The following is a 72,089-nucleotide window of genomic DNA, read 5'->3' as shown; positions in this document are numbered from 1 at the left end:
CAGAACCCAATGGTTACTGTTGATAGACCTAGTCCAGTAACAGCACATTGAGTGGCCTATCACAGAAATCTTAGGCAGACCTAAGAATGGGACCTAGCACTGTGGGAAGAAATGGTCATGAAATGCCTCCCAAAGTATGGTTAAATTTATGACCATCAGGTGGTGGTGGTGATTTAGTCACTAAGTCGTGTCCGACTGTTGTGACCCCATGGACTGTAGCCTGCCAGGCTCCTCTATCGATGGGATACTCCAGTCGAGAATACTGGAGTGGGTTGCCATTTCATTCTCCAGGGGATCTTCCTGACCCAGGAATCAAACCTGGGTCTCCTGCATTTCAGGCAGGTTCTTTACCGACTGAGCTATGAGGGAAACCCATGTCCATCAGGGGTCCCTGTCAACTACAAATTGACACTTACCGTCGGCACTTGCAATCTTGTGCTGCTGCAGCTGCTGACCTTCAACATCCCCTAAAAGGAATTCAGAATGGAGAGCAGAAATGAGGCATTTTCTACCCAGGGAATATCTGGGAAGACATGTCTTCAGATAGATAATTTCAGGAATGAATTTTATGAGCCCAATTCTTGTATCTCCTCATATGTAGAAAAGCACTAAAATCCTTCATGGTGATGACTGTTCCTTTTAATTAGCAGAATGCTTCACAAGAAAATGCTTCACTAGCAGAAAATTTCTGTAAAAAAATATGTGCTTGATTGTGTGTATTCCTCTTCACAAAACCACATATATACTGATCTTTCCCATTGCCTCTTTGGAGCAGTCCCAATAAGGGACTGTACTTCGGATAACTCTGCTTTTCAGAGTTATCCAAAGTGCTGTCCCCAAAGTTGCAGTCTTCATTTTGTCTCCAATAAAACATAACTTGCAACTCTCACATTGTGTATTTTTTTTAAGTTAACAACTATTTTAGACAAAGGGACAGACACTGGAAGAAGTCATAAACTAGCATGGAATGTTAGAGCAGTTATTATTGCATTCTGAAAAAAAAGAAGGGGGGAAGTGGATAGGCAACCAATAAGGTCTATCACAGCATCTTTCAGTAGGGGAATAGATATCAAGGATATGAGGGGACTACCAGAAAAATGATTGAATGAATAGTTTGGATACACATGCTCATCTACTGAAATATGGGAGTTTTATGTTTAGTATTTGTATTGATAAGAATAGCTATAAAAAGTAGTACATGGGTATTGCTTCTTAAATTTTCTGATTCTGTTGCTTTTTTGATATGTTTACATTTGAAAAATCACAATAAATATGTAATGAATTTTGTTAGTGATCTTCAGTTGTCTTCTCAAAATTTAATCCCATTTTGTTGTTTGGGGTCTTACATATAAATATAACATTTAATAAAGTTTTCTCATCAGCTTTATAAAATTGCCTTTTTTAAATTAGTTCTTCTGATTCTGTGATTCACAATTGTGTGTGTGGATGCATGTGTTTATAGTACTTTGAAAATGAGAATTTCTGAGCACATGTTTCAAATAAGACTATCTAAAGCTATAGAAGACCACAATAATTGCAACACAACACCTACTTTAGCTTCCCTGATAGCTCAGTTGGTAAAGAATCCATCTGCAATGCAGGAGACCCGGGCTCAATTCCTGGGTCAGGAAGATCCCCTGGAGAAGGGATAGGCCACCCACTCCAGTATTCTTTCGCTTCCCTTGTCTCTTCAGCTGGTAAAGAATCCGCCTGCAATGCAGAAGACCTGGGTTTGATCCCTGGGTTGGGAAAATCCCCTGGAGAAGGGAATAGCTACCCACTCTAGCCTGGGGAATTCCATGGATTGTATAGTCCATGAGATCACAAAGAGTCGGACACGACTAAAAGACTTTCACTTTCACCTACTTTAGTATTAAATGTCACTCAGGAGCTATAAAAATATCCACTTTTGTACTATTTAAGTTGTAACCTCTCAGCCCTTTATCTCTACTTTACTAAACTCTTTGCTTCTCATACAGTCTCTTACACATCTATGCATTCAACAAACCTTTGGTGACCATCTACTCTGAAGCAACACTCTGCTATGCATGGGAGATTAAATTATGAACAACAACAATAGCAGAAAACAAAACTGACTAGCCAAAACTTAATGTAGGGCTTGGATTTCCCAGATGGTGCTAGTGGTAAAGAACCTGCCTGCCAGTGCAGAAGGCAGAGGAGATGCAGGTTAGACCCTGGGTCCAGAAGATACCCTGGAGTAAGAAATGGCAACCCACTCCAGTATTTTTGCCTGGAAAATTTCATGGACAGAGGAGCTTGGCAGGGTATAGTCTATGGGGCCACAAAGAGTCCGACACAACTGAACACATGCACACACACACACACACACACACACACACACACACACACACACGTAGGGCTTGCTTTTCATGTTCCAGGAAACATAAGATCATTGGCTCGTTTCACATTACACTTTACCCCTTTTAATTTGCTCCAAGTTTATTCAGATTATTGACTCACCTCAAGGTTTATTTTGGTAAACCTTTAAGTGTTAATCTTCACTTATAACATCCATGAGTAATTAAAATATAAGAGTTGATGAAAATATATCCAACTCTTTTTAACCTACTGGAGCTTCCTGGGTAATGGTAAGAATAGGTGGAAGAGACATTTCAGATTTTATTTTTAACCATAAAGTTATAATATTAACATTTATCTTCATTACATAGGTTTGCCAATCAGAATGCCTCATCAATATGAAATAAAGATATTACCTTACTGGGCTAATATTTTATATGCAAAGCATTCAAATTTCTTTGTTTTACATAGGATGTATCAACACGAGATTCAACTTAATTCCGTTTTTGAAATGTGTAATATAGCTCTGGATGACTCTATTACTACCTTCCTACATCCTTAACATTCTATGTCATGCCAGGTAAACCAGTTATTTGATCCATCTCTATTACACATTGAAACCCTAGAGGAAATTTAGCTTGTCCAGGGCCACCATATTAGTGACAAAGACCAACATTTGAACACTGGTCTCCTGAATCCCAATTTAAAATTTTTTTACTTCTGAGTTCTTATGTGCTATGTTACTTCAGTTGTGTTTTACTCTATGCAACCCTATGGACTGCAACTTGCCAGGCTCCTCTGTCCATGGAATTCTCCAGGCAAGAATACTGGAGTGGGCTGCCATCCCCTCCTCCAAGAGATCATCCTGACCCAAGTGTCGAACCCACGTCTCTTATATCTACCTGCATTGGCAGATGCATTCTTTTCCATTTAGGCCACCTGGGAAGTATGTGTGTGTGCATGTGTGTATGCTTGTGTGCATGTGTGTATGCTCAGTCATGTCCAACTCTTTGTGACCCCACAGACTGTAGCCCACCAGGCTCCCCTTTCCATGGGATTTTTCAGGCAATAATACTGGAGTGGGTTTCCACTTCCTTCTCCAGGGGCTTCCAAGTATACCTCTTCAAAAAAATTTCATCTTCATCACCAGGGTCACCTGGAGACCAGTGCAAAGTGAAAGTGTAGCATAGTCATAAATTCTGACTCAAAATAAATGGCCAGCTTGGTCGCATAAGTAGTAGATAACAAAACCTATGTTGACAAAACTTGAACATTTCAGTCTCAGTTTTTAAGTGACTCAGACTTTAATGATGAAAGAAAGCAACTGACAGAGCCAACATTTCCTTACATAATAATAATTTAAATTGTAGCATTTATTTTTTCATTCAATAAAAAACTTTGCATGCCATCACTGTGCTAAGCACTGGGGATATATAAGTAAATCAAATAGACAAAAAAATCATTGTCTTCATGGACCTTATATTCTAGTAGTTGGAGATTAAAAATAAATAAGTTATAAAGAAGTTAATAAGTGCTATGGGAAAAAAAAATAATGAAACAGGGTGACAGGGAGGGTCAGAATAGAGGAGAAGGTAGATGAGATCTTTAGGTTCAATTGAAGACATGATCTCCTGACAGTCTGCCTGTGAATGTTGTTAAAGAGAGAAACTGATAACTGAAAAGAGAAAATAAGTAAATCAAATAGACAAAAAAATCATTGTCTTCATGGACCTTATATTCTAGTAGTTGGAGATTAAAAATAAATAAGTTATAAAGAAGTTAATAAGTGCTATGGGAAAAAAAAATAATGAAACAGGGTGACAGGGAGGGTCAGAATAGAGGAGAAGGTAGATGAGATCTTTAGGTTCAATTGAAGACATGATCTCCTGACAGTCTGCCTGTGAATGTTGTTAAAGAGAGAAACTGATAACTGAAAAGAGAAAATGTTTGTTTCTTCTTCAAAGCTCGAGATCATCCTTGGAGAAGCTCAGAAACCAGGCCAAAACTCATTGTGTACAGTGCACATATATCCTTTTACTCTTCCTGCTTTACTTCCAGGTATTGAGTCTGAGAAAGGCTTGAGGTGGAAAATAGATGTCACAAAAGATAAAGAGAAAGAGATAATCAGCTTCAGTTATGCTTCGATATTGCCTCAATGATTGGGCCCCATATCTTTTCTAGTGTTTACTTCTGTGGTTCTTTTAGGTTCTTTTAGGTTCTTCTAGGTTCTTCTGTGGTCCTTTTCCCACTCATTTTCTTCCCTAAGGATATGTACACGATGAAACTTCAAACTTCAATAAAGATATGTACACAATGAAAAATTATAAGTTTGAGCATAATCTCCATAAGACTTAGAATAAGCCATTTACAGGTTTATGTTTTCATAGATATTACCTAGTTATTACTCCTTAATTAACTAGGAGTTAATCCTTGGAAATTTTGACAACACTTTTTTTGGTCCATTAATGCTGAATTTATATGTATTTGACTATTTTCATTGACTTAATAAGTACGTTTTAAAAATAAAGTAGGGGGAGGAGCTAAGATGGTGTAGGAGTAGGACAGGGAGAACACTTTCTCCCCCACAAATTCATCAAAAGAACATTTAAACGCTGAATAAATTCCACAAAACAACTTCTGAAAGCCAGCAGAGGACATCAGGCACCCAGAAAAGCAACCCAAGTCTTCGAAAGGAGGTAGGGAAAAATATAAAAGACAAAAAAAGGGACAAAAGAGGGAGGGACGGAGTTCCGTCCTGGGAAGGGAGTCTTAAAAAGAGAGAAGTTTCCAAACACCAGGAAACCTTCTCACTGCCGAATCTGTGCCGAGCCTTGGAAGCACAGAGGGCAACATAACAGGGAGGAAAAATAAATAATTAAAACCCGCACATTGCGAGCCCTATGGTAACTCCCCCAGTGGAGAAGCAGCACAGACGCCTGCATACGCCATTAGCAAGTGGGGGCTGGGCAGGGAGGCGCGGCACAGGCTGCATTGCAAGAATCTGGCCTGAATACCCCGAGCACTATCTGAGCGAAATAATTTGGGCTAGCAAACCAGACTGTGGGATATCTACCACGCAAAAACCCAGCCCTAACCTATGACACCGCCAGGCCCGCGCACGGAATAAAGGACTGAACAGAGATAGCCGGAGGCAGACCATCCCCCTCCGGTGATAGGCAGCCAGAGCCGGAAGAGGACAATCGCAGCCCCAGAGAGACATTATCTATAAAACTGTAAGCAGGCTTCTTTGCTAACTAAAACTTCTTGGGGGTCTGGATGGTCAACATCTGCCTAAGAAAGTGTGCCGGTGCACAACTAGATAACCGAGCGGCAGGGAGGCGATAAGTCGCAGCAATCGCACGCGCAAAACACCTCATCACCTGAGCTGCTCGGATCTGGGAAGGGCACAAAACGCAGGCCCAACTGAGAGTCTGCGCCTCTGAGGACTACCCGAGTGCGTGAACCTGAGCGGCTTGGACCTGGGAAGTACAGGCAGCCCAGGGCGGGCCACAGATGATTCTCAGCGGAGCAACCTAGAGCCTGAGCAGCGTGGGCAGAGAGGCTACACGCGCCGTGAACTGGGGGCAGACCCAGTGTGGCTGAGGCACTGCGAGCACACGCCAGTGTTATTTGTTTGCAGCATCCCTCCCTACCTCCCCTCAGTGCAACTTAACAAGTGAGCCTATAAAAAAAAAAAAAAAATTAAGTCCTCTATTATTCCTTTAATTTCCACTTTTATAACCGATTACTTTGCAAAAAAAAAAAAAAGACCCTATTTTTTTAAAGCAAACTTCGCATATATATATTTTTAATAATTTTTGACTTTTTTTTCTTTTTCCTTCTTTTCTTTAACATTGTATTTTTGAAATTCCAAACTCTACTCTAGATTTTTAATTTTAGCTTTTTAGTATTTGTTATCAATTTTGTAGCTATAGTTTTTTTTGTTTTTGTTTTTGTTTTTATATAATTTCTGTGACCCTTTTTTCTTTTTCGTTTTCTCTGTTTCTTTCTCTTCTTCTTTTAAATAAAATTGTATATCTGAAATTCCAAACTCTATTCTAGATTTTTAATTTATGCTTTTTGGTATTTGTTATCAATTTTGTACCTGTATTTTTTTATATATATAATTTATGCGACGTTGTTTGTTTTTGTTTGTTTTTTTCCCTCTCTCTCTTTCTTTTTCTTCTTCTTTTTTTAACATTGTATTTTTGAAATTCCAAACTCTACTCTAGATTTTTAACTTTTGCTTTTTGGTATTAGTTATCAATTTTGTACCTATATTTTCTTTATAATTTTTGCGACCTTGTTTGTTTTTGTTTGTTCGTTTTTTCTCTCTTTCTTTTCCTTCTTCTTTTCTTTAAAATCGTATTTTTGAAATTCCAAACTCTACTCTAGATTTTAAATTCTTGCTTTTATGTATTTGTTACCAATTTAGTACCTTTAAGAACCCAATCTTCAGTACCCATTTTTCACTAGGGAGCGAGATTACTGGCTTAACTGCTCTCTCTCCCTTTGGACTCTCCTTTTTCTCCACTAGGTCGCCTGTGTCTCCTCCCTAACCCCTCTCTACTCTACCCAACTCTGTGAATTTCTGTGTGTTCCAGACGGTGGAGAACACTTAGGGAACTGATTACTGGCTGGATCTGTCTCCTTCCTTTTCATTCCCCCCATTTATCCTACTGTCCACCTCTGCCAACTTCTTCCTTCTTCTCTTCTCTGTATAACTCTGTGAACAACTCTGAGCGGTCCAGTTGTGGAGTGCACATAAGGAAGAGATTACTGAATAGCCCACTGTCTCCTCTGTTGACTCCACCTCATCTCATTCGGGTCACCTCTAACTCCCTCCTCACTCTTCTCTTCTCCATATAATGCTGTAAACCTCTCTGGGCGAAACAAGTTTCAGGGCAAGACATACCAAGCAAATTCCCCAGCAGCAAGGAAAACAGCCCTGAGCTCCAAGATACAGGCAGCCCAAAGTCACCCCAAAACCATAGACATCCCATAACTCATTACTGGGCATTTCATTGCACACCAGATAGAAGAAATACAGCTCCACTCACCAGAACACGACACAAGTTTCCCTAACCAAGAAACCTTGAGAAGCCACCTGTACAAACCCACACAGAGCAAGGAAACGCCACAATAAAGAGAGCTCCACAAACTGCCAGAATACAGAAAGGACACCCCAAACTCAGCAATTTAAACAAGATGAAGAGACATAGGAATACCCAGCAGATAAAGGAACAGGATAAAAGCCCACCAAAACAAACAAAAGAGGAAGAGATAGGGAATCTACCGGATAAAGAATTCTGAATAATGATAGAGAAATTGATCCAAAATCTTGAAATCAAAATGGAATCACAGATAAATAGCTTGGAGACAAAGATTGAGAAGATGCAAGAAAGGTTTAACAAGGACCTAGAAGAAATAAAAGAGAGTCAATATAAAATGAATAATGCAATAAATGAAATTAAAAACACTCTGGAGGCAACAAATAGTAGAATAACAGAGGCAGAAGATAGGATTAGTGAATTAGAAGATAGAATGGTAGAAATAAATGAATCAGAGAGGAAAAAAGGAAAACGAATTAAAAGAAATGAGGACAATCTCAGAGACCTCCAGGACAATATTAAACGCTACAACATTCGAATCATAGGGGTCCCAGAAGAAGAAGACAAAAAGAAAGACCATGAGAAAATACTTGAGGAGATAATAGTTGAAAACTTCCCTAAAATGGGGAAGGAAATAATCACCCAAGTCCAAGAAACCCAGAGAGTCCCAAACAGGATAAACCCAAGGCGAAACACCCCAAGACACATATTAATCAAATTAACAAAGATCAAACACAAAGAACAAATATTAAAAGCAGCAAGGGAAAAACAACAAATAACACACAAGGGAATTCCCATTAGGATAACAGCTGATCTTTCAATAGAAACTCTTCAAGCCAGGAGGGAATGGCAAGACATACTTAAAGTGATGAAAGAAAATAACCTACAGCCCAGATTATTGTACCCAGCAAGGATGTCATTCAAATATGAAGGAGAAATCAAAAGCTTCTCAGACAAGCAAAAGCTGAGAGAATTCAGCACCACCAAACCAGCTCTCCAACAAATACTAAAGGATATTCTCTAGACAGGAAACACAAAAACAGTGTATAAGCTCGAACCCAAAACAATAAAGTAAATGGGAATGGGATCATACTTATCAGTAATTACCTTAAATGTAAATGGGTTGAACGCCCCAACCAAAAGACAAAGACTGGCTGAATGGATACAAAAACAAGACCGCTATATATGTTGTCTACAAGAGACCCAACTCAAAACAGGGGACACATACAGACTGAAAGTGAAGGGCTGGAAAAAGATTTTCTATGCAAATAGGGACCAAAAGAAAGCAGGGGTAGCAATACTTATATCAGATAAAATAGACTTTAAAACAAAGGCTGTGAAAAGAGACAAAGAAGGTCACTACATAATGATCAAAGGATCAATCCAAGAAGAAGATATAACAATTATAAATATATATGCACCCAACACGGGACCGCCGCAATATGTAAGACAAATGCTAACAAGTATGAAAGGAGAAATTAACAATAACACAATAATAGTGGGAGACTTTAATACCCCACTCACACCTATGAATAGATCAACTAAACAGAAAATTAACAAGGAAACACAAACATTAAATTATACAATAGACCAGTTAGAACTAATTGATATCTATAGGACATTTCATCCCAAAACAATGAATTTCACCTTTTTCTCAAGCGCACATGGAACCTTCTCCAGGATAGATCACATCCTGAGCCATAAATCTAGCCTTGGTAAATTCAAAAAAATATAAATCATTCCAAGCATCTTTTCTGACCACAATGCAATAAGATTAGATCTCAATTACAGGAGAAAAACTATTAAAAATTCCAACATGTGGAGGATGAACAACACCCTGCTGAATAACCAACAAATCACAGCAGAAATCAAAAAAGAAATCAAAATTTGCATAGAAACTAATGAAAATGAAAACACAACAACTCAAAACCTGTGGGACACTTTAAAAGCAGTCCTAAGGGGAAAGTTCATAGCGATACAGGCATACCTCAAGAAACAAGAAAAAAGTCAGATAAATAAACTAACCCTACATCTAAAGCAACTAGAAAAGGAAGAAATGAAGAACCCCAGGGTTAGTAGAAGGAAAGAAATCTTAAAAATTAGGGCAGAAATAAATGCAAAAGAAACAAAAGAGACCATAGCAAAAATCAACAAAGCCAAAAGCTGGTTCTTTGAAAGGAAAAATAAAATTGACAAACCATTAGCCATACTCATCAAGAAACAAAGGGAGAAAAATCAAATCAATAAAATTAGAAATGAAAATGGAGAGATCACAACAGACAACACAGAAATACAAAGGATCATAAGAGACTACTATCAACAATTATATGCCAATAAAATGGACAACGTGGAAGAAATGGACAAATTCTTAGAAAAGTACAACTTTCCAAAACCGACCAGGAAGAAATAGAAAATCTTAACAGGCTCATCATAAGCACGGAAATTGAAACTGTAATCAAAAATCTTCCAGCAAAGAAAAGCCCGGGTCCAGACGGCTTGAAAGCTGAATTCTACCAAAAATTTAGAGAAGAGCTAACACCTATCCTGCTCAAACTCTTCCAGAAGATTGCAGAGGAAGGTAAACTTCCAAACTCATTCTATGAGGCCACCATCACCCTAATACCAAAACCTGACAAAGATCCCACAAAAAAAGAAAACTACAGGCCAATATCACTGATGAACATAGATGCAAAAATCCTTAACAAAATCCTAGCAATCAGAATCCAACAACACATTAAAAAGATCATACACCATGACCAAGTGGGCTTTATCCCAGGGATGCAAGGATTCTTCAATATCTGCAAATCAATCAATGTAATACACCACATTAACAAATTGAAAAACAAAAACCATATGATTATCTCAATAGATGCAGAGAAAGCCTTTGACAAAATTCAACATCCATTTATGATAAAAACTCTCCAGAAAGCAGGAATAGAAGGAACATACCTCAACATAATAAAAGCTTTATATGACAAACCCACAGCAAACATAATCCTCAATGGTGAAAACTTGAAAGCATTTTCTCTAAAGTCAGGAACAAGACAAGGGTGCCCACTCTCACCATTACTATGCAACATAGTTTTGGAAGTTTTGGCCACAGCAATAAGAGCAGAAAAAGAAATAAAAGGAATCCAAATTGGAAAAGAAGAAGTAAAACTCTCACTGTTTGCAGATGACATGATCCTTTACATAGAAAACCCTAAAGACTCCACCAGAAAATTACTAGAACTAATCAATGATTATAGTAAAGTTGCAGGATATAAAATCAACACACAGAAATCCCTTGCATTCCTATACACTAATAATGAGAAAACTGAAAGAGAAATTAAGGAAACAATTCCATTCACCATTGCAACAGAAAGAATAAAATACTTAGAAATATATCTACCTAAAGAAACTAAAGACCTATATATAGAAAACTAGAAAACACTGGTGAAAGAAATCAAAGAGGACACTAATATATGGAGAAATATACCATGTTCATGGATTGGAAGAATCAATATAGTGAAAATGAGTATACTACCCAAAGCAATTTATAGATTCAATGCAATCCCTATCAAGCTACCAACGGTATTCTTCTCAGAGCTAGAACAAATAATTTCACAATTTGTATGGAAATACAAAAAACCTCAAATAGCCAACGCTATCTTGAGAAAGAAGAATGGAACTGGAGGAATCAACCTACCTGACTTCAGGCTCTACTACAAAGCCACAGTTATCAAGACAGTATGGTACACGCACAAAGACAGAAATATTGATCAATGGAACAAAATAGAAAGCCCAGAGATAAATCCATGCACATATGGACACCTTATCTTTGACAAAGGAGGCAAGAATATACAATGGATTAAAGACAATCTCTTTAGCAAGTGGTGCTGGGAAAACTGGTCAACCACTTGTAAAAGAATGAAACTAGAGCACTTTCTAACACCATACACAAAAATAAACTCAAAATGGATTAAAGATCTAAACGTAAGACCAGAAACTATAAAACTTCTAAAGGAGAACATAGGCAAAACTCTCCGACATACATCACAGCAGGATCTGCTATGACCCACCTCTCAGAATATTGGAAATAAAAGCAAAAATAAACAAATGGGACCTAATTAACCTTAAAAGCTTCTGCACATCAAAGGAAACTATTATCAAGGTGAAAAGACAGCCTTCAGAATGAGAGAATATAATAGCAAATGAAGCAACTGACAAACAACTAATCTCAAAAATATACAAGCAACTCCTACAGCTCAACTCCAGAAAAATAAATGACCCAATCAAAAAATGGGCCAAAGAACTAAATAGACATTTCTCCAATGAAGACATACAGATGGCTAACAAACACATGAAAAGATGCTCAACATCACTCATTATCAGAGAAATGCAAATCAAAACCACTATGAGGTACCATTTCACACCAGTCAGAATGGCTGCAATCCATAAGTCTACAAGCAATAAATGCTGGAGAGGGTGTGGAGAAAAGGGAACTCTCTTACACTGTTGGTGGGAATGCAAACTAGTACAGCCACTATGGAGAACAAGTGTGGAGATTCCTTAAAAAACTGGAAATAGAACTGCCTTATGATCCAGCAATCCCACTGCTGGGCATACACACTGAGGAAACCAGAAGGGAAAGAGACACATGTACCCCAATGTTCATCACAGCACTGTTTATAATAGCCAGGACATGGAAGCAACCTAGATGCCCATCAGCAGATGAATGGATAAGAAAGCAGTGGTACATATACACAATGGAGTATTACTCAGCCATTAAAAAGAATACATTTGAATCAGTTCTAATGAGATGGATGAAACTGGATCCTATTATACAGAGTGAAGTAAGCCAGAAAGAAAAACACCGATACAGTATACTAACGCATATATATGGAATTTAGAAAGATGGTAACAATAACCCTGTGTACGTGACAGCAAAAGAGATACCGATATATAGATCAGTCTTATGGACTCTGTGGGAGAGGGAGAGGGTGGGGAGATTTGGGAGAATGGCATTGAAACATGTATAATATCATGTATGAAATGAGTCACCAGTCCAGGTTCGATGCACAGTACTGGATGCTTGGGGCTGGTGCACTGGGATGACCCAGAGGGATGGTAGGGGAGGGAGGAGGGAGGAGGGTTCAGGATGGGGAATGCAGGTATACCTGTGGCGGTTTCATTTCGATATTTGGCAAAACTAATACAATATTGTAAAGTTTAAAAATAAAATAAAATTTTTAAAAAAATAAAAATAAAGTAGTCCTTTATCAAGACTATTTTTTTTTGTTGTTGTTGTTGAAAAGATTTTTATTTTCCCGTTGAATTGCTTTGACATCTGGGTCAGAAATCAAATGACTATATAAATGTGGGTCTGTTCGTAGGTTCTTTATCACAGCAAGTATTGCATTAATAATAGTACCAAAACACTCTGATTTTTTTAAACAGGCACAATATTTGAGGAGTATTACTCAGCCATTAAAAAGAATACATTTGAATCAGTTCTAATGAGGTGGATGAAACTGGAGCCTATCAAGACTATTTTTAATTGATTTTTACCTCAACAGTTTTCCTAAAGTAATGCTTATTTTTTTATTGACACCAATAATCCAAAAACATAAATGTTCCACATATAATTCCTATTTTCTTTTGCCACACTTTACATATATTTCTATTACTATATTTTTAGCTTTTCAATATGGGCATACTTTGTAGGAATTTTTAAATGCAAAAGATTATATTCATAAATCAAATTACCCATAATCTCACTATTAGCATTTTGATGTGTTTACTTCCTTTCTTTTCACAATAAATGTATTGGTTTTATGTAGTAGATAGCAAACTATATGTACAGCTTTATGTTCTTGGTTTTTTCATATGAATGTTAATGCTACAATGATGAATAAAACAAACAAGATTCCTGTGGAATAAAATTCATAGTCGAATTTTAATCTTGTGATTTACTGAAACCACTCCCTAATTTGTACACTTAGAGTGTTTTCAAATTTTAATATTTTATGTAAAACTATAATGAATGTCTTTGTGTGACAATAATGTTACTTAGGATGCATCTCTAGGAGTGAAATTGGTGGACCTGAGGGTAGGAACATTTTTAAAGGCTCTTTATACATAGTTGGTATTCTTTTTATTCCTTTATATGATTATGGTCCATTTCTTACTTAGAAATTGAGTGGCTTTGCAATACTTTCCTTCAGAAGGCAATACCTTTTGACAGATTTGTGGAATTTGGCTAACAGAAGGATTCTGGGATATACTGCATACCATTGCTCAAGTAGAAACTAATTTGATGCCTTGAATCATACTTCCTTCCATTTTCTAAAATAAAATGGGCCAGTTTTATATAAGAAACATAAATTTTTAAAAATAAAGAAAAAATTGGAGATACATTAAGATGGCTGAGGAATAGGATGGGAAGAACATTTTCTCCCCAAAAAATTCAACAAAAGAGCATTTAAGTGCTAAGCAACTTCCCCAAAACCACTTCTGAACACTGGCGGAGGACACAAGGCACCCAGAAAGGCAGCCCATTCTCTTCAAAAGGAGGTAGGGCAAAATATAAAACACAAAAATACAGACAAGAGTTAGGGATGGAGACCCATCCTGAGGAAGGAGTCGTGAAGGAGGAGCAGTTGTTTCCAAACAGCAGGAAAACCTCTCACTGGTGGGTCTGTGGGGAGTTTTGGAATCTCAAAGGGCAACATAACCCGGAGGAAAAAAAAAACAACAAAACAAAACAAACAAACAAACAAAAAAACCCACAGATTACACGTCTAACTGTAACTCACAGCGGAGATGTAGCCCAGATGCTCACATCTGCTACCAGTGGCAGGAGCTGTACAGGGAGGCATGGGTTGCATGCTTAGGGTAAGGACTGGGCCTGAATGCCCTGAGGACAATCTGAAGGAGCTAACCTGAGATAGCAACCCAAACTGTGGGATAGCCAAAGAGAGAAAACAAAGAGAGAGAGAACTTTCCCATGAAAAGCTCTAACCTAAGGCACAGCCTGGCCCACTTACAGAACAAAGGATTAAGCGAATACAAAAGGAGAGCTAGCCGGCTGCAGACCAGCCCCTCTCCCTGCTGGAGGTAGAGAGGCAGATGTGTGACAGCCAGAGCCAGAAGGCAAGGGGCAATCTCAGCCCCAGAGACTGCATCCTCCACCAAAAAGTAAGTAGGCTCCCAGTTGCTAACCAAGTCTTCCTGGGATCCTGGATGTTTAACATCTACCAGGAGGGTTGCAGCCATAGATCAGCTCCCCAGAGGAGACACATGGCACACCTGAGATGGTGCTCTTGCAGCACACCCAGGAAACCGAGTGGCTGGGACCAGGGAGGTAATTAAAATGCACAGCCCACCTGGGAGTGTGCTTGCGAAGCACCTGGTCACCTGAGCTCCTCAGGCCTGGGGAGGGCAGAAAAGGCACGCCCAACCGAGTGCCTTTGTGAAGTACCCAAGAACCTGAACCTGAGTAGCTTAGACCTTGAAAAGAAGTATAAGCTGGAACAAGGAACTCTCTAAAACTGAACTGACCCCACACTACACTCAAAATCTCCTGAAAAATTCCTAGATATATTTTTAGTATTATCATTTTATTTTTTTTTTCTTTTTAAGTTCTTATTATTCCTTTAATTTTCATTTTTATAACCCGCTATTACCTTGCAATTAAAATTTTTGTGATTCATTTTGTTTTGTATTTTTAATGTATTTTTGAGAGTTTAACCTCTACTCTAGATTTTTAATCTTTGCTTTTTGATAGTTGTTATCAATTTTGTACCTTTAAGAATAAAATCCTCAGTACCCATTTTCACTCAGGAATGTGATTACTGGCTTGATTGCTCTCTCCCCTTTTGACTCTTCCTTTTCTCCCAAAGGTCACCTCTATATCCTCCCTCGCCCTTCTCTTATCTACTTAACTCTGTGAATCTCTTTGGGTATTCCAGTCTGAAGAGAGCACACAGGGAATTGATTACTGGCTAGATGGCTTTCTGACCTTTTGTCTCTCCCTCTTCAACACCTAGTCACCTCTATCTCCCTTCTCACTCTTCTTTTCTCCATGTAAGTCTGTGAACCTCTCTGGGTGTTCCTCACTGTGGAGAATCTTTTACCCATTAACCTAGATGTTCTATCACCTGTGCTGTATGGATGGAGAATTCTTGAGGCTACTGTAAGAATAACACTGAAAGCCACAAGCAGGAGGCTTAAATCCAAAACTTGAGAACACCAGAAAACTCCTGACTCCAGGGAACACTAATTGACAAGATCTCATCCAAAAGCCTCCATACCTACACTGAAACCAAGTTCCACCCAGGAGCGAACAAGTTCCAGAGCAAGACATACCACACTAATTCTCCAACAACACAGGAACACAGCCATGAGCATTAAAACACAGGCTTCCCAAAGTCACACCAAATCCATAGAAACCCCAAAACTCACTAATGGACACTTCATTGCACTCCAGAGAAAAGAGGTCCAGCTCCACCCACCAGAACACTGAAGCAAGCTTCCCTAAGCAGGAAACCTTGACAAGCCATTAGTCCAACCCCACCCACAGGGAGGAACCTACACCAAAAAGAGGAACCACAAACTGCCGTAATACAGAAAGGCCACCACATACACAACAATCTAAACAAGATGAAAAGGCAGAGAAATATTTAGGTGGTAAAAGAACATGATAAATGCTCACCAAACCAAACCAAAGAGGAGGAGATAGGGAGTCTACCTGAAAAAAAATGCAGAATAATGATAGTAAAGATGATTCAAAATCTTGGAAACAAAATGGACTTACAGATAAATAGACTAGAGACAAGGATTGAGAAGATGCAAGAAATGTTTAACAAGCATAGAAAAAATAATAAAGAGTCATCAATAATGAATAATGCAATAACCAAGATCAAAAACACTCTGGAGGGAAGCAACAGTAGAATAACTGAGGCAGAATACAGCATAAGTGAGGTGGAAGATGGAATGGCAGAAATGAATGAAGCAGAGAGGAAAAAAGAATTTAAAGAAATAAGAACAGCCTCAGATACCTCTGGGACAGTGTTAAATGCCCCAACATTCAAGTCATAGGAGTCCCAGAAGAAGAATACAAAAAGAAAGACCTTGAAAAAATACCTGAGGAGATAATCATTGAAAACTTCCTTAAAATGGGGAAAGAAATAGCCACCCAAGTCCAAGAAACCCAGAGATTTCCAAACAGGATAAACCCAAGGTGAAACATCCCAGACACATATTAATCAAATTAACGAAGGTCAAACACAAAGAGCAAATATAAAAAGCAAAAAGGGAAATTAAACAAATAACACACAAGGGAATCCCCATGAGGATAACAGCTGATCAATCAGTTGAAACTCTTCAGGCCAAAGGGGACTGGCAGGACATAAAGTGATGAAAGAGAAAAACCTACAAAACAGATTACTGTACCCAGCAAGGATATCATTCAAATATGAAGGAGAAATCAAAAGCTTTATAGGCAAGCAAAAACTGAGAGAATTCAACACCACAAAACCAGCTCTTCAACAAATACTAAAGGATCTTCTCTAGACAGGAAACACAGAAAATGTGTATAAACTCGAACCCAAAACAACAAAGTAAATGGCAATGGGACCATACTTATCAATAATTACCTTAAATGTAAGTGGGTTGAATGCCCCAACCATAAGACAAAGACTGGATGAATGGATACAAAAACAAAACCCCTATATATGCTGTCTACAAGAGACCCACTTCAAAACAAGGTAGACATACAGACTGAAAGTGAAGAGCTGGAAAGAGACATTTCACACAAATGGGTACTAAAGTAAAGCAGGAGTAGTGATACTCATATCAAATAAAATATACTTTGAAATAAAGGCCATGAAAAGAGACAAAGACGGACCCTACATATGACCAAAGGATCAATCCAAGAAGATATAACAATTATAAATATATATGCATCCAACATAGGAGCACTGCCATATGTAAGGCAAATGCTAACAAGTATGAAAGGGGAAATTAACAGTAACATAATAATAGTGGGAGACTTTAATACCCCACTCACACCTATGGATAGATCAACTAAACAGAAAATTAGCTAGGAAACACAAACTTTAAATGATACAATGGACCAGTTAGACCTAACTGATACCTATAGGACATTTCATCCCCAAAAAATGAATTTCAACTTTTTCTCAAGTGCACACGGAACATTCTCCAGGATAGAGCATATCCTGGGCCATAACTCTAGTGCAACTTTTCTTATCACAATGTGATTAAGATTAGGTGTCAACTATTAAAAACTATTAAAAATGCAAGCATACAGAGGCTAAACAACACACTTTTGAATAACCAATAAATCACAGAAGAAATAAAAAAAGAGTTAAAAATATGCATAGAAACAAATGAAAATGAAAACACAACAACCCAAAACCTGTGGGATTCAGTAAGAGCAGTGCTAAGGGGAAGATTCATAGCAATACAAGCTTACCTCAAGAAAACAAGAGAAAAATCAAATAAATAATGTAACTTTACACATAAAGCAACTAGAAAAAGAAGAAATGAAGAAACTCAGGGTTAGTTGAAGGAAAGAAATCAAAAAAATTAGGGCAGAAATAAATGAAAAAGAAATAAAGGAGACTGTAGCAAAACTCAACAAAATTAAAGCTGGTTCTTTGAGAAGATAAATAAAATTCATCCATAGAAAAGGATGAATTTCTAAGAAAATGAACTCTTAGAAAAGCATAACTTTCCAAAACTGAACCAGGAAGAAATAGAAAAACTTAACAGACCTATCACAAGCACAAAAATGGAAACTGTAATCAGAAATCTTCCAAGAAACAAAATCCCAGGAACAGATGGCTTCACAGCAGAATTCTACAAAAAATTTAGAGAAGAGCTAACATCTATCCTGCTCAAACTCTTCCAGAAAGTTGCATAGAAAGGTAAACTGTCAAACTCATTCTATGAGACCATCACCCTAATACCAAAACCAGACAAAGATGTCAAAAAATAAAAAAAAACTGCACACCAATATCACTGATGAAGAAAGATGCAAAAATCTTCACCAAAGTTCGAACAACCACAATCCAACAAGATATTTTAAAGATCATTCATCATAACCAAGTGAGCTTTATCCCAGGGATGCAAGGATTCTAAAATATTTACAAATCAATCAATGTGATATGCCATATTAACAAATAATTGAAAGATAAAAACCATATACCTGTGGCGGATTCATTTTGATATTTGGCAAAACTAAAACAATTATGTAAAGTTTAAAAATAAAATAAAATAAAAATTAAAAAAAAAACCATATGATTATCTCAATAGATGCTGAGAAAGCCTTTGAAAAAATTCGACATCTATTTATGATAAAAAAAAAAAAAAAAAACTTCCAGAAATCAGGCATAGAAGGAACATACCTCAACATAATAAAAGCCATATATGATAAACCCACAGCAAGCATTATCCTCAATGATGAAAAATTGAAAGCATTTCCCCTAAAGGTAGGAACAAGAAAAGGGTGCCCACTCTCACCACTACTATTCAGCATAGTTTTGGACATTTTAGCAACAGCAATCAGAGAAGAAAAAGAAATAAAAGGAATGCAGATTGAAAAAAGGAGAAAAAACTCTCACTGTTTGCAGATGACATGATCCTCTACATAGAAAACCCTAAAGACTCCACAAGAAAATTACTAGAGCTAATCAATGAATATAGTAAAATGGCAGGGCATAAAATTAACACAGAGAAATCCTTGCATTCCTATACACTAACAATGAGAAAACAGAAAGAGAAATTAAGGAAACAATTACATTCACCATTGCAACGAAAAGAATAAAATACTTAGGAATAAATTTACCTAAAGAAACAAAAGGCCTGTATATAGAAAACTGTAAAACACTAATGAAAGGAATCAAAGATGGCATAAATAAATGGAGAAATATACCATGTTCATGGATCGGAGGAATCAATATAATGAAAATGAGTATACTACCCAAAGAAACGGAGATGGCAATGGAACCCCGCTCCAGTATTCTTGCCTGGAAAATCCCATGGATGGAGGAGCCTGATAGGCTGCAGTCCATGGGGTCGCTAGGAGTCGAACATGACTGAGCGACTTCACTTTCACTTTTCACTTTTCACTTTCATGCATTGGAGAAGGCAATGGCAACCCACTCCAGTGTTCTCGTCTGGACAATCCCAGGGACGGCGGGGCCTGGTGGGCTGCCATCTCTGGGGTCACACAGAGTCAGACACGACTGAAGCGACTTAGCAGCAGCAGCAACCCAAAGTAATCTATATATTCAATGCAAACCTTATCAAGCCACCAATGGTATTTTTCACAGAACTAGAACAAATAATTTCACAATTTGTATGGAAATACAAAGAACCTCGAATAGCCAAAGCAATCTTGAGAAAGAAGAATGAAACTGGAGGAATCAACCTGACTGACTTCAGACTATACTGCAAGGCTACAGTCATCAAGACAGTATGGTACTGGCATAAAGACAGAAATATAGATCAATGAAACAAAATAGAAAGCCCAGAGATAAATCCATGCACTTATGAACACCTTATCTTTGACAAAGTAGGCACAAATACACACTAAGAGAAGACGATCTCTTCAACAAGTGGTTCAAGGAAAAATGGTCAAGCATCTGTAAAAGAATGAAACTAGAACACTTTCTAACACCATACACAAAAATAAACTCAAAATGGATTAAAGATCTAAAGGTAAGACCAGAAACTATAAAACTCCTAGAGGAGAACATAGGCAAAACATTCTCTGACATTAATCACAGCAGGATCCTCTATGACCCTCCTACCAGAGTAATGAAAATAAAAGCAAAAATAAACAAAAGGGACCTAATTAAATTTAAAACTTTTGTATAATGAAGGAAACTCTAAGCAGGGTGAAAAGACAGCCTTCAGAATGGAAGAAAATAGTAGCCAATGAAGCAAATGACAAAGAATTAATCTCAAAAATATACAAGTAACTCCTGTAGCTCAATACGAGAAAAATAAACAACCCAAGAAAAAATTGGGCCAAAGATCTAAACAGACATTTCTCCAAAAAAAGACATACAGATGTCTAACAAACACATGAAAAGATGCTCAACATCACTCATTTTCAGAGAAATGCAAATCAGAAACACAATGAGGTACCATCTCATGCCAGTCAGAATGGCTGCCATCAAAAAGTCTACAAGCAATAAATTTTATAGAGGGTGTGGAGAAAAGGGAACCCTCTTACACTGTTGGTGGGAGCGCAAACTAGTACAGCCACTATGGAGAACAGTGTGGAGATTTTTAAAAACCTGGAAATAGAACTGCCATACGACCCAGCAATCCCACTGCTGGGCATACACACTGAGGAAATCAAAATTGAAAGAGACATGTGCATCCCAATGTTCACTGCAACACAGTTTAAAATAGCTAGGACAAGGAAGCAACCTAGATGTCGACCAGCAGATGAATGGATAAGAAAGCTGAGGTATATATACACAATGGAATATTACTCAGTTATTAAAAAGAATGCATTTGAATCAGTTCTAATGAGGTGGATGAAACTGGAGTCTATTATACAGAGTGAAGTAAGCCAGAAAGAAAAACACCACTACAGTATATTAACGCATGTATATGGAATTTAGAAAGATGGTGATGATGACCCTATATTCAAGACAGCAAAAGAGACACAGATGTAAAGAACAGAATGTTGGACTCTGTTGGAAAAGGTGAGAGGTGAGGGTGGGATGATTTGAAAGAATAGCATTGAAACATGTATATTACCATATGTGAACTAGATCACCTGTCCAGGTTTGATGCATGAGACAGGGTGCTCAGGACTGGTGCATTGGGATAACCCTGAGGGATGGGATGGGGAGGGAGGTTGGAGGGGGTTTCGGGACGGGCGATACATGTACTCTCATGGCTGATTCATGTCAATGTTTGGCAAAAACCACTATAGTATTATAAAATAATTAGCCTCCAATTAAAATAAGTAAATTAATTAAAAAATAATGACAAATTCAATGACAAATTAGTTTAAAAAAAAAAAAACTAATGAGAATAGCTAATGAATTACTCTTCCTCCCAGGGTCAAAACGATGCTCACTTATGTTCATCTAGGACAGATAAGAGACAATTATACCTGTACACATCATTACCTACTGCACAAGTTTTCATTTCATATGATGAAAAGTTCACATTTGTAAATTTCCTACCAAGTACAATTTGATAAGTTGTTCTAACGTAACTCTGTACACAACCAACAGTTATGTTCAGATTTGGAGATGGAAAAAAAAACATTTTTCATACTCTTTGGTACTATTTTAATAGGCATTTTACCTTTGCTTAATTTATATATCTAAGAATAAACTATATTTAAGTTTTTTTTTTTTTGAGGAACGTATCTTCAAGCATATATATAGTTTTGTAGGAAAAGGAGCCTGAATGTGAAGAAAATGTACACACTACAGTTGCTCTTTAGAGAGGAATATTCTTGTATTTTCCTTTTGGCCCATATATCTCTCATGCACACATACACAGGTGCATGTGTACACAGTTACACAGATTTGTGTGGACATATACATGTCCAAAACTCATGTTAAACTGATATCAAGCAATTAGATGTGTCTTAAGCAATTAGATTCATTTCTAGTTTAAGTAATCACCGTACTATACTCCATAATGGCTCTATCAGTTTACATTCTCACCAAATATGTAAGAAGGTTCCCTTTTCTGCATATCCTCTCCAGCATTTATTGTTTGTAGATTTTTTTGATGATGGCCATTCTGACTGGTGGACTTCCCTGGTAGCTCAGACGGTAAAGCGTCTGCCTACAATGCTGGAGACCTGGGTTCAATCCCTGGGTCGGGAAGATCCCCTGGAGAAGGAAATGGCAATCCACTCCAGTATTCTTGCCTGGAAAATCCCATGGACTGAAGAGCCTGGTAGGCTACGGTCCATGGAGTCACAAAGAGTCGGACACGACTGAGCAACTTCACTTTCATTTCACTTTCATTCTGACTGGTGTGAGGTGATACCTCACTGTAATTTTGATTTGCATTTCTCTAATAATTAATGAGATTTAGCATCTTTTCATGTGTTTATTGGTCATCTGTCTTCTTTGCAGAAATTTCTGCCCAGATCTTTTGCCCATTTTTTGATTGAGCTGGGTTTTTTTCTTTCTGATTTTGAGCTGCTTATATATTATGGAGATTAATCACTTGTCAGTTGTTCCATTTGCAATTATTTTCTCCTATTCTGAGGATTGTCTTTTAATCTTGTTTATCATTTCCTTTGCCTTTCAAAAACCTTTCAGTTTAATTAGATTCCATTTGTTTGTTTTATTTTCATTTCCGTTACTCTATGAGATGGGTCAAAGAATAAATCTGCCATATAACCCAGCAGTCCCACTTACAGGGACTATACCCTGAGAAAGCCACAACTCTAAAAGACACAAGTACCCCAATATTCATTGCATCACCATTTACAGTAGCCAGGACATGAAAACAACCTAGATATCCATCTACAGATGAATGGATAAAGCAGAAGTGGTACATATATACAATGGAGTATTATTAAACCATAAAAAATAATGAATTTGAGTCAGTTCCAGTGAGGTGGATGAACCTAGAGCCTGTTATACAGAGCGAAGTAAGTCAGAAAGAGAAAAACAAATATTGTATATTAACACATATATATGAAATCTCAGAAAATGTTATTGATGAATTTATTTGCAGGGAAGGAATGGAGACATAGATTTAGAGACTGCATCTGTGGATACAGTCAGGCAAGGAGAGAGTGGAATGAATGGAGAAAGTAACATTGACATATATACACTACCATATGTAAAATAGATAACTGGTAAGAAGTTGCTGTGTAACACATAGAGCCCAGACTGGAGCTCCGTGATGACCTAGAGAGGAGGGATAGGGAGAAGGTTGGGAGGTTCAAGACGGGGGTGATATATGTATAATTATGGCTGATTTGTGTTGTTGTAGGGCAGAAATCAACACAGCATTGTAAAGCAATTTTACTCTAATTTAAAAAAATAATAAAAATAGATTCAATCAATGAAAACCTGATTCTCTCAGTTCAAACTGTGAAATATTGTGTGTGAACACATCTAAAGTTATTGAATAGATTTCAGAAGCACTTATGCACTGCAAAATGTAATTACTGTGTCTTATCCCTTTAAGTTCCTGCTGTTTACAGTCTCTTTATGATGTCATCACTCAGCGTTACCAGTTTGAACTTACAGTGTTAAAGTCCTGGCAACCTATAGGCAGGGGAAATGTCTCTTCCAAGATTGTAAGTCCTCTTTTCAATAATTTTTAGTGTTTTTAACGGTTAGTATGCTCAATTTAGCTTCATATTTATATTTTAATATAATGTTCCTCTAATAGTAGCTACTTATAGATTAAAATTTGTATTTTACTAGCATCATGCTCTACCCAACTGAGCTACCTGGCCATGAATGAAAGTTGTATTTTAAACAGAGGCACAAAATTTCCATAACATCTTAAGTGTTTTACTTTGAAATTTAACTAGTTCAGGCTCTTTCACAAAATAGCTGCATGGCCTTGAATATTTTAATCACTCTGAATGTGTGTATACGTGTACTTATAACCACATCTTATTTTAGGGAGAAGGGAAGTAATTACTGTGTGTGAAGGCACTTCAAAATGAAAAGCATAATACAACATAGTAAGACTTTATTATGTCTTACTTTATTATGTCTTATGTCTATACCAGGTACTCTGGTATACTTAATTTTCTATGTAAAGAACATTAGGCCATCCTGTTTTTCTGATAAAAAGGAAGACTTTATATTATTGCCAATTAAGACATTATAGTTAGTTGATTTTTCAAGGTATCATTAAGTGGATGATAAAATTTTATTCATAGGAATTAAACAAAAGTATTTCTTCAGGATTTAGTGGCTACATCATTCAGTGTTAGTCTCTATTTTAAAAGCCAATCTCCTTTAAAAGAGTATTACTGACAGTAATACAAAAAATTATGATGATGTAAGTGATATTGACTTAGAGCTACAGCTAATATCCATATATATTAAGTTGAACCATATAAAACTATCAATATTCAGCCATTTTAACTCACAAAAATGGAAAATTCTTATGACACAACCTATTTTTAAAAGCATGTAAAAATCAGTAAGAAAGCTATAGTTAAGATGGAAGAGGTAATTTGCAGAAAAAAAGTCAAAGATCAGTAAAAATATGAAAAACTGCACAACTTCAACAATGAAAATAAAGTTTAGAAAACCTTTGTCTCAGAAATTAAAATTCTAAAGAATTATAGAGATCTATTCCCTTTTAAAATGATATATTTCTATAATGTTTGGATTTTTTTTTCCAAAAAGTATGTATTATTTTTAGAATCAGAAAATGCAACATAGTTTGAAAAAAAAACAAAGGAAAGAATTATTTTATCTAGAAATTAATGATTTAGTTCCCTAGTGCTTTTAAAATGTATTTCTAGTTTGATGTTGCCTATGTCTATTCTTGCCTCTTACATCACAAAGGGCTCAGATTATGTCACTACTGGACATTATTATCTCTTTTAAACACAGTGTTATAAGTAAATCCTTCTCTAGTGAGAAGTATTTTCTCCCATATCCCTTCATAAAACAGAACTCAGAGGTACTGTAGATTTGTTTCCTCAATGGCATTTCCAAATCTTTTCTCTTCTCTATTCCTTAAAAAGAGCTTGCTTGGAATCTCGTGCCATCAGATTATGTCACCTGATAGCTTTCTCTACTATATCCATTTGCTGATTCCATTGTTGCTCCACTTCATTTTGCCATGATTTTCTTATGCGGCCTACTACCATGCTGTACAGTACTATCAACTGTACTCTTGTCAATTCCTTGTGATTTTTCTGTTGTTGTTCAGCCTCTCAGTCATCACCAACTGTTTGTTACACCATGGACTGCAGCACACCAGGCTTCCCTTTCCTTCAACATATCCCAGAGCTTGCTCAAACTCATGTCCATTGAGTTGGTGATGTCATACAATGATTTCTACCTCTGTTGTCCCCTTCTACTTCTGCCTTCAGTCTTTCCCAGCATCAGGGTCTTTTCCAATGAGTCAGTTCTTCAAATAAGGTGGCCAAAGTATTAGTGTTTTGGCTTCAGTATCAGTCCTTCCAATGAATATTCAGGATTGATTTCCTTTAGAATTAAGTGATTTGATGTCCTTGCAGTCTAAGGGACTCAAGAGTCTTCTACAACACCACAGTTCATAGGCATAAATTCTTCCATGCTCAGCCTTCTTTATGGTCCAACTCTCACATATGTACATTACTACTGGAAACACCATAGCTTTGACTAGATGGATTTTTGTCCACAAAGTAATGCCCCTGCTTTTTAATTTGCTGTCTAGGGTTTCAATGATTTTTTTCTCCAAGGAGCAAGTGTCTTTTAATTTCATGGCTACAGTCACCATCTGCAGTTATTTTGGAGCCCAAGAAAATAAAGTCCGGCACTGTTTCCATTGCTTCTCCATTTATTTGTCATGAAGTGATGAAACTGGATGCCATTATCTTCATTTTTTTGAATGTTGAGTTTTAAGCCAGCTTTTGCACTCTCCATTTTCACTTTCATTAGGAGACCCTTTAGTTCCTCTTCACTTTCTGCCATAAGGGTGGCGACATCTGCATATCTGAGGTTACTGAAATTTCTCCCAGCAATCTTGATTCCAGCTTGTGCTTCATTTAACCTGACATTTCACTTGATGTACTTTGCATATAAATTAAATGAACAGGGTGACAATATACAGTTTTGACGTGCTCCTTTCCCAATTTGGAACTAGTCCATGGTTTCATTTCCTGTTCTGTTGCCTCTTGACCTGCATACAGGTTTCTCAGGAGGCAGGTAAGGTGGTCTGGTATTCCTATCTGCTTAGGAATTTTCCACAGTTTGTTGTGATTCACACAGCCACAGGCTTTAGCATAGTCAATGAATCAGAAATAGATGTCTTTCTGGAACTCTCTTGCTTTTTCTATGATCCAACAGATGTTGGCAATTTGATCTCTGGTTCCTCTGCCTTTTCTAAATCCAACTTAAACATCTGGAAGTTCTTGGCTTACATACTGTTGGAGCCTAGCTTGGTGAATTTTGGGCATTACTTTGCTAGTGTGTGAAAGAGTGATTGTGGGGTAGCTTGAACATTCTTTGTCATTGCCTTTGTTTGGGACTGGAGTAAAAACTGACCTTTTCCAGTCTTGTGGCCACTGCGGAGTTTTCCATATTTGCTGGCATATTGAGTGCAGAACTTTCACAGCATTGTCTTTGAGGATTTCAAATAGATCAGCTGGCATTTCACCAACTCCACTAGCTTTGTTCGTAGTGATGCTTCTTAAGGCCCACTTGACTGTGGACTCCAGGATATCTGGCTCTAAGTGAGTGATCACACCATCATGGCCATCTAGGTCATGAAGATCTTTTTTTGTATAGTTCTTCTGTCTATTCTTGCTGCCTCTTCTTGATATCTTCTCCTTCTGTTAGGTCCATACAGTTTCTGTCCTTTATTGTTCCTATCTTTGTATTAAATGTTTCCTTATTATCTCTAGTTTTCTTGAAGACATCTCTAGTCTTTCCACTCTTGTTTTCCTCTATTTCTTTCCATTGTTCACTTAAAAAGGCTTTTTACAACCCCCCATGTATATGTGTCCTTTTCTACTTTGCCTTTTGCTTCTTTTCTTTTCTCAGCTATTTGTAAGGGCACCCTAAGGCAACCATTTTGCCTTTTTGCATTTCTTTCTTGGTGATGGTTTTGATCACTGCCTCCTGTACAATGTCACAAACTTTCATCTGTAGTTTTTCAAGCTCTCTGTCTATCAGATCTAATCTCTTGAATCTATATGTCACTTCCATTGTTTAATCGTACGGGACTTGTTTTAGGTCATACCTGAATGACCTATTGTTTTTGCCTACTTTCTTCAAATGAAGTCTAAATTTGACACTAAGGAGTTCATGATCTGAGCCACAGTCAGCTCCCAATTTTCTTTCAGACTGTATAAAACTTCTCCATCTTAAGCTGCAAAGAACAATCAGTCTGATTTTGGTATTGACCATCTGTTGATGTTCATGTGTAGAGTCGTCTGTTGTGTTATTGGAAGAGGATGTTTGCTATGATCAGTGTGTTCTCTTGGCAAAACTCTGTTAGCCTTTGCCCTGCTTCATTTTGTACTCCAAGGCCAAGCTTGCTCATTACTCCAGGTATCTCTTGACTTCCTACTTTTGCATTCCAGTCAGCTATGATGAAAACGACATCTCTTTTTTTGGTATTAGTTCTAGAAGGTCTTGTAGGTCTTCATAGAACCATTCAACTTGAGCTTCTTTGGCATTAGTGGTCAGGGCACAGATTTGGATTACTATGATATTGAATGGTTTGTCTTAGAAACAGAGATCATTCTGTCGTTTTTGAGATTGCACCCAAGTCCATTCTAAAGGAGATCAGTCCTGGGTGTTCTTTGGAAGGAATGATGTTAAAGCTGAAACTCCAGTACTTTGGCCACCTCATGAGAAGAGTTGACTCATTGGAAAAGACTCTGATGCTGGGAGGGGTTGGGGACAGGAGGAAAAGGGGACGACAAAGGATGAGGTGGCTGGATGGCATCACCGACTCGATGGACGTGAGTTTGAGTGAACACCAGGAGTTGGTATTGGACAGGGAGGCCTAGCGTGCTGAAATTCATGGGGTCACAAAGAGTCGGACACAACTGAGTGAACTAAACTGAACTGATTACAATTTTTACTCTCTTATTAACTATGAGGTCTACTCCATTTCTTCTAAGGGATTCTTGCCCACAGTAGTAGATGTAAAGGTCATCTGAATTAAATTCATGCATCCCAGCCCACTTTAGTTCACTGATTCCTAAAATGTCAATGTTCACTTTTGCCATCTCCTGTTTGACCACTTCCAATTTACTTTGACTCATGGACTTAACATTCCAGGTTTCTATGCATTATTGTTCTTACAGCATTGGACTTTACTTTAACTACCAGACACATCCAGAACTCGGCATTGTTTCCACTTTGGCTCAACTTATTCATTCCTTCTGGAGATATTTCTCCACTCTTCTCCAGTAGCATATTGGGCACATACTGATCTGAGGAGTTCATCTTTCAGTTTCGTATCCCTTTGCTTTTCCATACTGTCCATGGGGTTCTCAAGGCAAGAATGTTGAAGTGGCTTGCCATTCCTTTCTTCAGTGAACCATTTTTATCAGAATCTCCATCATGACTCATCTGTCTTGGGTATCCCTACACGCCATGGCTCATAGTTTCACTGTGTCACATAAGGCTGTGATGTATGTGATCAGTTTGTTTAGTTTTCTGTAATTGTCCTATTCATTCTGTTTGCCTTATGATGGATAAGGATAAGAAGCTTGTGGAAGCTTCCTGATGCTAGGTACTGAAAGTGAAAGTGAAGTCGCTTAGTCGTGTCTGACTCTGCAACCACATGGACTGTAGCCTATCAGGCTCCTCCATCCATGGGATTTTCCAGACAAGAGTTCTGGAGTGGATTGCCATTTCCTTCTCCAGGGGATCTGCCTGACCCAGAAATTGAACCCAGGTCCCTTGCATTGCAGGCAGATGCTTTACTGTCTGAGCCACCAGGGAAGCCCTGCTTGGTACTGGCTGTGGGCAAACTGGGTTTTGCTCTGATAGGTGGGGCCTTGCTTAGTAGAATTGTAATCCAATTTTCTGCTGATGTGGTGCTGTGTCCCCTCCCTGTACTTTGGCCTGAGGCAAAACTATGGTAAGAGTAATGGCAGTAATGGTGACCTCTTTCAAAAGACTTATGCCAGCACCATGTGGATCCCAGGACTGTTGAAGTCAGTGCCCCTTACCCTGCAGCATGCCACTGTTGAGCCATGCCTTCACCAGAGACTCCTGGACACTCACAGGCAACTCTGGCTCCATCTATTGCGGGGTCACTGCTCCTTTCTCCTGGGTCCTGGTGTGCACAAGATTTTGTTTATGCCATCCAAAAGTTTGATTCCCCAGTCCTGTGGGTGTTCTGTAGTCAAATCCCACTGGCGTTCAAATTCCCTGGGGGTTCACAGTCCCTTTGCCAGATCCCCAGGTTGGGAAATCTGTTGTGGGCCATAGAACTTTTGTAACACTACAAGAACTTCTTTGGTATTACTTTTCTCCAGTTTGTTAGTCCTCTGCTCTGTGGCTTTATGATGGGGCTAATGTCAATCTCCTCCAAAAGGTCTGATGCCACATATCGTGCCTCCCAGGCCTTCTGCAGTCAGAGATCCTGTCCCTGAGGCAGGCCACTTACTGACCTGTGCCTCTGCAGGAAACACTCAAACACTCAAAGGCAGGTATGGCTCAGTCTCCTGTGCGGTCCCTAGGTCCTGTGAACACAAGACTTTGTTTGCACCCTTCAAGCATCTCTGGCCTGTATAAGGTTTGATTCTAAATGAAATTTTGCCCCTCCTGCCATCTTGTTGGGACTTCTTCTTTGCCCTTGGATGTGGGGTATCATATTTTGGTTGGATCCAACTTTTTCCTGTCAATGGTTGTTCAGCAGCTAATTTCAATTTTGGAGTTCTCACAGGAAAAGGTGAGTGCACATCCTTCTTCTCCACCATCTTTAATGTCCAACTATCTTGCCTTTCATCTAATTTCAATGGCTCACTTCCATACATAGCCCTCCAAAACCTCACTTTATAGCATTTCACTCTTCAACCACTGCCTCAGGTAACTTTAATAACCCCACTCCAACAATGTTTCCACCCCTCCAAAACTTACCATTGATTTACAATCATTGAACTCATCAATCCCTTCTCCATGGCTTTACTAATATTCTTACCCATTATAAATTCTTACCTATCTTAGATTCTTACACTCTCATGGTGAATCAGCACAAGTGTTTCCCTTCATAAAGCCTCAATTCCATCTCCCCACTCTCCTTTTGACATTTCTGCTAACAAAAACCCTAATTTTAGTTAAATCCGATTCTCCTATTACTCCACAGTGGTTGGTGGCACTTTTGCAACTGAACATGACTAAGGAAAGACATGTAACCATGATGATTGGCTTCAATTCATATTTATGATGACAAACTGCAAGTGTACTGTTAATGGTACCTGGCAATAATATTAAACTTCTATCATCTATTTATAGCTCTCCTATTCTTGAAGATGAGTGTTCCTCACTTTTTCCTCTCTTCTCAAATCTATAATAGCTACACTCTATCCTACTCTCAGCTAGGGGAAAATTTCATCATCATCACTACTGAATATATACTAATCTACAGGCATATTACAACCCTATTTTCTGCCTTCTCTTTTATTATAGCAAATGCCCTTTTCCTGCTCATGCCTGAGTATAATTTGAAGTGTGACAATTTCTTAAGGCAGTCAAAACAAATTACCATAAATTGAGTGGCTTAATTGTCTCATACTTCAGGAAGCTTTAAGTCCAAAGTTAAGGTGTCAGCAGATTTGGCTCCTTGAGGCTCTGAGGGAGGCCTATGCCTCTACCCTAGGTTACAGCAGTTGCTGGCAATCATTGGTATTCTTTGGTTTATAGATGCATCACTTCAATCTCTGCCTCCAACATCACAAAATTCACTCTCCCTGTGTGTGTGCCAAGTTTCCCCTTTTCATAATGACACCAGTCATTGTAGTCGGCCCCACTTTAATCCAGAATTATCTCATCTTAACTTGATTACATCTGTAAAAGACACTATTCCCAAATAAGGTCAAATTCACAAATACCAACTGGTAAGACTTGTGTTTATCTTTATAAGGGACACAAATCAACTCACAACACTGGGTGCTGGATTTTCTCCACCAAAAGTATAGCTCCTATTCTGTTCTTCTCTATTCTCATTGTCTTTCCTTTTATTACAGAATTTTGCTGATACAGTTAACATGTAATATTGTTTAAGTTTAAGGTGTACAATGTGATGATTTTTTATGCATGCATATTGCAAAATAATTACCACAGTAGGATTACTTAACACTTCCATTACATCACAAAAATACTATTTCTTTTTGTGGTGAGAACATTTATGGTCTACTCTCATACCAAATTTCAAGTATATAATATAGTGTTGTTAACTATAGTCAACACAATAAATACCAGAAATTATCCATATTTTAACTGAACGTTTGTACACTTTGAATGATACCTCTGAATTTCCCCCCACCTCTCAGTTTGTTCTTTAAGTATGGCTTCTTTAGAATCCATTTATAAGTGAGATTGTACTGTATATGTCTTTCACTAACTTACTTCACTTATCATAATGCCCTCAAGGTCCTTCCATGTTGTCATAAATGCCAGAACTCCCTTCTTTATCATGGCTAAATTAGATAAATGATTGATAGATGATAGATAAGTCTCATATCTCTTCAAGTGTGATTTCTTTTCCTTTAGATATATGTCCAGTAGTAGAGTTGCTATAAAAATATGGTAGTTTTGTTTTTAATTTTTGAAGAACCTCCCTCTTGTTGCCCACAGTGGCTATACCAATTGACATCTGTACCAAAGTGCCCAAATTTCCTTTTATCCACAGTTTCACCAATACTTGTCTCTACTATTTTTGATAAGAGCCATTCTAACATATATGAGATGATATCACACTCTAGTTTTGATATTAGTTACCCTGATTATTATGTTGGGCATCTTTTCATATACTTGTTGGCCATTTTTATAAATACTCTGGCAAAGTATCTCCAGTTTCTTTGCTCACTTTAAAAAAAAAAATAGGGTTGTTTGGATTATTTCTGCTGATGAGCTGTATCAGTGTCTCATATATTTTGAATATTAACCCTTTATCAGATAGACAATTTGAAAACATGTTGTCTCATTCCATAGGCTGTTGTTGTTGTTTTTTGGTATTGTTTCTTTTGCTGTAAAAAAGCTTTTCAGCTTATTCATTTCTCTTTTTGTTAGCCTGTACTTTCTTGCTGTCATATCAAAAAAAAAAAAAAAATCAGTGACAAGAGAATATCAAAAAGCTTTTTTCCTGTTTTCTTCTAGGAGCTGAACAGTTTCAGCTTCTATGTTGAAGTCATTAATACATTTCAAACTTATTTTTTGAGTTGTGTAATATAGGAGTCCACTTTTATTCTTTTCCATGTGGATATCCAGTTTTCAAATAAACATTTATTGAAGAGCTATCTTTTCCCCATTTTTTTATCTTGGTATTTCTGGGTTGTCGATTCTGTTATAATAGTCTGTATAATTTTTTTATGCAAGTACATTCTAGTTTTTAAGAGTAGTTTACAGTCAGGAACTGTGAGTCTTCAACATTTGTTCTTTCTCAAGAATGCTTTGGATATTCATAGTCTTTTGTGGTTTTGTACAAATTTTAGATTTGTGTTTTCAATTTTTGTGAAAAACGCCATTGACATTTTCATAAGGATTGCATTTAAACTATAAATGGCTTTTGGTTGGTAGTCTGGACATTTTAACAACATTATTCTTCTGATTCATGAACTTGAAATGCCTTTCCATTTATTTGTATCTTATATATTTTCTTTCATCAAAATCTTATAGCTTTTAGTGTGTAGCTATTTAACTTCTTTGGCTAAATATATTTATAAGGATTGTGTTACTTTAAACTTTTGTAAATCAGATAGTTTTCTTTAGTTTTCAGATATTTTGGTTTTAGTGTATTAAAGTGCAACTGATTTCTATATGTTTTGTATCCTGCAAATGTACTGAACTTGCTGATTAGTTCTAATAGTTTTTGGTAGAATCTTCAAGACTTTCTATATTCAAGACCACATATTTGCAAACAAAAATAATTTGACTTATTCCTAATTTGGATGCTGTATATTTATTTTCTTGCCTAATTGCTCTGGCTAAGGTTTCCTCTACTATGTTGACTAAGAGTGGCAAGAGTGGTTGTACTTGTTCCTGATCACAGAGGAAAAGCTTTCAACATTTAAACATTTAGTGTAATGTAAAATGAGAGTTTGTCATTGATGGCCTTTATTACATTAAGGTACATTTCTTCTATAGCCAATTTGTTGAGAGTATTTTTTCTATATGGAAGAATGTTATATTTTGTCAATGCTTTTTCTGTGCCTATTGAAATTATTATGTGATTTTCAGTTTTCATTCTATTAATATAGAGTCACATTTACAGATTTGTAATCATACTGTATAATATTTGTAATATCATGGTGATTGGAAAAGATGTCTGATATTATTTCAATCTTCTTAAACTTTCTAAAACATGTTCTTTGACATATGATCTTTTGTGGAGACTGTTCTGTGTGCTCTTCAGAGGCATATGTATTCTGATGTTATTGGATGGACTGTTAGGCCCTTTTGGTATAAAATATATTCCAAATTTAATTGTTCCTTATTGATTTTTATATCTGTAGAATCTATCTATTGTTGCAAGTTGGTATTGAAGTCCCACACTATTATTGTATTAGTGCATATTTTTGCCTAAAGACCTGTTAGTATCTACTTAATATATTTAGGTATTCTAATCTTTGCTGAATATATATTTATCATTGTTATATCTTCTTATGAATTGATCTCTTTATAATCATAAAAGGACCTTCTTTTTCTCTGATTATGGTTTTTGACCTAATGTCTATTTTTTCTGATGAAAGCTCTCTTTTGATTTCCACTTGTATGGAATATATTTTTCCATCACTTCATTTTGAATCTATATGTGATCTTAAAACTGAAGTGACTCTCTTGTGAGTATCATATAGTTATGTCTTGTTTTTACATTCATTCAGCTACTCTATGTATTTTATTTGGAGAATTTAATACATTTACTTTTAGAGTAATTACTAATAAATAAAAACTTACTAATGTCATGTTATTCTTTCTTATTGTTTTATAGTTCTCTTGTTTCTTTCTTCCTTCATCTCTTGCTGCCTTCCTTTTTAAATTGATTAATATCATAATAAGTTGTTTTTATTCCCCTTTTCCTTTATCTTTTGTGTATCTACTAAAAGTTTTTGCCTTGCAGTTCCATCAGTTTAAAAAAACTCTTAATGTTATAGTTTATTTTTCACTGATAAATACTTAACTTCAATTAAGTTAACATATAATCATATTATAGTATTAAAGTATTCTGAATTTGACTATATACTCCTTTTCCAAGTGTGTTGAATATATTCATGTCTTTTCATGTTATCAGTTATTATCCTTTAATTTCACATTGAAGAACTTTCATTTCTTGTAAGAAACATCTAATGGTAATGAACTCTGTAATTTTTTTTTTTTTTTGGTCTGAGTTCTTTTTTTCTCATTTATTTAGGAAGGAAAACTTTTGTTAGATAAAATGTTCTTTGTTGGCAGGGTGTTTGTTTGTTTTTATTTTTTTTTCAACTGGAAGTTAATTACTTTATAATATTGTGGTGTGGTTTTTGCCATACAATGACGTGAATCAGCCATGGGTGTACATGTGTCCCCCCATCTTGAACTTCCTTCCGCATCCCATCCCTCTGGGTTGTCCCAGTGCATCTGCTTTGAGTGCCCTGCTTCATGCATCAAACTTGCACTGGTCATCTATTTTACATATGGTAATATACATGTTTCAATAATATTCTCTCAAATCATTCCACCCCTTCCTTCTCTGACATAGTCCAAGTCTGTTCTTTATGCCTGTGTCTCTTTTTCTGTTTTGCACACAGGGTTGTTATTACTGTCTTTCTAAATTCCATATATATGCATTAATATACTGTATTGATGTTTCTCTTCTCACTTACTCTGTATAATAGGCTCCAGGTTCATCCACCTCATTAGAACTGACTCAAATGTGTTGTTTTTTATAGCTGAGTAATATTCCTTTTTTCTCCTTCAGCCCTTTGAATATACCATCTCATTCTCTCCTGAATTGTAAGATTTCTTCAATAATTCATGAATTGTTTCTCTTAATGGTATCCTGTAGATCACATAGGATTTCTTCAGTCTTTTTCATTTGTGTTCTTTGTTCTATTCTGAATGAATAATTTCAAAAGTCCTGTTTTTCCATTCTTAGGCTTTTTCTTCTGTTTGATCTATTCAGCTTTGTGCTCTGCTGTGTATTGCATTTTTATTTAATTCACTATATTCTTCAGCTTGAGAATTTTTTTTAATGATTTCCACCACTTTATTAAACTGTTAAATTTGTTAGTGTATTGTTTCCCTAATTTCAGTGAATTGTCTTTCTGTGCTTTCTTGTAGCTTATTGAACTCTAAAACAGCTGTTTTGAATTCTTTATTAGATAAATCATAAATCACTATGTCTTTGTGATTGGTTGCTGGAAGATAATTATGATACTTTTGTGGTATCATGTTTCTTTGATTTTTCACGTTTCTTGAAGTCTTACATTACTGGCTTCACATTTGAAGAAGCAGTAACCTCCTCTATTCTTTGGGAGATAAATACCTTCCATCAGACCTGCTAGGGGTTCTGGGGTTTCCTCAGACCCTCTATGGCTGTTTCTTGATCCCTTTTGCAGCAGAATTCTTAAGCTTGTAACCATCTTTCGATCTTACAGTGTACCAGGGCCACTGCTGAAAGTCTCCATTTTACTTTCCTAGTGGCAGAACCAAAGCTCATGTTTGTGGTTTCTTTTTGGCCCACAGATTCATGCCAGCTTTCTGTGCATGCTCACTAACTCTCTTTCAAAGCTCACACTCACCATTATTAAAAATATATACAAGGAACCAGCCACAGGGTGGGAGTATGTATGGATAAAGCACATGATATTCTGGGGATGCCTGAGGGCCAGTTGTGGATATTCCTGAGCAAGTCATCTCCAGCAGCTCGTGGGTAGGCTTCATGATGTAGTTTGCAACACTATCAGATCAGATCAGATCAGTCGCTCAGTCGTGTCCGACTCTTTGCAACCCCATGAATCGCAGCACGCCAGGCCTCCCTGTCCATTACCAACTCCCGGAGTTCACTCAGACTCACATCCATCGAGTCAGTGATACCATCCAGTCATCTCATCTTCTGTCATCCCCTTCTCCTCCTGCCCCCAATCCCTCCCAGCATCAGAGTCTTTTTCAATGAGTCAACTCTTCGCATGAGGTGGCCAAAGTACTGGAGTTTCAGCTTTAGCATCATTCCTTCCAAAGAAATCCCAGGGCTATAGGATTTATTTTCCTTTAATGCCCTAGGAGGGTCATATCTGCTGCTCTCTCAGCTTCTTATTGCTTCCATCCATGCTGCTCATGACTCAGTATTCTATATGTGGTGACAGAGAAATGATCCTTTTTGACAGCATCATACACTGCAAGGAAGCTGGATGCTCACTCACACAACCTTACTGTCTCTTATGGGAGAAATTATAGGCCAAGGAGATTTCTTTTAGCAGTATACTGTGCTACCTTAAGGGAGGGATGATGTCTATAAAGTCAAGTATTGCTCTGACCCTCTCCAAGCACCCAAATTTATATTTTTTGCTCTCATTATAACCTATAATCATTCTCCTGGAAATTTGGACTTCCACAAAGGCTGTCTTATCTGTGGGAGATTGTCTAAAACAATGTTCTCCAGGGACTCCTGGACGCTAGTTGAGGGGGGTTGAGGCTAGTTCTTGGGCCACAATGGAAACAAGGCCTATCATCAAACTGCTTTATTCTTCTCTAACCCCATTGTTTCCCTCTTTATAAGAACTCTGGTGACTATATCTAGTATCTTCTAGGGTAATCAAATAATTTCCTGTTCACAAGGTTTTAATTTAGTCACATGTGCAAAGTCCTTTTTTCCATATAAAACAACATTCACAGGTTTCAGGGATTTGGATATGAATACTTTGAGGAGTCATTTATCAACTTTTTACAATGCTCAATATTAATTAGCTGAATGAATAAATTAATGAAAATCACATAATACTTTCTTGTTCAAATTTGAAGGATTGACTCATTCAGTTACCAGGGGATACAACTGCAAGAATAGTAATGAATGAAAACAAGTGGAGCAAAAACAATAGGACAATAAGGAAGTCAGCTTTATAAAAGGTAGATTTGAAGTAAGATACACATAAACTGAAAAAGAATGGAGATTTTTTTTTAATGTAAAGTGATTAGCCTCCAGTTAAAATAAACAAATTTATATTAAAAGAACAGAAAATTTTGAAGGAAAATTTTCACTTCAGAAAAATTTAAATGAGTAAAAAATTGTAAAATTATATGAAATGATATAGTATCTTTGAATGCATATTTTAAACAGCAACTATTTTAAACAGAAAGGATAATAAGCATATTAATTATTATTGTTATTACTATTGTCATGACTATAGTATCTCTCTTAAGATATTGAAAGAACAAATGTCTTTTCTATACTTTTTTTTTTTTTTTTTTACATTTCCATTACTGTAAAAAGAAAGAGTATTAGAGTTAATGATAACTGGATAACAGAAGCCAAATCTGTCGTTCTATTCCATTATGGTTATATATTTTTGTGTCATGTTTAAGAAACATTTACTCCACGATCACTAAGATAGTCTCCTTTGTTACCTCCTGGAAACTTTACTCTTTTACCTTTTACTTTTGGGTCTACTTTGCATCTAGGATTGATTTGAGTGTGTAATGTGAGATGAGGTCAAGAATCACTTTTTTTTTTTTTCCCTAGAAGATATCCAGTTGATTAGTACTGTTTATTGAAAGTCTAATTTTTCTTCAATGTGTAACAACTTTGAGACAATTCATATGACCATATCTATATAGGTCTCTCTTTTTTTAACTCCTTAGTCTGTATTGTAGGCTACTTGTCTTCAGGCTGATACTTCTTGTTATTGCTCAGTTGCTCAGTGGTGTATGACTCTGTGATCCCATGGACTGCAGCATGCCAAGCTTCCCTATCCTTCACCATCTCCCAGAGCTTGCTCAAACTCATGTCCATTGAGTCAGTGATGCCATCCCACCATCTCATCCTCTATCATCCCCTTCTTCTTCTGACTTCTATTTTTCCCAGAATCAGGGTCTTCTCTAATGAGTTAGCTCTTTGCATCAAGTACCAAAAGTATTGGCGATTCAGCTTCAACATAAGTCCTTGCTTCCCTGATAGCTCAGTTAAAGAATTCACCTGCAATTCAAGAGACCCTGGCTCAATTCCTGGGTTGGGAAGATCCCCTGAGAAGTGATAGACTACCCACTTCAGTATTTTGGGGCTTCCTTTGTGGCTCAGCTGGCAAAGAATCCTCCTGCAATGAGGGAGACCTGGGTTCAAATCCCTGGGTTGGGAAAATCCCCTGGAGCAGGGAAAGGTGACCCACTCCAGTATTCTGGCCTGGAGAATTCCATAGGCTGTATAGTCCATTGGTTTACAAAGAGTTGGACGTGAATAATCAGGGTTTGTTTTCTTTAGGATTGACTGGTTTGATCTCCTTGCAGCCCAGGGACTCTCAACCTGGTCTTCTCCAACACCAGAGTTCAAAAGCATCAGTTCTTTGGCGCTCAGTTCTCTTTATGGTCCAACTCTCACATCCATACATGACCACTGGAAAAACCATAGCTTTGACTATATGGACCTTTGTCTGCAAAGTAATGTCTCTTCTTTTTAATATGCTGTCTAAGTTTATCACAGTTTTTCTTCCAAGAGCAAGTATCTTTTAATTTCATGGCTACAGTCACTCTTCACAGTGATTCTGGAGCCCAAGAAAATAAAATCTCTCACTGTTTCCATTGTTTCCCCATATATTTGCCATGAAGTGATGGGGCCAGATAACATGATCTTTGTTTTTTGAACGTTGACTTTTAAGCCAGCATTTTAACTCTCCTCTTTCACCTTCATCAAGACACTCTTTAATTCATTTTTGCTTTCTGCCATAAGGGTGGTGTCATCTGCATACATGAGGTTATTGATATTTCTCCTGGCAATCTTGATTCCAACTTGTGCTTCATCCAGCCAGGCATTTCACACATTATACCCTGCATGTAGTTCAAATAAGAGGGGTGACAATACACAGCCTCATTGTACTCCTTTTCCAATTTTGAATCAGTGCATGTTCCATATCAGGTTCTAATTGTTGCTTCTTGACCTGCATACATCATCTTAATTGCTGTCACTTTTTAATAAGTGATATATGGTAAAATATGTCAATATATAATATTGATATTTAATAATACATATCCTTCACATTGGTTATTTATCTTTCAAATTGTCTTGTATATTCTTGGTTCTTATTTCCATATAAAATTTTAAATTATCTAGTCAGTTATCACAAAAAGTCAGGGCAAATTTTATTGGGATTACATTGAATGATTTGGGAAGAATTGTTACATTTATAGCATTGAACCTTCTGAATATAGTATATAGCTCTATTTACTTATGTTTTCTTTAATTTATCTTAACATTGATTTGTATCCTTCAGTGTAGAGGCATTGCACATATATCTCTAAATTTATTTTGAGTATTTTGTACTTATGCTATATGTCATTAACATAAGTACAAAATGCTTAAAACCACATGCAGGTATGACCTAAATCAAATCCCTTATGATTATACACTGGAAGTAACAAATAGATTTAAGAAATTAGGTCTGATAGACAGAGTGCCTGATGAGCTATGGATAGAGATTCGTGACATTTTACAGGAGGCAGTGATCAAGATCATCCCCAAGAAAAAGAAATGCAAAAAGGCAAAATGGTTGTCTGAGGAGGCCCTACAAATAGCTGTGAAAAGAAGAGAAGCTAAAGGCAAAGGAGAAAAGGAAAGATATCGATTTGAATTCAGAGTTCCAAAGAATAGTAAGGAGAGATAAGAAAGCCTTCCTCAATGATCAATGCAAAGAAATAGAAGAAAACAGAGAATTTCTGGGAGAGGCTAGAGATCGCTTCAAAAAAAATTAGAGCTACCAAGGGAATATTTCACTCAAACATGGTCACAATAAGGGACAAAAATGGCATGGACTTAACAGAAGCAGAAGATATTAAGAAGAGGTGGCAAGAATACACAGAAGAACTACACAAAAAAGATCTTCATGACCTAGATAACAACGATGGTGTGAACACTCACCTAGAGCCAGACATCCTGGAATGTATAGTGAAATGTGCTTTAGGAAGCACCCCTATGAACAAAACTAGTGGAGGTGATGGCATTCCAGTTGAGCTATTTCAAATCCTAAGAGATGATGTTGTTAAGGTGCTATACTCAATATGCCAGCAAATTTGGAAAAATCAGCAGTGGTCAAAGGACTGGAAAAGTTTAGTTTTCATTTCAATCCCAAAAATGGGAAATGCCAAAGAATGTTCAAACTACCACACAATTGCACTCATTTCACGTGCTAGCAAATAATGTTCAAAATTCTCCATTCAGGCTTCAACAGTACGTGAACCAAAAATTTCCAGATGTTCAAGTGGAATTTAGATAAGGCATAGGAACCAGAGATCAAATTGTCAACATCTGTTTGATCATAGAAAAAGCAAGAGAGTTTCATAAAAACATCTACTTCTGCTTTATTAATTACACCAAAGCCTTTGAATGTATAGATCACAACGAACTGTGGAAAATTTTTCAAGAGGTGGGTATACCAGACCACTTTACATGCCTCCTGATAAATCTGTATGAAGGTCAAGAAGCAACAGCTAGAACTGGACATGGAACAATAGTCTGGTTCCAAATTGGGAAAGGACTATGTCAAGGCTGTATATTGTCACCCTGCTTATTTAATATATATGCAGAGTTCAGGTCAGTTCAGTCCCTCAGTTGTGTCCGACTCTTTGCACCCCATGGACTGCAGCACACCAGGCCTTCCTGTCCATCACCAACTCCTGGAGTTTACTCAAACTCATGTCCATTGAGTCAGTGATGCCATCCAACAATCTCATCCTCTGTCGTCCCTTTCTCCTCCTGCCTTCAGCCTTTTCCAGCATCAGAGTCTTTTCCAGTGAGTCAGTTCTTTGCATCAGGTAGCCAAAGTATTGGAGTTTCAGCTTCAGCGTCAGTCCTTCCAATGAATATTCAGGACTGATTTCCTTTAGGATGGACTGGTTGGATCTCCTTGCAGTCCAAGGGACTCTCAAGAGTCTTCTCCAACACTGCAGTTCAATTCTTTGGTGCTCTGTCTTCTTTATAGTCCACCTCTCACATACATACATGACTACTGGAAAAACATAGCTTTGACTAGACAGGCCTTTGTTGGCAAAGTAATGTCTCTGCTTTTTAATATGCTGTTTAGGTTGATCATGAGTTTTCTTCAAAGAGCAAGCTTCTTTTAATTTCATAGCTACAGTCACCATCTGCAGTGATTTTGGAGCCCCCAAAAAATAGTCTGTCACTGTTTTCACTGTTTCCTCATCTACTTGCCATGAAGTGATGGGACCAGATGCCATGATGCAGAGTGAAAAGTGAAAGTGAAGTCGCTCAGTCATGTCCAACTCTTTACGACCCCGTGGACTGTAGCCCGCCAGGATCCTCCATCCATGGGATTCTCCAGGCAAGAATACTGGAGTGGGTTGCCATTTCCTTCTCCAGGGGATCTTCCTGACCCAGGGATTGAACCCACGTCTCCTGCATTGCAGGCAGACGCTTTAACCTCCGAGCCACCAGGGAAGCCCATGATGCAGAGTACATCTTTCCTCAAGAGGCTCTTTGGTTCCTCTTTACTTTCTGCCACAAGGGTGGTGTCATCTATGTATTTGGTTCCTCTTTACTTTCTGCCACAAGGGTGGTGTCATCTATGTATACTTTGATGACACCACCCTTGTGGCAGAAAGTAAAGAGGAACCAAAGAGCCTCTTGAGGAAAGTGGAAGAGGAGAGTGAAAAAGCTGGCTTAAAACTCAACATTCAAAAAACTAAGATCCTACATCCAGTCCCATCACTCCATGGCAAATAGATGGGGAAACAATAGAAAAAATGACAGACTTTATTTTTCTTTGACTCTAAAATTATTGCAAATGGTGACTGCAGCCATGAAATTAAAATACGCTTGCTCTTGGAAGAAAAGCTATGACCAACCTAGACAGCATATGAAAAAGCAAAGACATTATTTTGCAGACAAATTGCGTCTAGTCAAACCTATGGTTTTTCCAGCAGTCATGTATGGATGTGAGAGTTGGACTATAAAGAAAGTTGAATGTCAAAGAATTGATGCTTTTGAACTGTGGTCTTGGAGAAGACTCTCGAGAGTCTTGGACTGCAAAGAGATCAAACCAGTTAGTCCTAAAGAAATCAGTCCTGATATTCATTGGAAAGACTGATGCTGAAGCTGTAGCTCCAATACTTTGGCCACCGGATGTGAAGAACTGATTCATTGGAAAAGACTCTGATGCTGGGAAAGGTTGAAGGTGGGATGAGAAGGGGACTAACAGAGAATGAGATGGTTGAATGGCATCACTGACTTGATGGACATGAGTTTGAACAAGTTCTGGGAGTTTGTGAGGGACAGGGAAGCCTGGTGTGCTACAGTCCATGGGTCTCAAAGAGTCAGACACATCTGAGTAACAACTGAACTGACAAATTGTATTATTAAAATATTTTCTAATTGGTTGTATACCTAAATATAATTGATTTTCACATTTAATCTTATATCTATTTTGCTAAATTATCTTATTAATTCTAATTGTGTGGATTTTCTACATAAACATGCTGCCTGTAAATACTAACAGTTTTATTTATTTTTCCCCCTATTCTTGACATTTTGTTTATATTTTTCTTTCCTTATTGCACTAGCTAGAACCTCCAGTGAAATATTACATTGAAGTTTTACTAGCAGATATCCTTTTGTTGTTTCTGAGCTTAAGGGGAATATTTCTAATGCTTCAGCACTGTGTATTTGTATTTTCTCTAGTCTTCTTAAATATCCTTTATCAGGTTAAGGAAGTTTCTTTCCAATTTTTATTTGTTAAAATTTTACCATGAATTTGTTAGACTGCATATTGAAATGTTCATATAATTTTCCCTTCTTTATTTTGATGTGTTAATGTGGTGAATTTCAAATGTTAAACTAACCTGAATTAAATCCTGCTTTATTGTGGTAGATTATCCTTTCTATGTATTGAATTAGATTGAATGTTTAAGGGTAGGGGTATTTATATTTATGAGAGATATAAGTCTGTGATTTTTTTCTATTAATGACCTCATCAGATTTTGGTATCAACGTTATGTTTTTTTCATATAATAAATTCAAAAGTCATTCTTCTTTGTCTGTTCTTTGGAAGATTTTTTGAATAATTGTTACTTTCTCTTCCTTAGGTGTTTGGGAGAATTAATCAATGAAGACATCCACACCTGGAATTCTCTATGTCGGTAAGTTTTTAATGATCAAACAATGTCTTTAGTATACATATAGCAATCCATATTTTCTTTTTTTTTATCTTTATTTTTATTTTTTTATGCTGAATTTATTTTTTTTAATTTTATTTTATTTTTAAACTTTACATAATTGTATTAGTTTTGCCAAATATCAAAATGAATCCACCACAGGTATACATGTGCTCCCCATCCTGAACCCTCCTCCCTTCTCCCTCCCCATACCATCCCTCTGGGTCATATTTTCTACTTAACCCTTGTTTCAGATTTAATATGTTTTCTTTTTAAAGGAATTTGCTTATTTCACCTAAATTTTCAATACATTAGCATAAGGCTTTTGCATCTTTTATTTCTTTCTGATGATAATTTTATTATTTTTTCCTCATATATGTTGGCTTTGTTTTGCTGTTCTGTTTTTAGCTTCTTAAACTAGATACTTAAGTCATTAACTTTTCAGCTATTCCTCTTTTCTAATTTACAAATTTAAAGTTATAAAGTTTTAAATAGGTTTTTACATCCAAAGTTTTAAATAGGTTTTTACACCCCACAAATATTTCAATACTGTATTTACCTTATGCTCTTCAAAATGTTTTAAAAATATTTTCTTGTTTCCATTGTAATTTATTCTTTGATCCATAGATTGTATTTTTAATTTCCAATTGTTTAGATTTTTTTTTTTTTTAGTTTCTGTTGTTGATTTCTAGCTTTAGTCAGCTGTGAGTAGCAAACATATGCCATATGATTTAGTACTTTGATACTTGTTTAGACTTGCTTATTGCCTAGCCTATGGTCACTTTTGTTAAATGTTCCATGTGAACTTGAAGAAAATGTATAGTATTGTGCAGTTATTTGGTGTAATGTCTTTATATTATGCCAACTTGTGTCAGTCATGTTATTCAACTTTTTTGTATCTCTACTGTATATTCTTTTCTTCTTGTTCTATTAATTATTTAAATAAATATGCTGAAGTTCCCAACTATAATTGTCAGTTTCCACATTACTTTTCCTTTTATAAATTATAGTTTTATGGTTTTTAGAGCTATGTCAGTGGGTACATGCATATTTAGAATTATTACATCTTTCTGTTGGATTAACCCCTTTACCATTATAAAATATTCCTATTTACCTTTATGTATCTTAAAAGTAACTTTGACATTAGTTTAGCTCCACAAGCTTATTATCCATTAAGGTACACAGTGTATCCCTTTTCCATTAAAAAAAAATCATGTTCTCTTATATTTTAGGTTTATTATAATCCACTGTGCAGATTCATGTTTTAAGTGGTGTACTTAGTCCATATAGTTTTCTGTGGTAAGAAAATTAAACATGAGAACTACTCACCAAATTTTTAAGTGTAAAATACAGTATTGTTAATTATAGGCCCAATGTTATGCAGAAAACCTCTATAACTTGTTGATTTTAGTCCATTTGATTTTTAAAATTTTATTTATTTTTGGCAGCAATGGGTCTTTCTTGGATTTCCCTGGTAGCTCAGGTGGTAAAGAACCCATCTACAATGCAAGAGACCCTTGTTCGATTCCTGGGTCAGGAAAATCCCCTGGAGAAGGGACAGGCTACCCACTCCAGTATTCTTGGGTTCCCCTGGTGGCTCAGAGGGTAAAGAATTTGCTGTATTGTTGCTGCGTGCGGGCGTTTTTCTAGCTGTGGTGAGCGGGAGCTACTCTTGTTGGGCATGAGCTTCTCACTGCAGTAGCTTCTCGTTACAGACCACAGGATCTAGATGCACAGGCTTCAGCAGTTGTGGCAAACAAACTCAGTAGTTGAGGCACTCAGGCTTAGTTGTTTTACAGCATGTGGAAACTTCAGAGGCCAGGGATCAAACCTGTGTCTCCTGCTTTGGCAGACAAATTCTTACTCACTGCACACCAGGGAAGTCCCCAGTCCATTTGCTTTTAATGTAATAGCTTTATGTTTGAATTTACACCTATCATTTTAGTTTTATTATTTATCCCATGTTTTTGTTTATTTATCCTTTATTGCTTTCCTTTATATTAATCAAACATTTTAATTACATTTCCTTCTCTATTATTTTATTTATACAATTTTAGTTATTATTTAGTGGTTATGTTTTAATTTATAGAAGTATATCACAGATTTGTCTTTACAACTCCTAATCAAGCTTCTTATAACACCTTAACTCCAATTATTTCACCAATCTTTATTACCACTATCAATTTTGAATTTAAATTTATAAATTTTATTTTAAGCTTACCAGATTATCATTATTATGTGTAAATACTTAATATTCATGTTCTGCACCCAAATATGTGCTGTCTTATGCTCTTTTTTTTATCTTAAGTATGTATTATCTTAGGTCATTTCCTTCTACCTGAAGAATTCTTACTTGTATTTTTGTACTTTCTGCTAGCCATACAACTCTCACAATTTTTTTTATTTTAATATAAAAACAATGTCTATTTCACACTCACTTTTGAAAAATATTTGTGCTATGATAAAAACCTTAAATTGTCAGGGCTTTTAGCTGTTTTGTTGTTTGTTTGTTTGTTTGTTTTTAGAACTAAATATGACTTCCATTCTCTTCTGACTTCCGTCACTAATTTTCCCCTTTATTTCAAAATATAGGTTCAGATCACTTATGTAACAAACTGTATGCACACAATCATTTATTGCACTAAAATGTACACTTTGGAATGAATAAAAACTCTCAGGATTTTAACTATATTACAGCCCTAATGATGTGAGACTGAGGCCAGTTGTATACAAGGCAGTGCATGCTAAGTCACTTCAGTAGTGTCCAACTCTTTGTGACCCTATGGGCCATAGCCTGCGAGGCTTCTCCAATCATGACATTCTCCAGGCAAAAACAGTGGCAGAAATCTTCCCAACCAAAAGATCAAACCCACATCTCTTTCGTGTCCTGAATTGGGAGACAGGTTCTTTACCACCTGGGAAGCCCATATACAAGATAGACATGTTGTGATATTTGACTGTTTTCCCATTTCTCATTGTTTCTTGATTGCCTTCTATAGTGTGTTCCAAAATGAGATGCACATGCAAGATAATCAATTGAAATGTGTGAATAGCATATTACAGCTTCAATTTATGTATTTTATTTCATCTCTTAAAATTTTCTGTCTTCAGTTCAGTTGAGTTCAGTCACTCAGTCGTGTCTGACTCTTTGCGACCACATGAATCACAGCGCGCCAGGCCTCCCTGTGCATCACCAACTACCGGAGTTCACTCAGACTCACCTCCATCGAGTCAGTGATGCCATCCAGCCATCTCATCCTCTGTCATCCCCTTCTCCTCTTACCCCCAATCCCTCCCAGCATCAGAGTCTTTTCCAATGAGTCAGCTCTTCGCATGAGGTGGCCAAAGTACTGGAGTTTCAGCTTTAGCATCATTCCTTCCAAAGAAATCCCAGAGCTGATCTCCTTCAGAATGGACTGTTTGGATCTCCTTGCAGTCCAAGGGACGCTCAAGAGTCTTCTCCAACAGCACAGTTCAAAAGCATCAATTCTTTGGCGCTCAGCCTTCTTCAGAGTCCAACTCTCACACCCATACATGACCACAGGAAAAACCATAGCCTTGACTAGGCAGACCTTTGTTGGCAAAGTAATGTCTCCGCTTTTGAATTTCCTATCTAGGTTGGTCATAACTTCCCTTCCAAGGAGTAAGCGTCTTTTAATTTCATGGTTGCAGTCACCATCAGCAGTGATTTTGGAGCCCCAAAAAATAAAGTCTGACACTGTTTCCACTGTTTCCCATCTATTTCCCATGAAGTGATGGGACCGGATGCCATGATCTTAGTTTTCTGAATGTTGAGCTTTAAGCCACCTTTTTCACTCTCCTCTTTCACTTTCATCAAGAGGCTTTTTAGTTCCTCTTCACTTTCTGCCATAAGGGTGGTGTCATCTGCATATATGAGGTTATTGATATTTCTCCTGGAAATCTTGATTCCAGCTTGTGCTTCTTCCAGTCGTTTTTCTCATGATGTACTCTACATATAAGTTAAATAAGCAGGGTGACAATATACAGCCTTGACGTACTCCTTTTCCTATTTGGAACCAGTCTGTTGTTCCATGTCCAATTCTAACTGTTGCTTCTTGACCTGCATACAAATTTCCCAAGAGGCAGGTCAGGTGGTCTGGTATTCCAATCTCTTTCAGAATTTTCCACAGTTTATTGTGATCCACACATTCAAAGGCTTTGGCATAGTCAATAAAGCAGAAATAGATGTTTTTCTGGAACTCTCTTCCTTTTCCCATGATCCAGCAGATGTTGGCAATTTGATTTCTGGTTCCTCTGCCTTTTCTAAAACCAGCTTGAACATCAGGAAGTTCATGGTTCATGTATTGCTGAAGCCTGGCTTGGAGAATTTTGAGCATTACTTTACTAGCATGTGAGATGAGTGCAATTGTGCCGTAGTTTGAGCATTCTTTGGCATTGCCTTTCTTTGGGATTGGAATGAAAACTGACATTTTCCAGTCCTGTGGCCACTGCTGAGTTTTCCAAATGTGCTGGCATTTTGAGTGCAGCACTTTCACAGCATCATATTTCAGGATTTGAAATAGCTCAACTGGAATTCCATCACCTCCACTAGCTTTGTTCGTAGTGATGCTTTCTAAGGCCCACTTGACTTCACATTCCAGGATGTCTGGCTATGCATGATTTATAAACTATATTATTACAGTAGAATTTGAATTATCCACATATCACACACATTGAGTTGTGCTCAAAAGAAAGTTTGAAAAAGATTACTTTAGCCTGTAGCAAAGAAGTCAAAAACAATACAGGTGCAAAGTATTTTTCCCAGTATGTGAAGGCAGTGACCCAGCCAGCATTTCAAAGTTTCAAACAATTAAGTTTCCAGGATCCCAGGACATTTAACCTTTTAGCTCTGCTATAGAATAAATGTGGTTTCAATACAAATGAATAGACCATTGATCTATTTTTTTGAAAAAGCAAACATCACAAGCTTGGACTATTTCAAAAATCTATGAAGTTTTCTTTTTCAAGACCATGAATTCATACATAGAACTGAGTGTGATTCATAACTAGAACTGAGTGTCCAAATAACCTGTGAGAGTTTTTAAATAGACTTGATTGAGCCACACCTAGAGACTCTGGGTTGCAAAGAGTCGGACACAACTGAAGTGACTTAGCACACACAAGTACAATCTCAGAATTAGCAATGGTCACAATCTACTGTTCCTGCTAATTAATAAGGAAGTAATACTTAAATAAAATAAAATTTTAAAAAGATACAAATTTTAAAATTAAAAACAAATTATACCATGTGTGTCTTTGATAAACAACACAATCATTACAATATTACATGTGTAATTTCCAAATGGAAAATACCGTGGACCAATTTTCCCATGTGTAGGAGCAACTCAAAATACAGATCAACATTTATATGTTCCCCTCTCACACATAATTAGTGGTTTAAATACTAAGAATATTAAAATGTGGTAGGTTGTCTTCAAAATATATGTAGTGAATTTAGAAGATATATGGTTCATACTGATTTAGATGTTTTCATTAGAAAATTGCAGGGGAACTAATTTTATTTATTGCTCTATATAATTAAATAAGATATTTTGCAGGTTATAGAATTTTTCAAATTAGTGGGTTTTTTTTTTTACTAAGTTAAATTTGTCATTAGTAAGTTTATTTAGATATGCCCATAAGATTATATTTCCTTCTCTTTACCAAGTTTTTTTAAATTGATTTATTTATTTTAACTGGAGTGTTTTTATTTCAGTTTTGATCTATAGTCTATTTTTATTCAAGTTTTGATGAGAAATACAGTCATATACATCTATAACGATTTAGAGGACGGGAATTGTGGATTATAGTTAAACAGTCTTAGATAATGGAATTCAGAGAATACATCAGATTTCTGACAGCATTATTATTAAAGGTATCTTAGTAATAATAGTCGTTATTATTATTATTAGACATAGTACAAATTCAATTAAAATATTTTCTTTTTTAAACAGGCAAGAAATAACCATCAAAACATATGATAATTCCATACCAAGTAAGAATTAAAATTATATTTGAAAATAATTTTAGGGAAAATGACTGGTCTCTTCTATTCCATGTGATAAAGTGTAAAAAACCCTGAGTTTTTGTTAAAATCTAAGAGAAGCATGAATATTGGTATGTGTGTGTGTGTTTAAAGTATTTCTATAGTCAGAAAGAAAAAAGTTGACAGTTCATGTGTTGAACAGCTAAAACTTTAGGAAATTTCTTAATATATTGAGTTGAAATCCACCTGCACTGCTACAAATTTTATCCATTGAGTCTAGTTATTCCCTCAGGAAACAAAGAAGTCTCTGACATTATAATTAAGAGCATGGACTCTTGAGCCAAACTATCTGTGCTTGAATCTTAACTCTTATGCTAAATTTATGATTTGGGGGCAAGTAATTTAACCTCTCTAGGTGCTTTATTTTTCTACATCTGTACAATGGAGTCAATCATAAATAATATTAACTAATTCAAAGTGTTGCAGTGACTAAGACTTGATATATATAAAGTGCTTAAAACACAGTCCAGCATATACTAAGTGCTATGTATGTGTTAGCAGTTGCAGCTATCTTATTACTACTATTACTACTACTCTTTTATGTAACAGCTCTTTAAATATTTGAGTATAATGATCACATCTCTTGTTAATCTCCAGAAGAACTATCTAAACGATCCCACTTTTCTTCCTTTGATAGCTTCCAGATGGCTTGATCCTCCTGATCACTCTATTCTGGGTGCCCTCAAATGTGTACATGCCCTTTCTCTTTTGTTTTTTTTTAATTAATTTTTTAAATTTATTTATTTTAATTGAAGACTAAATACTTTACAATATTGTATTGGTTTTGCCATACATTGACTTTAATCCGCCATGGGTGTACATGTGTTCCCCATCCTGAACCCCCTCCCACCTCCCTCCCCATCCCATCCCTCTGGGTCATCCCAGTGCACCAGCCGCAAGCACCCTGTATCATGCATCGAACCTGGATTGGCGATTCATTACACATATAATAATACACATGTTTCAATGCCATAAGGGTGTCAGAACTGAATGAAGCATTTGGGTTTGTGGCCTTAGTTTTTATGGCTTGGGATGTCATTGAGGTTAGAGGAGGAGTAACCTAAGCACTTAATCAATTGAGACATTTAGCCGATGCTCTGTTAATAGCTACTATGCTATTGTGCTATTAATAGCTATTATGGGGACTGTAGAAGAAGTCATATGCTCTGCAATCTAAACAAAATGAAGGTAGTGGAGATGATGAAGATGTTTGGAAGGAAAAAGTTAATTTTTATATTCCATTCCTATTCTTTGTATTACTGTAACTATTATTTTCATTAATTTTTTAAATTGGAGGATAATTGCTATACAATGTTCTGTTAGTTTCTGCTGCGTGGCAACATGAATCAGATATAAATATACATATCAGATAAGTTCAGTTCAGTTCAGTAACTCAGTCATGTCAGACTCTTTGCAAACCCATGAATTGCAACACACCAGGCCGCCCTGTCCATCACCAACTCCCGGAGTTCACTCAAACATGTGCATTGAGTCACTGATGCCATCCAGCCATCTCATCTTCTGTTGTCCCTTTCTCCTCCTGCCCCCAATCCCTCCCAACATCAGAGTCTTTTCCAATGAGTCAACTCTTCGCATGAAATGTCCAAAGTATTGGAGTTTCAGCTTCAGGATCAGTCCCTCCAATGAACATAAAGGACTGATCTCCTTTAGGATGGACTGGTTGGATCTCCTTGCAGTCCGAGGGACTCTCAAGAGTCTTCTCCAACACCACAGTTCAAAAGCATCAATTCCTCGGCACTCAGCTTTCTTCACAGTCCAACTCTCACATCCATATATGACCAATAGAAAAACCATAGCTTTCACTAGATGGTCCTTTGCTGGCAAAGTAATGTCTCTGCTTTTGAATATGCTATCTAGGTTGGTCATAACTTTCCTTCCAAGGAGTAAGCGTCTTTTAATTTCATGGCTGCAGTCACCATCTGCAGTGATTTTGGAGCCCCCCAAAAAATAAAGTCTGAGACTGTTTCCACTGTTTCCCGATCTATTTCCCATGAAGTGATGGGGCAAGAGCCATGATCTTAGTTTTCTGAATGTTAAGCTTTAAGCCAACTTTTTCATTCTCCTCTTTCACTTTCATCAAGAGGCTTCTTAATTCCTCTTCACTTTCTGCCATAAGGGTGGTGTCATCTGGATATCTGAGGTTACTGATATTTCCCCTGGCAATCTTGATTCCAGCTTGTGCTTCTTCCAGCCCAGCGTTTCTCATAATGTTCTCTACATATAACTTAAATAATCAGGGTAACAATATACACCTTGACGTGCTCCTTTTTCTATTTGGAACCAGTCTGTTGTTCCATGTCCAGTTCTAACTGTTGCTTCCTGATCTGCATATAGGTTTCTCAAGAGGCAGGTCAGGTGGTCTGGTATTCCAATCTCTTTCAGAATTTTCCACAGTTTATTGTGACCCACACAGTCAAAGGCTTTAGCACAGTCAATAAAACAGAAATAGATGTTTTTCTGGAACTCTCTTCCTTTTTCCATGATCCAGCAGATGTTGAAAATTTGATCTCTGGTTCCTCTGTCTTTCCTATAACCAGCTTGAACATCTGGAAGTTCACGGTTCACACATTGCTGAAGCCTGGCTTGGAGAATTTTGAGCATTACTTTACTAGCATGTGAGATGAGTGCAATTGTGCCGTAGTTTGAGCATTCTTTGGCATTGCCTTTCTTTGGGATTGGAATGAAAACTGACCTTTTCCAGTCCTGTGGCCACTGCTGAGTTTTCCACATTTGCTGGCATTATAAGTGCAGCTCTTTCACAGCATCATCTTCCAGGATTTGAAATAGCTCAACTGGAATTCCATCACCTCCACTAGCTTTGTTCGTAGTGATGCTTTCTAAGGCCCACTTGACTTCACATTCCAGGATATCTGGCTCTAAGTGAGTGATCACACCATCATGATTATCTGTGTCATGAAGATCTTTTTTGTACAGTTCATTTGTGTATTCTTGCCCCCTCTTCTTAATATCTTCTGCTTCTGTTAGGTCCGTACCATTTCTGTCCTTTATCGAGCCTATCTTTGCATGAAATGTTCCCCTGGTATCTCTAATTTTCTTGAAGGGATCTCTAGTCTTCCCCATTCTGTTGTTTTCCTCTATTTTTTTGCATTGACCGCTGAGGAAAGTTTTCTTATCTCTCCTTGCTATTCTTTGGAACTCTGCATTCTGATGCTTATATCTTTCTTTTCTCCTTTGCTTTTCACTTCCCTTATTTTCACAGCTATTTGTAAGGCCTCCTCAGACAGCCATTTTGCTTTTTTGCACTTATTTTCCATTGCGTTGGTTTTCATCCCTGTCTCCTGTACAATGTCATGAATGTCCATCCATAGTTGATCAGGTACTCTATCTATCAGATCTAGTCCCTGAAATCTATTTCTCATTTCCACTGTATAATCATAAGGGATTTGATTTAGGTCATATCTGAATGGTCTAGTGGTTTTCCCTACTTTTCTTCGATTTAAGTCTGAATTTGGCAATAAGGAGTTTATTATCAGAGCTTCTCCATCTTTGGCTGCAAAGAATATAATCAATCTGATTTCTGTCTTGGCCATCTGGTTATGTCCATGTGTAGAGTCTTCTCTTGTATTGTTGAAAGAAGGTATTTGCTATGACCTGTGCGTTTTCTTGGCAAAACTCTATTAACCTTTGCCCTACTTCATTCCATATTCCAAGGCCAAATTTGCCTGTTACCCTAGGTATTTCTTGACTTTCTACTTTTGCATTCTAGTCCCCTATAATGAAAAGGATATCTTTTTGGGGTGTTAGTTCTAAAAAGTCTTGGAGGTCTTCATAGAACCATTCGACTTCAGCTTCTTCAGCATTACCGGTTGGGTCATAGACTTGGATTACTGTGATATTGAATGGTTTGCCTTGGAAATGAACAGAGATCATTCTGTCATTTTTGAGATTGCATCCAAGTACTGCATTTCGGACTCTCTTGTTGAACATGATGGCTACTGCATTTCTTCTAAGAGATTCCTGTTCACAGTAGTAGATATAATGGTCATCTGAGTTAAATTCATCCATTCCAGTCCTTTTTAGTTTGCTGATTCCTAGAATGTCGATATTCACTCTTGCCATCTCCTGTTTGATGACTTCCAATTTGCCTTGATTCATGGAGCTAACATTCCAGGTTCCTATGCAATATTGCTCTTTACAGCATCGAACCTTGCTTCTATCACCAGTCACATCTGCAACTGGGTATTGTTTTTGCTTTGGCTTCATCCCTTCATTCTTTCTGGAGTTATTTCTCCACTGATCTCCAGTAGCATATTGGGCATCTACCAAACTGGGGAGTTCCTCTTTCAGTATCCTATCATTTTGCCTTTTCAAACTGTTCATAGGGTTCTCAAGGCAAGAATACTGAAGTGGTTTGCCATTCCCTTCTTCAGTGGACCACATTCTGTCAGACCTCTCCACCATGACCCACCGGTCTTGGGTGGCCCCACACGGCATGGCTTAGTTTCATTGAGTTAGACAAGGCTGTGGTCTGTGTGATCAGATTGGCTAGTTTTCTGTGATTCTGATTTCAGTGTGTCTGCCCTCTTATGCCCTCTCACCACATCTACCATCTTATTTGGGTTTCTCTTATCTTGGACATGGGGTATCTCTTCACGGCTGCTCCAGCAAAGTGCAGCCGCTGCTCCTCACCTTGGACGTGGAGTAGCTCCTCTTGGCCCGGCATATATACTCTCCCTATTGAGCCTCCCCCAACTCCCCCATCCCACCCCTTCTGGCATCACAGAGCACCGAGCTGAGCTCCCTGTGTTATACAGCAGCTTCCCATTAGCTATCTATTTTACACATAGTAGTACATGTATTGGTTTAATCTAGAAAATAAAATTACAAATGTCATTTTAAACTTAATTTGGTTCTAAATGGACTAATAATTTTTTATTTTTTCTTAACTGGCATGCAAGTAAACTATAAACTCTAGGAGGGGGGAACTATATTTTGAGTTATAATTTAGTTTAAATTAAACTATATTTCTTGCTCAGCAATATTTCAGAACTGATCAAAGTCTGGCTGTTAGCTGCAAAATTGTTTCTTTTCCTCTCTCATTTCAGTCAGTGAATCAAGCAAAAAAATACGGAATCAACAATACTTAACTATAACATTTCCCAAATCATCCCAGCCAGGTGGAAATAAGAGATTAAGACCTTCAGAAATACAAGTCACAGTTCCTGTGAGTACTGACAAGATCATTTTTAACTAAATATAATATGTTACAATGCATACATACAAATAAAATACATAATTTGAATTTTGATATCTTTAGGATGGAGATATTTTAGGTGTATAATTCCCTGTATAGCAGATTGTCCCCAACTGTTTCTTATTGAACTTTTATTTATATGTGTTCCTCCATTTCAAAGGCATTTTAAAGCTCATTGGCTAGGTAAGCTGGAGAATGTAATACTGAAACTGGTGGGATCTCTGAGGCAATGTTTACCAGCTGCAAAAACATATAAAATTTGAGTCTTAGGAGCCAATCTTGAGGTTTCAGGGCCTTTACATTTTCTTTAATCTAGCATTCAAATACTAGATACTTGGAGATTCCAGTTTTCTATTGCTTTTACAAAATGGAGTTATTCTTACAAGTAACCAAAATAAAAGTTAGCTTACAGAGGTCACCCATAGTTATAGCAAAATATGTTTTAAAAGCATCTCCCAAAGCAGATCAATAGTCAATGCATTTATTCAAGGGCCATTTATTTACATCTATTGAGATCCAAGTTTTGTGCTTCTCTTCATGGTCTTCCTTTCATTCCATATAACAATGGAAGAAATATAAGAACTAAATGTAAAATTAGTCTATATGGTCACTGTGACAACCAGCCTTGACAAATGTTTGGACAGAAATAAAAAAAATAATAATTATAATATGCTGCTGGAGAAGGCAATGGCACCCCACTCAAGTACTTTTGCCTGGAAAATCCCATGGACAGAGGAGCCTGGTAGGCTGCAGTCCATGGGGTCGCTAGAGTTGGACACGACTGAGCGACTTCACTTTCACTTTTCACTTTCATGCATTGGAGAAGGAAATGGCAACCCACTCCAGTGTTCTTGCCTGGAGAATCCCAGGGACGGGGAACTCTGGTGGGCTGCCGTCGATGGGGTCGCACAGAGTCGGACACGACTGAAGCGACTTAGCAGCAGCAGCAACTGCTACACTAATTAATGAGAATAAGACACTTGTTTTATTTTATGTATTTATTTTCAGCAGTGCTTCACAGCAGAGATATTAGGCTCTCAATTTGGTAAGAAAATCTTGAAAGTATAAGTAGAAATCAGGCTAACCCAGAAGCCTGCAGAATTGTAAACTATCGTAAGAATTATCATGACACACTTCAAGAGTATCAGCTTATTTTTTTTTTTTAATCTATTTTGTGGCAGAAGGGTACATGAAATGTTTCAAAATATCTCTCTCATGTAGGAGTTCTAAAGGAATTTATTATCTATTGTGAGGCCAGGTCCTGAAGTGTCATGAATCATTGTGGACTCCTTCTTATCTTAGTAGGAATCGCTGAAGATATTCTGAGGTTCTTCTTAAATTCATTTTATTTCCAAAGTGGAGTTTTCTCACACACACATACACACACACACAGAATGTTGAAACAGAAACAAGACACAATCTAAATATATGGTCATAGAAAAGCTAGACTATTTGTTTCAATATAAAAAAGATATAACTCATTTAAAAACTTATTATTCTAACCATTTTTTTCAGAGACATGATAAAAGAAATTTAGATGAACTTCAGAAGCCAGCTCATATATGGATAAGGCATTCTTTAAGGAAAAAATTTCAAAGTCCATCTATTAATTTAATCGTCAGGAGACAGGCCTCATTCAGACATCCTTATACTCATATAACCCATTCTAAAAAGGCAGAATCTAAAAAGTACAAAGATGACAAAAAAGAAACAGCTTTGAAGAAAATTTCCAAGAAAGATACAGGCCCACATGAAGTAGATGAGAAACCTAAAAGAAGAAATAAAGCAGATAAAACTCCATCAAAATCATCACATGGAAGTCAACTATCTAAGAAGTCAAAGTCCAAATCAGAAACAAACCCAGAATCCAAAGATTCTATATCAGTTTCAATAAAGCATCAAAAAAAAGAAAAGAGATATTCAAAAGATTCCAAGGAGATGGATTTTGAATCCACAAGTACGAAGAAGTACTCTAAGAGCTCAAAGAATAATTCTGATGCCGTATCAGAGACTTGCTCAAAAAATAGTTCAAATGTGGGTTTAATGGTGCATTTAGGGGAATCGGATGCTGAATCCATGGAATTTGATATGTGGTTAAAGAATTATTCACAGAATAATTCAAAAAAGCCAACAAAGAAGGATGCAAAAAAAGATGCAAAGGGGAAGGGCTCTGATGCTGAATCTGTAGATTCAAAAGATGCAAAGAAAGATAAGAAGGGTGCAACAAAAGACACCAAGAAAGGTGCAAAGAAGGATACAGAGTCAACTGATGCAGAATCTGGAGACTCAAAGGATGCAAAGAAAGGCAAGAAAGAGTCAAAGAAAGATAAGAAAAAGGATGCTAAGAAGGATGCTGCATCTGATGCAGAATCTGGAGACTCAAAGGATGCAAAGAAGGATTCGAAAAAGGGCAAGAAAGATTCAAAGAAAGATAATAAGAAAAAGGATGCTAAGAAAGATGCAGAGTCTACTGATGCAGAATCTGGAGACTCAAAGGATGCAAAGAAAGATTCAAAAAAGGGCAAGAAAGATTCAAAGAAAGATGATAAGAAAAAGGATGCCAAGAAAGATGCAGAGTCTACTGATGCAGAATCTGGAGACTCAAAGAATGCAAAGAAAGATTCGAAAAAGGGCAAGAAAGATGATAAGAAAAAGGATGCCAAGAAGGATGCTGTGTCTACTGATGCTGATTCTGAATCTGAAGGGGATGCAAAAAAGAGTAAAAAAGATTCAAAGAAAGATAAGAAAGATTTAAAGAAAGATGACCAAAAAAAGCCTGCAATGAAGTCCAAAGAGTCTACTGAAACTGAGTCTGATTGGGAGTCAAAGAAGGTTAAGCGAGATTCAAAGAAAGACACCAAGAAGACTGCAAAGAAGGCCACAGAGTCTAGTGGTGCTGAATCTGATGTGTCTTCCAAAAGATACCTAAAGAAGACTGAAATGTTCAAAAGTTCAGATGCTGAATCTGAAGAGTCTCTATTTAAACCTGGGTCTAAAAAGAGAGTTGATGAATCAGATGCCACATCTACAGATTCAAAGAAGGATGCAGTGGAACCAAAAAGAGGAATCAAAATGCCATCCCGGAGGACTACATTCAAAGAAAAAGGAAAAAAAATAGGTACAGGTAGAGTTCCTCCATCAAGAGAAAGACCACCACTACCTCCTTGTGAGCCTATACTGCCATCACCTAGAGTCAAACGTCTCTGTCGGTGCCAGATGCCTCCTCCACCTCCAAAGCCAAGATACGCTCCTTTGGTATGTTTGCTTCTGTTTTATTTTTAGAGAAAATTGGATTAAAAATGAAAAATATATTTTAAATTTTGAATTCATATTTTCTCTGCAGATTAGTTCTCTTTTACTGGAATATTGACAATTTTGAGACTCACAGATGAGAAAAGATAGAGTACTTCCACAGGACCCAAAAGAGTTGCAAAATAAATGTCAAAAAGTTAAGACTAGTATTTAGATTGGAGCAGAGAGAACTGGCTTGGGTTTTAAGAAACTTTTCATAATTATTTGTAAAAATGATCATATTACAAATGTGTTTAACTGTCCCACACTTATGAAAGAACAAAAAGGAAAATGGCTAAAATTTTTAAGGGGCATGGTTTAGTAGGATATAAATACATTTCCTAGGAAGTTGCTGAATATGGTAAAAACTCAACCAAATTCAGACACAGCAAGATAGAAACATAACATACTAGGATTCAGATATGCAAAAAGCATATTTAATTATTTAATTTTTAACCATATCTTTATGAGTTGTCACTAGTACTGATAATTGGGGGGCGGGGGGGAGTATTTTCAAGGTTGATCCAATCTCTTTGGATCTGTAATTTTAAAGTTTTCTATTGTTCTCCTACAGAGGATCTCCCTTTAAATCCCCCTTCCTTTAAAACATGGCTGTAAAGGGATGCTTAGTTAAACATCTCACTTTGGATGGAAGGTCTGCTCTTCCCATTCTTGTCCTCCCTTGTTGGCTCTCTGATCTTTGGTTGAGATGTGATTCATTTGCATGGTTTCTGGGCATCAGTCTGTGTTTCCTTTGCTTTCCCACAGTGTTAATTGACTATTCTCAGCATGGTAGGTTTCATGTTCTCTGTCCTGCTAAATTCAGAACATCTGTAAATATGGCTGGGATTGGACCTTATATTTAATTAATTTTCCCCCACCCTTTCTTCCTCACCCTCTCTGTCCCCCCATTCTTGTTCTTATCTTTTAAAGGGCTTCCATTTCCTCTTCTGAATGGTGGGAATCTCACTTTACATTGTATTCCAAGTTTTTTCTACCCTTGGTTTATTTATAATAAAACTTTATGTATTGATTCCCATTTGCTCTTCATATATTTTACATTTGTGGGAGAGATTAATTAATCCATATTATTTCTTTCAAAAAAGGCTGATTTTAAGTCCATTTTTCTCCTGGCAGACTCAAAATGTCAGCTTTGTGACAAAGCTGGTTAACGACCCCATTGTTTAAAGGCTCATTCTAAGTCAACGGGCAGATAACCAGTAAAGCAACAAAATTTTTAAGGAATAAAAATATATTGGTGGATAATTTTAAGGCAATTGAGAAAAAGAGACCCTTGAAAAGCTGAACTCTCTTCCAAAAGTAGTTTTTATGAAAAATATGTACACTTATATGTGGAATTTAAAACCAAAACAAATGAACAAACAACAAAAACTGACTTATAAAGCGAACAAATTGGTGGTCACCATAGTGGAGACAGATGTGAAGATAAGTGAAATAGGTGAGGAAGATTAAGAGATATAAAATTCTAGTTATAAAATAAATGTCATAGTGATTACTGTATAGTGTAAGGAATATAATCAATAATATCATAATAACTTTGGTGATAAATGGTAACTAGACTTGTGATTGTTTCATAATGTATAAAAATATCAAATCACTATGTAGAATACCTGAAACTGATATAATATTGTAAGTAAATTTCAATAAAAATTCTAAATAAAAATTGTTAAATTAAAAAATATGTAAAATATAAGAAATATAACAAAATCCTTGAGTCTGAGGATTAATTTTAATTGTAAAAAAAAAACTTTCAGGATATGTTCCAGCCTTGCATATATTCATATCATCACTGTAATAAGCTTAAATTTGTATAGCTACCATCTAATCAGGCTCTTCCATCCCTACCACTTTGCTAAAAGTGCTCTTTCCAAGATTACGAAATATGTTCTTGTAGTCACACATACTGAGCTCTCTTCTCTCCTCATGTTACTCTATAGTCCAGCAGCATTTAAACCAACCTCTTCTTTCACAAAACACTTAGTTAACTTGACTCTATCCTATCCATACTCACAGAAAACTAGTCAATCTGATCACACTAGGACCACAGCCTTATCTAACTCAATGAAACAAAGCCATGCCCGTGGGGCAACCCAAGATGGGTGGGTCATGGTGGAGAGATCTGACAGAATGGTCCACTGGAGAAGGGAATGGCAAACCACTTCAGTATTCTTGCCTTGAGAATCCCATTAACAGTGTGAAAAGGCAAAATGATAGGATACTGAAGGAGAAACTCCCCAGGTCAGTGGGTGCCCAATATGCTACTGGAGATCAGTGGAGAAATGGCTCCAGAAAGGATGAAGGGATGGAGCCAAGACAAAAACAATACCCAGCTGTGGATGTGACTGGTGATAGAAGCAAGGTCCAATGCTGTAAATAGCAATACTGCATAGGAACCTGGAATGTCAGGTCCATGAATCAAGGCAAATTGGAAGTGGTCAAACAAGAAATGGCAAGAGTGAATGTCAACATTCTAGGAATCAGCGAACTGAAATGGACTGGAATGGGTGAATTTAAATCAGATGACCATTATATCTACTACTGTGGGCAGGAATCCCTCAGAAGAAATGGAGTGGCCATCATGATCAACAAAAGAATCCGAAATGCAGTACTTGGATGCAATCTCAAAAACGAAAGAAGGCTCTCTGTTCATTTCCAAGGCAAACCATTCAATATCACAGTAATCCAAGTCTATGCCCCAATGAGTAATGCTGAAGAAGCTGAAATTGAACGGTTCTATGAAGACGTACAAGTCCTTTTAGAACTAACACCCAAAAAAGATGTCCTTTTCATTATAGGGGACTGGAATGCAAAAGTAGGAAGTCAAGAAACACCTGGAGTAACAGGCAAATTTGGCCTTGGAATATGGAATGAAGCAGGGCAAAGACTAATACAGTTTTGCCAAGAAAATGCACTGGTCATAACAAACACCCTCTTCCAACAACACAAGAGAAGACTCTATACATGGACATCACCAGATGGTCAACACTGAAATCAGATTGATTATATTCTTTGTAGCCAAAATGGAGAAGCTCTATACAGTCAGCAAAAAAAAGACCAGGAGCTGACTGTGGCTCAGACCATGAACTCCTTATTGCCAAATTCAGACTTAAATAGAAGAAAGTAGGGAAAACCACTAGACCATTCAGGTATGACCTAAATCAAATCCCTTATGATTATACAGTGGAAGTGAGAAATAGATTTAAGGGCCTAGATGTGATAGATAGAGTGCCTGATGAACTATGGAATGAGGTTCGTGACATTGTACAGGAGACAGGGATCAAGACCATCCTCATGGAAAAGAAAAGCGAAAAAGCAAAATGGCTGTCTGAGGAGGCCTTACAAATAGCTGTGAAAAGAAGAGAAGCAAAAAACAAAGGAGAAAAAGAAAGATATAAGCATCTGAATGCGGAGTTCCAAAGAATAGCAAGAAGAGATAAGAAAGCCTTCCTCAGCGATCAATGCAAAGAAATAGAGGAAAACAACAGAATGGGAAAGACTAGAGATCTCTTCAAGAAAATCAGAGATACCAAAGGAACATTTCATGCAAACATGGGCTCGATAAAGGACAGAAATGGTATGGACCTCAAAGAAGCAGAAGATATTAAGAAGAGGAGGCAAGAATACACAGAAGAACTGTACAAAAAAGATCTTCACGACCCAGATAATCACGATGGTGTGATCACTGACCTAGAGCCAGACATTCTGGAATGTGAAGTCAAATGGGCCTTAGAAAGCATCACTACGAACAAAGCTATTGGAGGTGATGGAATTCCAGTTGAGCTATTCCAAATCCTGAAAGATGATGCTGTGAAACTGCTGCACTCAATATGCCAGCAAATGTGGAAAACTCAGCAGTGGCCACAGGACTGGAAAAGCTCAGTTTTCATTCCAATCCCAAAGAATGCTCAAACTACGGCACAACTGCACTCATCTCACATGCTAGTAAAGTAATGCTCAAAATTCTCCAAGCCAGGCTTCAGCAATATGTGAACCATGAACTTCCTGATGTTCAAGCTGGTTTTAGGAAAGGCAGAGGAATCAGAGATCAAATTGCCAACATCTGCTGGATCATGGAAAAAACAAGAGAGTTCCAGAAAAGCATCTATTTCTGCTTTATTAACTATGCCAAGGCTTTTGACTGTGTGGATCACAATAAACTGTGGAAAATTCTGAAAGAGATGGGAATACCAGACTACCTGATCTGCCTCTTGAGAAGTTTGTATGCAGGTCAGGAAGCAACAGTTAGAACTGGACATGGAACAACAGACTGGTTCCAAATAGGAAAAGGAGTTCGTCAAGGCTGTATATTGTCACCCTGCTTATTTAACTTCTATGCAGAGTACATCATGAGAAACTCTGGGCTGGATGAAGCACAAGCTGAAATCAAGATTGCCAGGAGAAATATCAATAACCTCAGATATGCAGATGACACCACCCTTATGGCAGAAAGTGAAGAGGAACTACAAAGCCTCTTGATGAAAGTGAAAGTGGAGAGTGAAAAAGGTGGCTTAAAGCTCAACATTCAGAAAACGAAGATCATGGCATCCGGTACCATCACTTCATGGGAAATAGATGGGAAAACAGTGGAAACAGTGTCAGACTTTATTTTTCTGGGCTCCAAAATCACTACAGATGATGACTGCAGCCATGAAATTAAAAGACGCTTACTCCTTGAAAGGAAAGTTATGACCAACCTAGACAGCATATTCAAAAGCAGATGCATTACTTTGCCAACAAACGTTTGTCTAGTCAAGGCTATGGTTTTTCCTGTGGTCATGTATGGATGTGAGAGTTGGACTGTGAAGAAGGCTGAGCGCTGAAGAATTGATGCTTTTGAACTGTGGTGTTGGAGAAGACTCTTGAGAGTCCCTTGCACTGCAAGGAGATCCAACCAGTCCATTCTGAAGGAGATCAGCCTTGGGATTTCTTTGGAAGGAATGATGCTAAAGCTGAAACTCCAGTACTTTGGCCACCTCATGCGAAAAGTTGACTCATTTGAAAAGACTCTGATTCTGCGAGGGATTGGGGGAAAGAAGAGAAGGGGATGACAGAGGACAAGATGGCTGAATGGCTCGATGGACGTGAGTCTGAGTGAACTCTGGGAGTTGGTGATGGACAGGTATGCCTGGTGTGCTGCAATTCATGATGTCGCAAACCATCGGACACGACTGACCTGATCTGATCTGATCTGATCCTATCCTGTTCTTTCTACTTACTGGTAGCTTTCCACCACCTTTATTATATCTTACACTTCCTCACCTTTAATGTTAGAATGATCTAAGACTTGGTCCTGGACCTTCTCTCTAAAATTCTCCTTTGGTAAGTTCATCCAATTTAATAGTTTTAAATGTCTTTTATGTACTGATTACTCCTAAAGTAACATAACCAACTTTAGTCTTTCCAATGAGTTCCAAATTCTAAACACCTCCTTGGAAGTTTCAGTGTAGATTCTAGTGGACATCTCAAATTTAGTATATATGAATAACACTCTTAACCAATTTCAAAACCTAATCCTTCCCAGTATTCTCCATCTTAGTAGTAAATGGCACTGCCATCCACCCATTTAATCTTTTAAAATCTGGATATCATCTATGATTCTGCTCTTTTCCTTATCCCCCATATGTGGTCAATCACTAAAACTTGTCTACCTTACCTCCAAAATATATCCTGAATCAGTCCACTTCTTCCATCTCAATTACTACTACCTAAATGGTCCCAATATTCATCATAATCTTTGCTGAAGTACTGCAAGAGTCTTGCTGCCTCTACTGTCCACTGCTTAAAACACTAACAGTTTCCCTTTACATTCATAATAAACTCAGGCTTCTTACCCTGGCTTTCAATGCTTAAATTATCCATCCTCATCTATTTTCTACCTTCATCTTGAACCAGTTTGCCATTTTATTTTTTGACCTACCCAAACTACTATTATTTTTGCTTCTCATATATATTAAGATTGATCTCTTGCCAAGTTTTTGCATATACTGTTCCCTCTGCTTGGAATTCTTCTCCCCAGTTTTTGCATGACTAGTCCTTCTCATCATTTGGTTTTTCAACTTAAATATTATTTTTTTGGAGAAGCCGTCCCTGATTTACTATATCTTATGTTATCCCCTCCCACAACTGTCCAGTTACTCTTCTAACCCAGAATCTTACTTTATTTTTCTTCATAGAATATTGCTGCTGTTGTTGCTGTTTTTTAGTTGCTACATCATGTCTGACTTTTTGCAACCCTATGGGCTATAGTCTGCCAAATTCCTCTGTCCATGGGATTTCCCAGGCAAGAATACTGGTGTGAGTTGTCATTTCCTTCTCCAGGAAATCTTCCTGACCCAAGGACTAAACTTCTGTCTCCTGCTTGGCTGGCAGATTCTTTACCACTGAGCCACCTGGGAAGCTCCCTGAGAATACAAACAGTCAAAATACCACACAAACTTTCCATCTTTATGTTCTCTCCTCATCTACTTTATTCTTGAGAACTGGAATTGCAGGTGTGTGGAAAAGTATTTGATAAATTTCAGCATTTACTTAAGATGAAGACACCAATTTAAAAAGGAATAGAGAATTTCCTTATCTTGATAATAGCTATCTAACAAAGACTGAAAGGAAACAGTAAATTCTCAAGATACATTTTCTTGAAGATCAAGAATAAGATTATAGTTCATTAGAAGCATCTTAATTATTTTTCTTTCACAATCCTTCTTGGATCCTTTTGACTCAGTATACATCTAAAATCTGACCACTTGTGAACCATATTGTACCAGCCAGGTCCTCATCACTATTATCTCTCTCCTTTACTACTGCAGTAGCCTCCTAAGATATCTCTTGCTTCTAATCTTTCCTCTTCATATCCTCAACATGGATTCAATTTATTGAACATCATTTAATTGATAAAGTGTATTAAAATGTATACTTAGAATTAACAAAGTTAAATTAAACCTAATGAAACAAAACTTGAGAACAACAACAAACTCTAGTACTTAATTTCACTCAGAATGAATGTCAAAATGCTTACAATTGCCAATAAGATCCTAGATAATCTGACTTGCTGTTCTCTCTGATCTCACCTTTTCATCAGTCTGATGAAACCATACTGGCATCCTTCCATACATCCCAGGAATAAGACTTTGCATAGATCCACACTTCAACCTAGAATCTTATTTCTTCAGATTTCCATGTGGTTAATTCTCTCTTCAAATATTTGCTCAAATATCAATTTTTCAATGAGGTTAATTTAATCATATAATTTTAAATTGTAACAATCCCCACTACTGCATACTAGTCCTCAAGTCATCTATTTCTTTTCCTATGAAATTTGCTACCTTGCACTATGTAATTTACTTATTTATTATGTTTATTTTGTGTATTTTTTGGTAAAAGGTAAGCTCTGTGAATACAAAAACTCTTTACTTATATGTCCAAGAGAGTGGCTGGCATTCAATATTAATTTAATAAATCAATTTATTTGTCATTTATTAGAAATTAGCAAGAAATGAATGAAATAATTGCTGGGCATTTTTAAAACTCCAGATGGTACTAGATAGTATGAAATTTTAGTCTGCCAGTTTATGAATTAACTTACACTCATTCACTCATTCAATCAGGGTGAAAAAGTGATATAGGAACTGGATTATGAAAGATAAGAAAGATTTTTGAAAGGCAAAGGCAATGGTAGAAGTTTCTAATCAAGTATACCCAGCTAGTTAATACCAAAACCAGTGTATGAAATTGCATCATGAAATGGAATATGAGTATGACATTGAAAATATTAACTGAAGGAAGAAACAAAGTTTCCAGACCAGGAGGCAGAAAAAATGGTTGATGGGAGTGACACAGAGTTGGAAACAGGCATAGTAAGCATAATGCAAGGCTATGGGGCTTAAATCGGCAATAGAAAATTGTGATACCTCTACTACAGTTTCAAGTTTTTTTGTTTTTTTTTTAAGAAATGCTAAACTATAAATAAATGGAAGATGAACAAAGTACTGATTTGTTCCATGATGAATCTTTGATTTAAAAAAAATTCTATAGTTTCAAGATATTTATTTTTACCTGTTATATAACTGTGTTGATACACTGCTGCTTTGCTCTGCTCTAAGTGTGCAACTAATCTACCCTTTCCACTCACTCACCATTAGTTTTGATGTCTTCTCGCTGACGTCTGATTGTCAAGAATAAGCTCTAATTCCATGATCTGCCTTCCTTAGGCAAATTTCCATTTTCTGAACACTGTCAAAACTCTTTTATGTATGGAAAAAATTCTGCTACTACTCTCTGAATAGTGAATAAATGAATAAATACACCATTATCCCTGAAGCCTCAAAAGTTCCAAGTAAGATGTATATATATATATATATATATATATATATATACATACATACATACACACACACACACACACACACACACACACACATATATATATATATATATATATATATATATACACACACACACACACACACACACCATTAATTCACTGCTGATGGCAAAAGAGGAACAAGACAAACTGGTTAAATTTATTCTAGACCTATATGGGACTATGTAGGAAGAGTCACAAATGGGATGGTACTATTTGATTCAGTAATCCCATTAGTAAAAACGTACTGTAATTAAAACAAGTCAGCAGAAGGAAAAAAAAACAAAAACAAAAACCTCTGGGCATAGAGATGATAATTGCAATACTGTCTATAGGACAAAAAATTTGGAATTAAACTAAATGTAGAAAATTTAAAAAATTGGCATACTAAAATATAAAACTTAGTATTTATTCATTGGAATACTAGTTGTGAGACCTTGAGTTTAGAGGGGAAAGTTTATACTATAATGTTAAGGAAGAATATAAAGGAAAATACTATAGCTTTGCAGCTAGATGAAATTTGCAACTACTGTACAAACACTAGACAATAATGTGCAAATGTGGAAACACTTGTATTAATGTGGTGGAATTTAGAGAGACTATCAGTATTTAAAATGTATTTTTGTGTTTTTATATTATCAGCTTTTGAAGCCCTAGTCCATTAAAGTAGTTGTGTTCATAATGTAACATTCCTTAGGACTTGGTTCCTACACAAATGCTGGTGGTTGGACTAGTATTCAGTACTTCACATCTTGAAGTGAACATTAGGATCATGCAGAGAAATTATTAAACATGCTATTTCTGACCCCATCTCAGGCTTTTAATGCTAACTCTAGGGTGGGATTCAAGGATCTACATTTTTAATAAGAAAACATAAAAATTATATCCAACTTTGCCTCCACTTGTCTGTTTTATTGTGGTCTTTAACACACCAGGAACTCTCTATAATTACTAGCTTCTTTTTAATGCTACCATTTATTTTAATTTTTTTCTACTTTATTCCTCAGCCTGAAGCAAAATGGATTCATAAGCTGCTTTAAAGAACAACTGAGCACTTCATTTCACAGAATGGCCTTACCACAGTTAACAATAGCTACTCTCAAATGAGCATTTCTACTTCTGTGGAACTGTAATAAATAAAAACAAGTCTTCTGTGAGCACAAGGAGTTGATTTTTTTACATGTAATTTATAAAGGTGATGTATAGAGGTGTATGATTTATTTACTAAAAGCCTGATCTACTCAAGACAAAGGTTTGCAGCATTTTACATCACTTCACTTTAGAAGCTACTTCTGTGTTCAGGTTGTAACAGCAATGTTCTTTGGGATTCTCTTACATGTTCTGTTAAATTTCTGTTTTACTTTATATTTAGAAAAAAAAATAAGGAAAATGGAAAGAACCAGATCTTTCACACCATTAAAATAAACAGAGATATATGTAGATTATAATCCCCACCACCCACATACATAAAAAATATTCCAAATGCTATCATTTATCTTTAGAAATTATCTCTTTAGTTTATTATTTTTTAATGATAAACTGCAAGTGACCATAGGAGGATAAAATATGCTTATCAATCATTATACAAATTCCTATGAATATGCTTTTCATATTCCTTCTGGATGTGGAAGAAAAGATACATGCATGCATCCATGCATGCATATAGACATACAATTACACTGCATATCTTGTAGTTGCTCTTTCTTCCTGACTTTGCTCTTTCAAACCCGACTTTAGACCATCTTTAGAAATGCATTTTGAGAGGCGGTCCTAAGATGGCAGAGGAATAGGATGGGGAGACCACTTTCTCCCCAACAAATTCATCAAAAGAACATTTGAACGCTGAGCAAATTTCACAGAACAACTTCTGAATGCCAGTAGAGGACATCAGGCACCCAGAAAAATAATCCCATTGTCTTCAAAAGGAGATAGGAAAATATAGAAAAGATAAAAAGAGAGACAAAAGAGGTAGGGACGGAGGTCCATCCCGGGAAGGGAGTCTTAAAAAAGAGAGAAGTTTCCAAACACCAGGAAACACTCTCACTGGCGAGTCTGGCAAGCCTTGAAGCCTCAGAGGGCAACATAACCGGGAGGAAAAATAAATAATTAAAACCCACAGATTACATGCCCAGTGCCCAATGGTAACTCCCAAGGGAGAAGCAGTGCAGACACCTGCATCCTTCACTAGCAAGCGGGGGCTGGGCAGGGAGGCGTGGGCTGCATTGCTTAGAGTAAGGACCTGGCCCTGAATGCCCTGAGGGCAATCTGAGGGAACTAACTTGGGATAGCAAACCAGACTGTGGGATAGCAAACTAGACTGTGGGATAGCTACCCCGCAAAAAGGCAAAAAGCCCTAACCTAAAACACCACCAGGCCCACTCACAGAACAAAGGACTGACTAGAGCTAGCCGGCTGCAGGCCAGCCCATCCCCCGCCAGAGACAGGCAGGCAAGGACACCCAGAGCCGGAAGGGAGCAATTACAGTGCCAGAGAGGCACCATCTACCAAACTGCAAGCAGGCTTTCTTGCTAACCAAGACTTCTTGGGATACTGGACGGTCGACATCTGCCTGAGAAGGTGCACTGGTTGTAAACCCAGAAAACTGAGTGGCAGGGACGGGGGAGGTGATAAGTCACACCGACCACGCTCACCAAACACCTGGTCACCTGAGCTGCTCGGACAGGGGAAGGGCACAAAATGCAGGCCTAACCAAGTCTGTGCCTTTGTGGAGTACCCGAGTACCTGAACCCGAGTGGCTTAGACCTGGGAAGTGCATGCAACCCAGGCTTGGCGTCAGACAGTTCCCACCACAGCAACCTAGAACCTAACAAGAATAGACTGGGAAAGTACACATGCCATGATGGGGGCAAACCCAGTGTGGCCAAGACACTGCAATCACTCCCCACAGACACCAGTGTTGTTTGTTTGCAGCATTCCTCCCTCCCCACAGCAAGACTGAACAAATGAGCCTAAAAAATTGTCCACCCAAACACAAAGAACAAATATTAAGAGCAGGAAGGGAAAAACAACAAATAACACACAAGGGGATTCCCATAAGGATAACAGCTGATCTTTCAATACAAACTCTTCAGGCCAGGAGGGAATGGCAAGACATACTTAAAGTGATGAAAGAAAATAATCTACAGCCCAGACTACTGTACCCAGCAAGGATCTATTTCAAATACGAAGGAGAAATTAAAAGCTTTACAGACAAGCAAAAGCTGAGAGAATTCAGCACCACAAAATCAGCTCTCAGCATTTGTTAATGCTAAAGGATATTCAATAGACAGAAAACACAAAAAGGGTGTATAAACTCGAACCCAAAACAATAAAGTAAATGGCAATGGGATCATACTTACCAATAATTACCTTAAACGTAAATGGGTTGAATGCCCCAACCAAAAGACAAAGTCTGGCTGAATGGATACAAAAACAAGACCCCTATATATGTTGTCTACAAGGGACCCACCTCAAAACAGGGGACGGATACAGACTGAAAGTGAAGGGCTGGAAAAAGATATTCCATACAAATAGAGACCAAAAGAAAGCAGGAGTAGCAATACTCATATCAGATAAAATGGACTTAACATAAAGACTTTGAAAAGAGACAAAGAAGGACACTGAAAAATGATCAAAGAATCAATCCAAGAAGAAGATATAATAATTATAAATATATATGCACCCAACAGAGGAGCACCGCAATATGTAAGACAAATGCTAACAAGTATGAAAGGGGAGATTAACAATAACACAATAATAGTGGGAGACTTTAATACCCCACTCACAACTATGGATAAATCAACTAAATAGAAAATTAACAAGAAAACACAAACTTTAAATGATACAATAGACCAGTTAGACCTAATTGATATCTATAGGACATTTCATCCCAAAACAATGAATTTCACCTTTTTCTCAAGCGCACACAGAATCTTCTCCAGGATAGATCACATCCTGGGCCATAAATCTAGCCTTGGTAAATTCAAAAAAACTGAAATTTTTCCAAGCATCTTTTCTGACCATATGCTTAAGTAAGATTAGATTTCAATTACAGGAGAAAAACTATTAAAAATTCCAACATATGGAGGCTGAACAACACGCTGCTGAATAACCAACAAATCACAGAAGAAATCAAAAATGAAATCAAAGTATGCATAGAAACGAATGAAAATGAAAACACAACAACCCAAAACCTGTGGGATACTGTAAAAGCAGTGCTAAGGGGAAAGTTCATAGCAATACAGGCATACCTCAAGAAACAAGAAAAAAGTCAAATAAATAACCTAATTCTACACCTAAAGCAAATAGAAAAGAAAGAAATGAAGAACCCTAGGGTTAGTAGAAGGAAAGAAATCTTAAAAATTAGGGCAGAAATAAATGCAAAAGAAACAAGAGACCATAGCAAAAATCAACAAAGCCAAAAGCTGTTTATTTGAAAGGATAAATAAAATTGACAAATCATTAACCACACTCATCAAGAAACAACAGGGAGAAAAATCAAATCCATAAAATTAGAAATGAAAATGGAGAGATCACAACAGACAACACAAAAATACAAAGGATCATAAGAGACCACTATCAGCAATTATATGCCAATAAAATAGATAATGTGGAAGAAATGGACAAATTCTTAGAAAAGTACAATTTTCCAAAACTGAACCAGGAAGAAATAGAAAATCTTAACAGACCCATTACAATCACAGAAATTGAAACTGTAATCAGAAATCTTCCAGCAAACAAAAGCCCAGGTCCAGACAGCTTCACAGCTGAATTCTACCAAGAATTTAGAGAAGAGCTAACACCTATCCTGCTCAAATTGCAGAGGAATTCCAAACTCATTCTATGAGGGCACCATCATCCTAATACCAAAATCTGACAAAGATGCCACAATAAAAGAAACCTATAGGCCAATATAACTGATGAACATAGATGCAAAAATCCTTAACAAAATTCTAGCAATCAGAATCCAACAACACATTAAAAAGATCATACACCATGACCAAGTGGGCTTTATCCCAGGGATGCAAGAATTCTTCAATATCTGCAAATCAATCAATGTAATACACCACATTTAAAAATTGAAAAATAAAAGCCTTATGATTAATTCAATAGATGCAGAGAAAGCCTTTGACAAAATTCAACATCCATTTATGATAAAAACTCTCCAGAAAGCAGGAATAGAAGGAACATACCTCAACATAATAAAAGCTATATATGACAAACCCACAGCAAACATTATCCTCAATGGTGAAAAATTGAAAGCATTTCCCCTAAAGTCAGGAACAAGACAAGGGTGCCCACTTTCACCACTACTATTCAACATACTTTTGGAAGTTTTGGCCACAGCAATCACAGAAGAAAAAGAAATAAAAGGAATCCAAATTGGAAAAGAAGAAGTAAAACTCTCACTATTTGCAGATGACATGATCCTCTACATAGAAAACCCTAAAGACTCTACCAGAAAATT

The 72,089-nt window shown here is 37.0% G+C and overlaps 1 protein-coding gene across 1 annotated transcript; it reads left to right on the top strand.

Annotated features, from left to right (window-relative positions):
- Nucleotides 1–23,703: 23,703 nt before the first annotated feature.
- Nucleotides 23,704–67,785, top strand: CYLC1 (cylicin 1). The gene is made up of 6 exons (NM_174302.3): nt 23,704–23,739; nt 43,580–43,633; nt 49,624–49,664; nt 54,803–54,921; nt 56,467–58,206; nt 67,630–67,785. Exons 1-6 carry the CDS (start codon nt 23,723–23,725, stop codon nt 67,660–67,662), a joined length of 2,004 nt encoding a protein of 667 aa, NP_776727.1. The 5' UTR covers nt 23,704–23,722; the 3' UTR covers nt 67,663–67,785.
- Nucleotides 67,786–72,089: the final 4,304 nt, after the last annotated feature.

Source organism: Bos taurus, chromosome X (genome assembly GCF_002263795.3).
Source record: "Bos taurus isolate L1 Dominette 01449 registration number 42190680 breed Hereford chromosome X, ARS-UCD2.0, whole genome shotgun sequence".
In the NCBI taxonomy this organism is placed as follows: domain Eukaryota; kingdom Metazoa; phylum Chordata; class Mammalia; order Artiodactyla; family Bovidae; genus Bos; species Bos taurus.
The sequence above is the reverse complement of the archived record's forward strand: the minus strand, read 5'-3'. Positions and strand labels throughout refer to the sequence as shown.

What these genes read in the sequence shown, in the direction of transcription:
- CYLC1 (NM_174302.3), top strand. An exon ending in ACCTGGAATTCTCTATGTCG is followed by an intron (nt 43,634 to 49,623) that starts GTAAGTTTTTAA and finishes TTTTTTAAACAG; the next exon opens with GCAAGAAATAACCATCAAAA. An exon ending in AGCCAAGATACGCTCCTTTG is followed by an intron (nt 58,207 to 67,629) that starts GTATGTTTGCTT and finishes TTTATTCCTCAG; the next exon opens with CCTGAAGCAAAATGGATTCA.